General features: G+C 54.3%; 1 protein-coding gene across 1 annotated transcript; it reads right to left on the reverse strand.

Annotated features, from left to right (window-relative positions):
* Positions 1-6,909: 6,909 nt before the first annotated feature.
* Positions 6,910-57,142, reverse strand: LOC308525503 (guanylate cyclase D-like; the record flags this gene model as incomplete). Its single annotated transcript, XM_081100311.1, has 19 exons — positions 6,910-7,006; positions 11,088-11,173; positions 13,037-13,131; positions 13,947-14,045; positions 14,863-15,037; positions 19,661-19,853; positions 20,298-20,461; positions 22,010-22,158; positions 25,950-26,099; positions 26,380-26,536; positions 26,795-26,971; positions 29,319-29,399; positions 30,588-30,713; positions 30,802-30,898; positions 31,540-31,624; positions 33,142-33,496; positions 35,252-35,547; positions 38,074-38,654; positions 57,123-57,142. 19 exons carry the CDS (start codon positions 57,140-57,142, stop codon positions 6,910-6,912), a joined length of 3,183 nt encoding a protein of 1,060 aa, XP_080956437.1.
* Between the last annotated feature and the right edge of the window lie 13,575 nt (positions 57,143-70,717).

Genomic DNA, 70,717 nt, shown 5'->3' on the forward strand with positions numbered 1-70,717 from the left:
TCTCCTCTCTCATCTCTTTGCCTCTGTCTCTCTCTTCTTTTAGAGTCACTAGAGGTGAGGGCTGTAGGAAATAATTGATGAGATGCCCAGAGCGGAGACTGTGGCCACAAGACTGAGAAAAACCACCCTCTCCGGGCTCCCTGCAGAGGTACCCTGAAAGGCATCCTGTCCGGTGCCTAAAAGACCTGCATCGAGCTCTTCGAAAGGCCCTGGATGGCCAGAGGTAATTGGCTCCCCTGCTCTTCCACTCTCCCACTGCCCTACTTTCACTGCTAGTTATGACCTTGAGCTCTGTTCACAACACACTCTGAGGTCTGCTCCATTCAGCTCCTCCATCCGCCAGCTGGACACCTGGCTGTTGGCCTTGGCTTTCCCCCGGCGCCGCCTCATCTGCCTGTTCCTCCGGACCTCACCCTAGAACTCATCCCATTTCCGCTGGCTGGTCCCACCCTGTGTCTGCTGCCTGAGTCTGTTGCTGCATCTGCGTCACCTCTTTCCACGTAGTACGTGGCTGTGGCCCACAAGGCAGCCGGGGTGGTACGTGGCGGGGGCTTGGGAGTGAAGGTCCAGTCCTGCCACTGGCTTGCCGAGTCTCAGTAGCTTCATCGAAAACATGAGAAGAATGTCTATTTCATATGCTTGTGGTGAGGATTAAAGTTCAGCTATTTCATCCATCCATCCATCCGTTCCCTCTTTTCAATGCAATAAAAACCCTTCCATGGGTTGCCTGCAGGGGGAGCTCTGGAGACAATAGCCTGGGAAAGCCTGAATGGGCCTTTAAAAGGCCCCTGAGCCTTAACTTGATCTTGTAGTTGCTCTTTGGGTAACTGTCAATGAAGCAGGAAGCGGAGACTGGGTCTGATAGATTTGAGACAACAGGGGGTTGGGAGGTAAGCGAGTGGCGAGGAAGAGAAGGGGGGCTGCCAGGGAGGGGACTGGGAGGGAGAACTGGGGGGTTTGGGGGAGTTCATGAAGCTTGGCTGCACTCTCTTCTCTGGTTCCCAGGAGAGCTCCAGCAAACTCTCCATTTCTCACAGATACACCGGGAGGTTGGGTCTGGTTTGTGGGCTCAAGGTGGACACACGGGGAACAAAGACTAACCCCACTGTTAGCTTCCCCAGGCCATGGACATAATGACAAGTCCTGAAATGAGCCAAGTGGATATTAATAGTTTTCTCCAGCTGAAAAGATTGTGCACCTGCTCACCATGGTGACAGGGGAAGGTTACACAGTCTCCAGGTCACTGCTTCCAGGTCTTGGGGGAGGGGGGGTATTATAACTGCTAATAGGAATATTTTCATACCGGGGGTCTGAGCAATTTGAGAGGACAAGATGGGGCTAGGCATGGGGGTGGGAAAGGGCTGGATGTCAGGGGTATCGGGGATGGGAGGTCTGTTGGCAGGAGCATCATGACGAAGGGCCCGGCCACCAGCACTTGAGAGCGTGCTGACTAGAGAAGTGGCGTGGTGAGGTCTGTGCCGCAGGTAGACGGGATGGCATGAGCCAGCTGGGGAATGGAGGCAGGAGAGCAGCAGGGAGGCCAGACCTGTACTGTCACTGAGCACCGGGCGGTGGGGCCTGGACAAAGGCAGAGACTATGGTGGTGGGTGGGATGGACATGGGGGTTGATGGCGGTGGGGGAGAGGGTCGTGGGAAGGACAGGGAAGTGAGGGTGATCACTCCTGGTTCTGGCCAGGACAGGGCAGAGTTCAGTCAGGTAAGCAGTGGCTCATCGGGGAGGTGCTTGGCAGGCAGCCGGACGCTGAGCCTGGCGCCCAGAAGGAAGGTCTAGGTGAGCAATGGAGGAGAACTGCCAGCAAGAGCCTCATTTTCCTGGCTGTGCCCGGGACCGTCACACCTGCCTCCCAGGAGAGGGTGTGCTAGGCCATGTGAGCTAAGGTCCAGGAGAGCGCTGAATAAGACAGTGTCACCTCAGTGCTATTTATTCAGAAATGCAAATGGCTGGAGACTGGACAAACCTCTGACACATGCCGGCCTGGACCAGGCCTTTCGGACGGGGACAGGACACTGAGATCTGCTGTCCTTAGTCCTTCAGTCGTTGGGGATATTCCCAAGCAAGACTTCTCTGTGGGCTGGGGAGCCATCCTCCCTCTCTAGTGGGACCCCGGGAGCCCCAGGGCAGGGGCGGGGCCAGGAATCTCTAGGTTGCCAAGGGCTTTGGTTCTCCCTGGAACAGCTTGCCTGCCCCCTAGTGGACTTCTGAAGAGTCTCGGAGACTCGTGGAAACGCGGAGAGGAGTGCTGCGCAGGCAGATCCAGGGGAAGAGCAGCGTAAGAGGCAGCGTGGCAAGCGCCAGGGAAAGACCTGGGCTTCGGTGCCCTACTGCCCCAGAGGAACTCAGTAGCAACGGGGTGATGCACCGCTTCCTAGGGCTGTGAGGCCGGCTCCCTGAGACAATGAGCACGCAGCTGCTCAGTGCGTGTGGCCCTCCCCCTGCTCTATGTCACTTCACCTTCCCCGTGAGAGTGGAGACATAGCTCTAATGGTCTTGGAGCAAAACTGAGTTTTCATGCATTCATGTCGGTGGATTTCCTTAACGTGGGGTTCACCTGCCACCACAGTGGCCTCCTCACCTCCCCTGATGGTTTTGTTTCTTCTCCCACCAGGATCACCCAGCCCTGCGCTCAGGTAAGCCCAAGTCTGCTCCACAGGGTGGCCAGGAGGCCCAGGAGCCAGACAGGGAGCTGCCCCTCCCACAACACTTGGGAGAGGGAGGGAGGATTTCAGGGAAGGCTTCCTGGAGGAGGCAGCAAAAGGAGCAGAGGTCTGTAAGGTGAGGAGAAGTTAGCCAGAAGGGGTGGGAAGCACAGGCGGGTGAGGAAGAGTGCCCAGGCTGGTATAGGGGTTGGGGGTTGGAGAAAGAGTGTCCATAGCACAGGAAGGGTGCCAGGAAGGAGAAAAAGCGCAGCCAGGAAAGTCACAGGTTAACACCTGGCAAACAGGATCCCAACTAAGCATTAGATTAAGCAAGCCCAGATGCAGAGAACAGCAGAGGAGAAGCTAGGCAGGAGACCTCAGGGGCAGAGATGGCTCATTAAAAGCCTTTGGGCTAACTGGTTCATTAGCTTGTCCATTCATCCATTCACCCTCCCAATGCTTACTTCTTTGTGAGCATGGGAATAAAGAGTGAACTAGGTAGGGCTGCTGCCAGCAAGGGAGAGCCAAGTGTGGCAACACAGTACATACAAGGGGCAGTTGGAAAGGGTTTTGGAAGGAGGTGCCTTTTGGGTGGGCTTTGAAGGCTGTGTAGGAGTTCACCAAATGTTGAAAAAGGGATACGGTCATCTAGGTAGGAAAACAGCAAGAGCAAGGTGTGGCACCGTGAGGGGCCTGGGGAAGAGTACGCAGTCTGTCCTGGCCAGAGAGCTGGCTGTGCAGGGGGCAGGTGAGGCGAGGGCAGCATGTGTAGGGCTTGGAATGCCAAGTGAAAAGTATTTGGACTTTTTCTGAGGAGTCCATCCCCAATGGTGCCTGCCTGAAGCACCACAAATCAAGCCAGTCCAGATCACCTGGCTCGGGGAGGACCTTCTGGAGCCCGTGGCCCCCTCTGTCATTGCAAGAACCCCATCCCCTCGAGATGCCAGGAGTGTTCTGTTGCTGGGAACCATCCCAAAGGGACAGAAGGGTGATCTCAGGCTGGCAGGGGAAGACAGGGGGACTTCATAGGGACCAGCTGGCACTGACTCATCATGAAAGTCATGACATGAGGGCCCCAGCTCTGGGGTTCCACCTGGGCATGTGCCCGGAAGCCCCATGCAAATGCTGGGCTGGCTCCTCATGACAGGAACCCGCTCTGAGAGCGCCTCAGCCTCACCTGTCCTCACCCCGGTTTGCAGAAGAGAAAGCTGTGTGCCCCTGAGGCCATACCCTCTGGGAGCCTCCAGAGACCGCTGCCATTTCTCTGGGCTGCTGTAGCACTGGGCAACCCCCTCAGAGCAGGAGGCAGAGAGAAGCCGGCACGGACAAGTCCCGTCACCCTCTGAGCCTCCGTTTCCTCATCTAGAAAGTGGGCAATAACTCCCGTCTCAGAGGGTGCTGTGGTTGAGATGATATAGTGGGAGCTCCAGGCAGGGGTCTGTCCCACAGCAGGCAGCGGGTCACGTGGAATAGATGAGCCCAAAGCCTCCCAGGACAGAGGAAACCAGCCCCACCCCTGGCAAGGGTACAACACAGGGGCCAGGCGGGCCTTCCTCTCCGGAGAACGTGTTCGCAGCTGATGGCAGGTTGGGGAGAGGTGAGGGCCCTGGTGTGTGGCGGTCGATTCACATTCAGTGTCTCAGCTTTGGAGCCAGAGCTCCCTCCCGGAGCCCAAGTTCTGCCCTGGGGGTCTGAGCAGGGGCATCTGAGAGCAGAGCTGCCTCAGTCCTTCTCAGAGGGCACAAGAGTAAGGAGACCCTTGGCCGGATGCAGACACACGACATACAACCCACACATGGACAAAGCATGCACTTGGATACACACCACACATGCAGACACACACTGTGTGCACAGACACCAATGTAAGGAGATCCACCATTGCTCCCGGACCGGTGCCCAGACATACTGGACACATACACAGCTGGAGCAGCACACGTGCAGACACACCAAGGCCCACAGATGCACAAGTGCATATACACGACTCACACGGACACATAAATGCACATATACACAGACGGACAGCATGCACACAGACATTCGCAGATATGCACAGGTACACTGCCACTTGTCGCTCAGGGCACTTTGAGCTCTGACAGCCCCATGGCCTTCACAAATACATATACCACACAGGTCGTCACACATATATGCACCGTAAGTCACGGCTGCAGCACACTCCTCAGTTGGGAGCGTGCATTCACAGCTGTTGCTGCCCTCAACGTAACAGCAGCACGGCAGGCCGGCAGGGCAGGCCTGGTCCTTGCTGTGCAGTGAGGAGCTGAGGTCTTAGGGAGGCCCAATGACCGGCTCCTGGCAGGATAGCTGGGTCCTGGTTTGAATTCTGGTCTCCTGTGTCTGCCCACCAGGCTGGGCCTCCACTTACCCAAAGTGTGCTATGCACCCTCATGCCCAGAGGGGCCTCACAGTCCCCCAGAGCAGCCGCTCCTTTTACTGATGGAGAGACCGAAGCCCCGAGAGAAAATCGACAAGCCTGAAGCGCGCCACACGGAGGGCAGTGGAGGAACCGGGGCCGTGCTTCGGTTCCCACCCCATGGCTGCAGCCCACGCACAGACACGGCTGTGTGGTGTCCCGCAGACCGCGGGTGCAGACCCTCCCTCTCAGCGCTCCCGCAGGCTCGCTCCAGACCAGACCCCGTGGTGTTTCCTCTGCGTTACTTCTCACGGTGGCATGGAAGGTAGGGGGACTTGAGAAAACTGAGGCATATAAAGGTTAGGTCCTGCCCTAGCCGGTTTGGCTCAGTGGGTAGAGCGTCGGCCTGCGGACTCAAGGGTCCCAGGTTCGATTCCGGTCAAGGGCATGTACCTGGGTTGCGGGCACATCCCCAGTGGGGAGTGTGCAGGAGGCAGCTGGTCGATGTTTCTCTCTCATCGATGTTTCTAACTCTCTATCTCTCTCCCTTCCTCTCTGTAAAAAATCAATAAAATATAAAAAAAAAGGTTAGGTCCCGCCCTAGCCAATTTGCTCAATGGTTAGAGCATTGGTCCATGGACTGTAGGGTCACGGGTTCGATTCCTGTCAAGGGCACGTGCCTGGGTTGCAGGCTCCATCCCTGTCCCCTTCACGCAGGCAGAGGCGCAGGCAGGAGACAACCCGTCAGTGTGTCTCTCTCATGAGGATTAACAACAGCACAGTTGTGCAGGTAGGGACTGGCAGTGGCATCTCCCAAAACCATTCCAGCACTTTCACACAGCAGCTCAGGGCTCCAAACACATCACCCATATCCCTTTCACATTGCCTTTCTCTTACACACACACACACACACACACACACACACACACACACGCAGCCTGGTCTCTGTGAGCACAGCCTGTGGGCAGAACATTTTCCCAACAACTCCCAAGGGGTCTTTTGAAGAAGGACCAGTTTGTTTAGGGCTGAACTTGTCCCCTGGCCCCCTGCCCTCTCCCCCCGCCAGGGAAATGAATTCCACATGTTCCTGGTCTGCCTGCGGGTTTTGGTGAACACCCTTTGATGTCAGAAGCCAGTTTAATGAGTTAGCTATGGGTTGGTTTGTTTTCTCTGTAAGACAGAAGTCTCATTTTCCTAAGAATTAAGGCATTATCACTCCCCATTCTTCCCCAGCACAGTGCTCACGGATTACCAAAGCCTGGATTCCTGGCACAGTGCTCACAGATGACCTAAGGATTAGACCGGCTTGGGGAAGACAGGCAGGGAAGGAGGCAGCATTTTCTGAGCATTTGCTGTGGGCCGAGACCTGTATTAGGAACAGGCTCGTGGGGGCCCTGTCCACTCCCATTTGAGAGATGACAAAACAAAGCCCGGAGAAGAGATGCAATGTGAGGAGGTGGCCCTGCTGAACCTGGAGCCTCACCGGCCTGGCTCCAGTCCCTGGCACCTGTCCTGCTTCCGCTCATGCCACCGGGGAAATGACCTCCTCCCTGTGCGCCTGGGCACCGTGTGAGGGATAATGAGCTCTGTGATAACGAGCTCTCAGACTCAAAACCATTTGTCGAGAACAAAGCACTGCCCGAAAGGAAGGGAATGTTTCTATTTTTATTGCTTTTGTGTCAAGAGTCAAGTTTGCCCGTAGGATTCACACTGGAACACATCAATTAATATCGCTCTAGGGCACTTACTAATGAGCACCCAGTTGGCTGCTAGGGGGCTCAGAAAGGGAATTCTTTGAGGGGAGTGGAGCAGAGAGAGGGGTTGGGGGTGTCTAGGCTGGTGCAGGCCCCTGTCCCACGCTGTCCCTCTCCTCCGGGCCCGGCCTAGGCCTTCCCTGAGCTCGAAGGTCCAGCTGAGCACTGGCGGACTTTGGCAAAGGCCGCCCTGATTTCTTGGTTTATGAGGTCCTTCCAGGGATCCCTAGGGAAAGAGGAGAAACAAGAATAAGGAAAGCCCAGAACAACAGTGAGGGAGTAAGAGCCCTTTCCCTCCCTTGGGGTCTCCTGGTCCCTGCACTGGCCCGGCCGTGGCTTCCCAGTGCCCTCCCCATTGGACCTTTCGGGGACCAAGGCTCAGAGGGGCAGTGCTGCTGGTGCATCTGCACGTGTGGCTTCCAGCCAGAGGCCTCCCAGGAGACGGGGAGCGAGTCCCAGCCCTGTCCCTTACTTAGGGACCTGACCTTGGGAGGCCAGAGGGTGAGGGGCTCTGTGACTCTCTGGGTATTTTGCGAGTCCAGATAAGGACACAGGACCCCCCCCCCCCCCCCACTCCACACACTCATTTTCTCATTCACTTCCCGCAGGGGCCTACAGGAGGGTAGAGCATGGTTATTGCCTTTGCACAGAGAAGCAAGCAAGGCTCTGAGTGACTCACAGCAACCTGACAGGGGATGCTTTTGAGCCTGGTTAGCAGGAGCGGAGGGGAGAGAAGGGGCCACTGTATGGACCGTTTCTGTGACACATAATGGCAGGCATGGGCCCTGCTGCCTGGGGCGTGGCTACACCAAGACAGGGAGGGGCCTTTCGCCCCTTCCCCTAATCCCATCAATCTCCTAAACACCCCCAAAAAGAAGAAGGAATAACGTATGCAGATATGACAAATACAGAACGTGAAGATAAAAGCACCTTTAGGAAATTTGACTTTAAAAAAATCAAGCTGTAGCACGCAGTTCAGGAACAATTTGGTAACTGCCTTCTAAATGCAACTCTTAAGACAAGTTCCCATCCAACTGGCATCCCAGCCCTTCCTGCAGATTCCGTGTCTATGCGGCTGTCTGTGATCTCATCTCCAAGCAGGCTGACGGGCATGCGGGGTGTTTCTATGTGTGCATGTGCCCAATGCCCACGATGAGCGCCGTGTGTACGCACGTGTGTGCGCTTGTGTGTGCGCGTGCGTGCACAGTCTCCTGTGCGCCCACGTGCTGGGTGTGAGCCCGTGGGCCTAGGTTGGTGCGGTGTTCTCCCCTGTCTGCCGGGAGGCCTGGGGGAATGATCTCTACTCTCCTCCCTCCCTGAGCCAAGGAGATGGAAACGTTTCTGGCACTTTCTAAAGTTTCTGTCCGGGATGGAAAAGTCATCAGCTGAGGGAGCTCCGGATGACAAGTGGCTGCCAGACCTGCTGGCTCCCACTCCGGTCAGGGTGGCTCGGGCAGGGCTGGGAGCTGGCTGCCCAGCCTGCGTGTCCAGGGGAAAGGCCGGAGCTCTAGAGCTGGGCCCCGGGCACTGGGGCCTGTGCCGGCACATGGGGGCAGGGTCTCCGGGCTGGGCCATGCAGGGGAAAGTTCCATGAACATGTCAACAGGAAATACCAGGGAGTGCCCAGTGCTACGGTACGCAATGCTGGGGGATGGGGAGAGGGCGACAGCAGGGCTCTGTTTGCCCTGTGTGATGAGAGCTGTCTCACGCGGGAGGCAGCGTCAGAGCCCAGACCTGCAGGATAGGAAGGGACCAGGCCAGGGCGCTCGGGGGGCAGGGACAGTGAGAGCGAGGCCCTGGGCTGGGAAGAGCTCAGGGTTGTTTAAGGAACAGTGAGGAGGCCCCGAGCAGGTGGCTTGGCAGCCGCAGGTGGCAGGTGAGATGAGGCCAAGGGAGGGGCACACAGGCCGCAGGGATGGAGCTTCCTAGGTGTGAGCCTCAGAGGAGTAGGAGGCCCCCGAGGGTTGCACAGGGAACCTTTATATTGATCGTATTTGTTTTCTCTGTAAAAGGTCACTCTGGGGGAGACGGGTGGAGGGGCCAGTGGATGAGGGGAAATGGCGAGGAGCCCTGGCGGCCAGAAGAGAGGCGTGGAGGTGGGGAGCTGGCAGGTTGGGGGTGTGATGGAGGCAGAGCTGTGGGATTGCTAAGGACTCCGGACAGCGGGACGTCGCCCGGCTTTCTGAGGGAGGATGGCAAGGCCGAACAGGAGAAGAGAGTTCTGGAGGGGGCCCAGCTGCCAGGTGGACCCCCGAGGTCTGAGATGCCATGAGGGCTCTGGAAGGACTCGACCAGGGGCAGTGAGCTGCCTGGTCCTGGAGCCCAGAGGGGCGCTGGGCCCAAGGCCACGAGGGCGATCCCTGTCCTAGGATCTGGAGGGACAGACAGCCCCAGGGAAGAGGCTGTGCATCCCGGCATTTCAGGGCTGGGCAGAGGTGAGGAGCCCGGGGGATGAGTTGCAGAGGTCGGAGCACAGCGGAGTGCGGAGGAGGCCGGAGCCCGTTTGTAGGAAGCGGGAAGGGCAGGGGAAATGTCAGTGAGAACTAAAACTGCCCACAGACCTAGTGACATGGGTGCAGGTGACCTTCACAGGGCGTTCCGGTGGGTGGGGGTGAAGTCAGACTGCGGGGGCTGGGCGGGGAGTGGGAGGTGAGGAAGTGAGGCATCAGCAGACAGGCCTTCTGAGAAGTGCAGCTCCGAGTGGAGGCGAGAAGTGGGGTGGGAACGGAGGCCTGTGAGGTCAGAGGACAGCTTGCCCTTCGAGGGGCAGAGAGGTGAGTGGGACTCGAGGACCTAGAGCAGTGGTTCTCAACCTTCCTAATGCCGCGGCCCTTTAATACAGTTCCTCATGTTGTGGTGACCCCCAATGTCATTGTTACAAATTGAACACAATTAAAGCATAGTGATTCATCACAAAAACAATATGTCATTATGTATGTGTTTTCCGATGGTCTTAGGCGACCCCTGTGAAAGGGTCGTTCGACCCCCAAAGGGGTCGCGACCCACAGGTTGAGAACCGCTGACCTAGAGGGTAGGGAAAGGGCACACAGGGCCACACCACGCTCCGGGGGTGGGCGAGCCAAGGCTGCTGTGGCACATGGAAAGGCACAGCGAGGACAGGGACCTGCCCAGGCCACACAAACAGTCCAGTCCCGGAGCCTTCCTCACACCACGCCGGTGCCCCAGCAAGCCGCCCCCACGGAGATGCCCTGCAGGCCTGAAGGCCCCGGGCGTGGAGGCCTCTCTGTGAGCATGAGCCTGCGCTGCACCCAGGACGCTGGCGTGCCCTTATAAAGTGGGCACATCTGTGCTCCGAACACCTGGCAGCTTCTGCATATGTCAGCGTGTGCCCATTCAATGCCCGGCCCGCTCCCTGCCTCGCTGGACCCCACTGGGGAGGGCACTGGGAGTTGGTGGGGTCAGTTCCTGTCCTCTGGTTCCTGGGGGGTCCTGACGGCAGGGTGGAAAGGAAGTGGCTGCTGCAGCCGGCTCCCTGCCAGCCACCCCGTCCACACCCATCCGCCCGCTTGAAGGACACACAGCCTGGGCTGCTGAGTGCTGGCCTCTCCCGGGAAGCCCAGGTGTGTCCCACACATTCCTCCCCTTTGAGTGATGGAGGGGCCGCCTGGGAGGGCGAAGGAGCCAGCGGGAAGTGCTGACAACGGAAAAACTGGTTGGGGAGCTGTGATGGGGTCATGCTGGGGGACTCTGGCAGGCTCTGCCCATGCCCAGGCTCAGCCTCCCCACTGGTGGGATGACTGGGCCCCCAGGGGACCTTCTTATTTATAGGAAACTGTAATTCTCAGCAATTGGCAGCCCCTGTGGCCTTGCCCTCCAGTCTCCGCTGAAATCATCTGAATGGCGACAAGTGCCCAGCGCATTGCCTGTGCCCAGCTCAGAACGGGGAGATTCTCCATGCCCAGCGACCAGAGAAAGGTTGAGCTAGTCGTGGCGCTCCCACAGGCGGCCGTCCTGAGGCTGTCACCACGAGTGTGTTTGTAAAGTGCTCTGACCCACACAGAGGACCTGGGGCCTGAGCTGAGAGCACAGATCCGAGTGAGGAGTCACTGAGGCAGCGTGATCTCTCCGCCACGAGCTCCTCAGATCCAGGCAGCAGGACTGCGCCTACCTGCTCGCAGTGCTGTCTCTCAGGAGTGGGAAGATGGCGATGATATAATCGTTAAAAAATTCTGTATTTTCCAAGTTTTACACACGACATGGGTAAGACCTTGATGATCAGAAAAGTAACAAATACCAAAGTTCGCACACAAAAAGGCCAAGCTTCTGGGGAAATTCCTCTTACTCACTCAGGTTTGATGTCCAGAGGTGCGGGGAGGGGTCTGGGGAAGCCTGCCTTCCCTGTCAGCCAATAGGTCTCCTCCACGTCCTTGCCCTGGAAGAGACCGGAAAGAGGGCCGAGCCACCTCCTCAAGCAGAGAGTGAGGCAGAGAGGGGCACCCCTCCCAGCAGCCTGGGGGCGGGCAGCCTGGAGCCTGGAGGCAGACCGTCTGGGTCCAAATCCTGGCTCTTTCACTTGCTAGCTGTGTGACTTTGGCCGACTTACTTCACCTCTCTGTGCCTCGGTTGCCCTACTACAGTGATGGCGAACCTATAACGAGCGTGTCAGAGGTGACACGCGAACTCATTTTTTGGGTTGATTTTTCTTTGTTAAATGGTATTTAAATATATAAAAATAAATAAGTCTTTGTTTTACTATGGTTGCAAATATCAAAAAATTTCTATATGTGACACGGCACCAGAGTTACGTTAGGGTTTTTCAAAATGCTGACACGCCGAGCTCAAAAGGTTCGCCATCACTGGCCTAATACCTCATAAAGTTGCTGTGTGGATGAAATGAGTTAATATTTATCTGTCAGAAAAAATAAATGATAAATCGTGAATTCTATGACCCAGCAGATCTGGAATGCTAAGATGCCAGGCTTCTATGACCTGGGATTCTCCTCCAACTACTGAAGGACCTGGTGGCCTCCCCTGAAATGGTGTTGCCGCTGCCTGGAGGTTAGGAGGGGGGCATGAGGGGCACTGGGGTCAGGGCTGGTCTAGAGGTTCCATACCCCACCCTGGCACAGACAGGGATATTGCCCCCGGAGCCCCCAGGCCAGCCTGAAGAACCTGAGGGTGGCGTGCTGACCGCCGTATTCCCTCTCAGCATCCCCTTCTATCATCAGTGCCTCTATTCCTCAGGACACCCAGTGCCCATTCTGCCAAGCAAGACACATCTGCCCTGACTTACTCCAGCTCACTCTCCCATCATCACCTCAGCCTCCAGGGCAAAGGATTCCACATTGTCAGCCCTCTCAGGCTGTGTGACCATGGACAAGTCACTGCCCCTCTCTGAGCTGCACCCTCCTACTCTAACATTCCACGGCATAATGCAGCGAATCCCCTGGAGCACCCGATTTCTGAGGCCTGGTCGCAGCCCTGGGGGTTTAAATGCCGAAGCTGCTCTAGTCTCCCCACCAGGCCTGACGCTAGCCAAGGAATTGGGGAAAAGAGGAGGTGGGTAGGAAGAAAAATCATTCATAGGAATGCTGTACCATGAATGTTTCATGAACATTACATTATAAAAGAATGCAGAGGTTACAGAGTTGTCTCTGCCTTTGAGGTGCTCATGGGCAAGTACAACACAATATCACACCCACAACAGCAGAGGGCTGGTCTCTAGGCTGGTGGGTGCACAGACAAGGCCTGATAGTGACTGCTGGGGAAAGGAAGAAGAGCGTCCTGGCTCAGGGCGGGCTTCAGTGAGAGGTGATGTCTATGTTAGGGTTCTGAGGGATGAGTAGGAGCCCAACAGTGCTATGGAGAAAGCACTGGCTTTCAGCCACCAGACCTGGCATCCAAGCTATGAGACTTTGGACAAGTCCCTTTGGCTCTCTAATTTAATTTCCTCAAATACAAAATGGGGACAGTGACACCCCCATCATTATTGCTGTGAGTAATAATATGTAAATGTATGTTGTGCACCAGCATGCCCCCCAGGTAGATCATCTACGGAAGTAACTTCTTTGCTCTAGTCCTTCTCATGAGGAGACAAATGAGGGGGTGGCTCAAGGAAGAAATGTTTCCTTAGAATTTGGCGAGTAGAGAGAACATGTGAAGGTGATCAGCCCCGTCCCAACACCAGGCAGGCATTTCCTTCAGCCGCATCAGTCAGATGAGACTCCCACCTGCTGCCCACAGAAACTGGACCTTTGGGAACTATTCTCACCAATACATGGAAATAGTTTCTTACCTTCAGCTCGGTCTGGCCTCTGATGTCAATTTTGTAGCCCTCGTCCAGGCTGAGCAGTGTCTGGACAGTGCTTCCGCTGACATGAATTCTGTATGCTGAGAAGGAAGGTAGGAATCCATGTCACCACCTGGTGGCAGCATACCTAGTGTCTGGTGAAATCACTGAGTGCTGTTCTGGCCTGTGATACCCACAATTCTGATTCCTGCGATACCCTTTGCCTGGCTCTTTTGTCCCTTTAGTGGGTGGTTGGTCCCTACAATAGAGGCCTCGAAGCAAAGCACACTACATAGATTGAATGTTAGGAGGAACCCAAGATGAAGTCAGAACCTCTAAGAACATAACTGCCGCATGTAGGGAAGTCGATGAAGCTGAGGCAGAGCATATGAGCAGTTTTTCTCTTTTAAAACCAGGACTCCACAGCAGGGCCGCCACGTCGGGTTATGCGGGATGGGCTCTGTGGAGCACACAGGCTGTATGGCCGGACGCAGAGGCCAGGGCTGCCCTAACCAAACGCAGAGTGGCCCCTGCTGCCAGGAAGAACCTAAAGTGGCATTTTAACAATTAGAGGGGGTCCCCTCACTGTAAGTGTGGGGAAACCCAGACCCAGAGGAAGAGCATTTTGCTCAAGGACCCTAAGCAAACCAGTTGCAGTCGGGGCTAGGGCCTAGGTTTCCTACCTCTTGAGTCATTGTTTTATCTGCTAATTTTCTCATGAGTCGTCACAAAAACCTCGTGGAAAATTAAAAAGAACCAGTGACATACGTCATCTCCTTACAGCTGCTTTACAAACAACGAGGGTGCGCTGCCACCACCTGGTGATCTGGTTACGAAGCGTGTTTCAAACAGCCCGGCTGCAATGGTCATTGAGACACAGCCCTTGCCTGGCAGGATAGAAACAGGGGACACTCACGCAGCCCCGTGGACTCCATCCGAGAGGCAGTGTTAACGGTGTCCCCGAAGAGGCAGTACCGCGGCATGGTGAGACCCACGACTCCCGCCACACAGGGCCCTGGAACCCAAAGGCACTCAGTGAGCTCCGGCAGGTCCTGGGGCACCGAGAAGTCCCTACGACAGTCTTTCCCTTCCCTGCCTCGACTGTGGTCCCCACCCACATTCTGGGCTCCAGCTGGGGGAGGGCGGGTAAGGATGACGCTATCTGGAGAGGAGATGACATCTGTGTCAAGCTCTGGGATGGGGTAGGGGGACACAGATCAATCGAAGCCAGACTCTGCTCTCGGGGAGCTCCCAGCTCAGTGTGGGGCAAGGTAGGAACTGTGATCAATGCTGTGAAAAGGAAGCACCAGGACTGTGCCAACCCAGAGGGGGAACTCTGACCCAGGCCGGAGGACTTCCTAGAGGAGGTGGTGCATGAGCTGTCTTGACGGATGAGGGATGAGAGAATGAGTCAGCAGGGAACAGCAGGTGCCATGGAGGAAGGAATGGGGGCATGAGAAGGAGATGTCAGAGGCTCTGAGGTCTCTCCCAGACCCATCCCAGCAAACATTTAGTTGTTTGCATGACCACAGAAGGTCTCTGTCCTGCCTCTTCCATCAGACTATCAGCTCCTCAGCATGGGACTTAGATGCTCCTGACTGATGCTGAGACAAAAAAAATAAAAATGTGTGAATCTAAACATGGATTCTGTGATGTATAACATTCTAGAACCTTAAAATAATAGAAGGGGAAAAAGAAATGTAAATTTTCTCTATTATAGAGTTTTAGAATCTCTGAATTCCAGAAGCACGTCATTGGGGTTACCTCAGCCCATACCCAGGCAGGGCTGGGAGACTGTCTGGCCCATCACCCCCACGGCCCCCAGCGCATACCTGAGTGCAGGCCAGCCCTGATGCAAATGGGCACGTTGGGCGCATGCCTCATCCGGAAGTCGCCCACGGAGCTGAGGATGTCCAGGGCCATGTTGGCAATCTCAGCTGCGTGCCGGCTCCCGTTGCGCCGGGGTAGCCCCGATGCTACCATGTAGGCATCCCCGATGGTTTCTACCTAGAAGTCACAGCCTTCACACTGCAGCCGAGAACCCGCTCTCCCCGGTCTGCCCACATCCCACACCAGGACGCCTCTCGGGAGCCCATGACGACTCCTCTGGTCTGTGGCCCTCAGGGCCATCTCTGCCTGCCTCTCCCTCCAGACACGCCAGCACCGCTTGGGTCTGCACGTTTCAGATCGCCTTTGTCTGAATGGCAGGACACCAGGCCTGTCCCGTCTCCTCTGACTCCAGGCCAAGAGCTCCTTGGTGGCAGACTGGGTGCCCCTCTGCACGATGCCACAGCGGCAGATCAGGGCTTGGTCTGGAGAAGAGCATGTGTACATTGAATATTATACTGTTTTCCAAACCCCACTGGCCTTCCAACATGTAGTGAAAAGGATGTCGATTTTGGAATCAGATAGATGTGGGTTCAAACCCTGGTTCTGCTATTCACCTTGGGCAGACCCCTTCACCTCTGTGAGCCTGTTTCCTCTCGTGTGGAATGCACAATAAAGATAAAGTATTTAAAGAGTCAGGCTCATCAAGGATGCTCAATAAATGGCGACTTCAGTCTCCATCATCATCATCATCATCATCATTTCCTTGGCTAATGAGTTTGGAGAAGGTAGAGTCACAGAATCTCAGAATTGGAAGGGAGTTTAAAGTCTACCTATTCTTTAGAGGAGTGAAGCTCTGCCTGCTGTGTGGCATTTCCCTTTGGTCCTGCCCTGCACCTGGTTAGCTCATGTGTCTGGGCCGAGTCTTGCCCCCCATAGGCAGCCTGGGAGGCCTGCTGCTTGATGGGCCCCTCCCCCCGCACCAGCCCTCCAGGTGTGCAGCTGCGACTCAGGGACAGTGCACCTGCTCTGGGGACCAGCATGGCCTCAGATGGGTGACGCAAGGGCCTGACTGGGGAAGAGGAACAGTAGAAAGCCCCATGTTGGCCACACATCCAGACCACATTCTCCAAACTGCTAAAGCTGACCTCTAGCCCTCCACCTGCCTGCGGCTGACCGGAAGAGAGGGTGTGGTGAAATCAGCAATCACCCTACAGCCCCAGCGGCAGAAAGATGACCAGGCACAGGCTCGCTCTCTAGGAACTCAGACGCATAAAGACGATCCCACAAAGACTTAGTTGGAGCTTAGGTCCTGGCTGCAAGGGAGGGCCATGAGCACATAGCTGTGGTCCTTTTAAAGATGGCAGAACACAGCTGGGGGAGAGATGAGAGCAATGGTTTCCATACGAACAAACAGATGCAAATTCTAACTCCACCCCTGGCTTGCTGAGTGCCTCTCTGAGCCTGTGTTCTCATCTGTCCAGGAGGGAGAATGACCCGTCCCTCTGAGGAGCACTGCAAGGATCGAACGAGAGGCCCTGTGACAATCCCTAGGCAGGGCCCGCCCTCTGTAGATGCTTAACCAGTGCCCGTGCCCCTGTTCCCAGGCTGTGCTTTCAGGGAGAGGCCTCAGGGCTGCACCTCCCGCGCTACAGGCTTCATTGTGCTGGTGAATGAATGACATAACTTAGTCCGCAGAACAACTGTAAGCCGTAGACACTTTCATGTCTGATTATAAATGGGAGCTTGAGGCTCAGAGGGGTGAAGTGATTTGTCCAGGGTCACTCGGCAGGCAGTATGGCTGGGGCCAGACTCACCCCCTGGGGCAGCCCACGTGGGCTCTGCTCTGGAGTTCTGTCCATAAAAGTGCTCACTCAGCGCGTGCGGGGAGGGAATCACAGACCCCCACGGAACCAGGAAACGATCGCCTGGCTGCCTCCCAACTCAGACCGGATTAAAGAGCCGTAACCAGATCCTGCTGGGGGGCGAGGGGAAACCAAGGCAGATGGCGTGAGTGATGAGAGACGGGCTCGTACATCGTGAGGAATGGGCCTCCTGGTCCCCCACATCTGGAAGGGTGTGCGGGCCTTGTTTTATGTCATTTCACTCTGCCAGAAAGATGCAGACCTCTTGGCCAGAGTTCAGAGTAGATCAGAAGGCATGATTCAGAGCTGGGAGGGACACATGTGTGAGAAGAGATTAGCAGGGGAGAAAGAGACAGGCCAGGGGTGACTCAGGGCAGATCAAAGCTTGCAGGGCTCAGCAAGGCCAGACAGATGAGATGAGGAATCTTTCCCTGGGGCCGTGGGGCCAGGGCGGCTCTGGAGGCAAGAGGGGAATTCAGCCAACACAGGAGATGACACCTCAGAATCACCACCGGGGCCAGAGCGTGGGGTCCTGAACAGGGAACAGGAGGGAAGCTGCATCCTCGGAACGTCCGTGGCTCAGGTCTCTGCATCCAGGTTGGGCAGTGAGGTGCAGTGGACAGAGCCAGGTGGTGGTGGTGGTGGTGGACATTGCAGATTCCTGTCCTGGCTCTGCCACCTACCAGCTGTGTGACCTCGGGCAAGTCACTTCTCCTCCAGGCCTCCATGAGCAACTCAGCCAGCTAACACATATTTCCTGAGGGCCTGGCATGTGCTGGGCATTTCCAGGCACTGGGGACAGAGCGGTTTAGGTTGGAACCATGAAGTGTGGCTGTTGTACAAGGGTAGTTCTGAGAGCATCACACAGGAGCTCCTAACCATGTCTGAATGACAAGGAAACTAACCCGAGACCAGGATGACCAGAGGAAGCCAGGCAAAGAGGAGGGAGAGCAGCGTTCCGGGGCGAGGGAACAGCATGTGCAAAGGCCTAGGGCCGTGGTTGGCAAACTGCAGCTCTCAAGCCACATGCCGCTCTTTGGCCCCTTGAGTGTGGCTCTTCCTAAGCCTCAGGAGTACCCTAATTAAGTTAATAACAGTGTACCTACCTATATAGCTTAAGTTTAAAAAATCTGGCTCTCAAAAGAAATTTCAATCGTTGTACTGTTGATATTTGACTCTGTTGACTAATGAGTTTGCCGACCACTGGCCTAATGGCTAGAGACAGCAAAAGCATGTGTGAGGAGTATAGAGGGCCGTGGAGGTGGAGTGACCAGAGATGCAGCCGGGGAGTGGGCAGATCAGCTCCCACAGGGCCTTGTGGGCCACCAGGAACCTGTGGCCTGAGGACATCCATATCACGGGGATGGGAGCCCCACTAAAAGGGGGTTTGGGGATTAGAATACCCAGGTGCAAATTTCAGCATCCTATGCCACTGGGAATATGTAACTAGACGAATGGTTTAATCATCTCATTTTCCTCATTTATAAAATAGGGGTACCAGTACCTACCTCACAGATTATGATGATGGTTAAAAGATTTAATACATTTAAAGGACTTAGAATAGTGTCCCGTATACAGTGAGCACTCAATAAGTGCTGGTCATTGTTGTCTGGGATACTGTACATAATGCTGTCAGCAGACTGCCTGGCACCCCAAGCACTTAGTTCTCTCCCCTGAAGCTTCCTGTCCAAGCAGCCTTTCCACTCTGGCTTCAGCCCCAAGGCCTTCCTGTCCTGTCGCTGTGTCCTTGAAGGGCTATGGCTGGAAGGGGGCTGGGGAGTCACAAACGAAGGCTAAGGCCAGTGAAGCTCTAGTATGGCCCTTTCCTGGAACCTCCCTCCCCACCTCCTCCGTGTCTGAAGCTGACCCATGACCCCCAGCAACTGGATCAGAATAAAGGGCAGAATTGGGGCGGGAAAGTCCCCACAGCAGGTCCAGAGGGGCAGGAAGCTCTCCCCAGTTTACAGAGCCCTTCTGCAGGGCGGTAGGATCCAACCACTATCTGTAAATCCCTGCCCTCCTCGGACCCCCCTTTCTGGGACTGGAGTCATTATTTCTGTTTTACAGATAAAGAGCAGGGGCCCAGAGAGGGGAAGCCATTTGCCCAAAGCCACATGAAGCTGGGGGCCAGGCTGGGATTTGAAGCCAGGATCAAGGGGTGCACAGATCATGAAGGGTCTTGACAGGTCTGCTAAGGCCCCCGCTGCCCTCCCCAGGGCCCCCACCCATCCACTTACTCCCACCACAGACCCCCTTCATGTCCAGCCATCACAACCCAGTCAACATCCTTCACGCTCACCAGGCCCACTCTCTCAAGCCTCAAGCTGTAGTACACATTCCCCGCTTGCTGACGGGGAGCCACCACACCCAGAGTGAGCAAAGGTAGGAAGGCAGCACTTCCTCCAGGAAGCCTGTCTTGCTCTTTATGCTGCATGTCTACCCCTGGCTGGCTGGAAGCCTTCTCAGCCTTCACTGTCTCCCTGATCATCACTTTCGCTGTGGGCTGCCTTCATCGTTTACCTACAGCACCAAGTGCTCCCGGAGGGCAGGCACGGGAGCTGACTCCTCCTCTGCCCTTCCCCAGCTAGCCTGCTGGAGGCTGAGAGACCATGTGGACCAGAACTGAGCTGTCCCAGCCAAGGCTCCAGAGATGTGAGAGAGCCCAACCAAGATCAACAGAGCTTCCTGTCACGTCCACAGCTGACCACAGATGTATGACTGAGTCTAGCTAAGTCCAGAGAACTTTCCAGCTCCCCTATAGACCTGTGCGCAACAATAAATACTTATGGTTTCACATGCCTGGATTTGGGGGTTATTTGTTACGCAGCTTTAGCAACCCGATAAAAACACATGAAGAAATGACTGGAAGTAAATGTGTGACATCAACATAGTGGCAAAGGAAGGAGAGATGGCATGCCAGCCTCCTGTACTCTCTCACCTTGTACACATCATGGCTGCCCAGAACGCCATCGAACAGCGTGTAGAGGTCATTGAGCAGGCCCACCACCTCCATGGGCTCACTCAGGGCTGAGATGGTGGTGAAACCCACAATGTCACTGAAGTATATGGTGACGTGGTCAAAGTACTCCGGCTCCACAGTCGCCCCAGTTTTCAGAGCTTCAGCCACAGACCTGGAGGGATGGGACGGATCAGAGTCACAGGGCAGAAGGATCCCCTTCCCACAGTCTGGAGGTAAGCGGGGGGTGGGGGGGGGGGGCGGATATTTTGGAGGAAATCCCGCGTTGAGGGTTAGGAGATCTGGGACAGGTCTGCTGATGTTCTGGCTGCCCTCCAGCGAATGCCTGTCCCTCTCTGGACATCACTTTTTCTGAAGTGAGACAGGGGACATTGTACCCTCTCCTTGGCTCCCAAGAGAGCGAGAGAGGTGGCAGAAATTCCAAACCCGCGTGCCCAGCACAGTGCCTAGCACATGTAAGGGCTCTGAGAACATCTGTTGGATAAATAAACAATGAATGGATTGAATGAATTCCTGGAACCCAGGTTTACTGAGCACCAGTCCCAGGCTCAGAGCCACCGAGGCTAGAAGCACAACCGGGTCCTAAGGGGCCACTCACGGCGGGAGCATCTGAGCGAGCAGCCGCTCCGTCTTCTGCCTCTCCAGCTCCAGCTCCTCAGTCCGCGCCCGGATCAGGCCCTCCAGGTTCTGGGAATACTTCTCCAACCTCCGCAGCATGGAGTCGGCAACGCTGGTCTTCTTGCCTCGGTTGATGCTTTTGAACTGGAGATGGAATAAAATTCCCAGCTCATCCACGAAGGGCAACACACTCAGCCCGCAGCTCGTTCGCAGTCTGGTTCACAGGAATGAGCCAGACACAGTCCCTGCCTGGAGGAAACGGGCTGGTGGGGACCAGATACGGAATAGACAGGGCGAGGCAGCTCCTCTGAGGGAAAACACAGACGGCTGGGAGACGACTGGGTTAGTTCTGTGTGAGGTGGGCAGGAAGGACTTTGCAAAGGAGCCCAGGCTCAGCACGGCATTACCGTTAACAAACACTGGCCCTACTGCATTGGTTCTTACAACAACCCTGCGGAAAAGGCGCTCTTTGTTCTTCTCAAAGATGGATGATGATGGGTGGATGGATGGATGGATGGATGGGAACTAGATGGATGGGTGGATATGATGTATGAATGGATAAGTGGGTAAATACATGGGCAGATAGGTAGGTAGAAAGAATATATGTAGCTTATTTATATACTAATCTATTTCTACCTCTCAATTTCTCTCTATGCTCCAAAAAATTTTAAGTACTAAGAAAAATAAAGCAATGCCACAAAATGAAACCATAAATATATAAGGACACTGGGAACAAAGAAGAATAGTTCTTTTTAAGCTAATTTAGCATTGAGATCTGTGTGCAAAATGCACACTAGAATTTGGTCCCAAGTTTAGATATGAGCTTCCTTGCAACAAGGCAAAGAGGGAAATATAGATTGTATGATCCGTGGAGTCCACGAGACAATGGGCATTAAGCTAGTTTCTCAAGAGAAACACGCCTACTGCTGGCCCTGAGCAGAGAGAAGGTCTCCTGTGAGGACATCCATGTGTGGGTACAAACCGTGCGGTCAACAGCCTCACAGCCTCTCCTTGACAGTGATCTGCTGTGGCTGGAGAGGGGGTGGGTGGGAAGGGGAGGCACAAAGGTCTCACCTCAGGCTTGATGGGTTGGCCCTGTGGGAGCCATTAGCCGGTGCAGGCAGGCCCACACACTCCACTGCCCCACAGGCTCGTGCAGACTTGCCTCACCCCTCCTTCTGCAGTCCCCAGGGCAGGCCTGGGGGCCCCAATGCCCCTCACATCCCCCACTCACCCCGCAGGGAGCCAGTGCTGCCACCACAGCCACCATCAGCCTCTCTACCCCGGTGCCAGGAGGCCCAGTATAGGGTCGGGGTTCCCAGTGCCAGGTCTGCAGACAGACGAACCTGGGCCTGGGCTCCAGGCCAGCTGTCACTCCCTCAGTTACCTTGGGAACGTCCCCTCACCTCTCTGTGCCTCGGTTTCTCTCTGTAAAGCCCAGATAATGACAATGCTCCTTTGGAGAACGGTGAAGAATGATAACGAGCATTAAGTGAAGTAAGCGGAGCCCAGTGTGGGGCGTGGCGCTCAGGAAGGCCTCAGAGGCTGGACCCCAGGCCCCGCAGGGTTCCTGTGCTGGCCTGCTGCCCCCTTTCTAGGCCCCAGGGATAGTGTGGGGTTCTCACTGGGCAAAGTGGGGTGCATTGATCAGCCATTTCTTGTGAGCACTCGGCTCCTCCCGGGAGCACTGACCTGGGTGTAGATCTGGTCCAGGCTGGGTCTGTCCTCCGGAGCCTCCTCCCAGCACTGCTCCATCAGCTGGATGCACTCGGGCGGCCCGTGGTCAGGGGACACCAGTGGCCGGCACAGGGGAGGGGGCGATGCCACCTTTCTGATGATTTCTGCAACGAACACCGTGTGGTGGTGGCCCGAGGCCCCAGGAGGGCTGTGGGAGGGGCTGGGGGCCTGAGAGGGAGAGCAGGGTAGGCCGGGGGCGGGGGGGGGGGGGGAGGGGGCAGGGAATTGGGCCTTGAAGGTGCTCCTTGGCCCTGCTCTGGGCCCCGAGGCATGGTAGTCGGTGGACCCAGGACTCTTGTTTTCCTGGGTCCGCCCTGGGTGTGGCGAGGGACAGGGTCTCAGAGAAAGGGTCTACTTCAGGGTGGGCTTTAAATTCTTGGTCTGTGAGATGGTGGACAAGGTGGTGACGTCTCTGAGCCTCCGTCTCCCCGTCTGGGAAATGAGCTTAATAAACTGCCTTCGTGAGAGGGGTGCTGAGGGACGCGATGGTAGAGGTTAGGTGCCTGGCACCCAGCAGGCTCTCCCCACCCCCAGATGCTGAATCAAGTGTTGCTGCTCTGTTGCCAGTGATGGCCACCCGGCTCTTTTCACCAGCCCTGCCTCCTGGAGACCCTCTGGTGCCAACTCCTCACAAGTGCAAAGCAAAACTGTCTGATCAGTATCTTCATCATCATTACCACCACCGTCATCATCATCATTTTCCCAAGACGGCTCTGCCGTGGACCTTCCTGTCCCCCTCCATGTGCTAAGGCCGCCAGACTAAGTTGAGGTCAGAGGGATCGGTGTTCTAGCTCTGGCTCTGCCTGTTGGCATCACTCGGGGCCTTGGTTTCTCCACCTGACGATGGGCGGAAAGAACCTCAGGAAGCTGCTAGGGAGCCCGGGGAACTGAGAAATTCAAGGACGCTGGAGCAAGAGGGGCTGGGCACACGTTCAGGCTTCCAGTGGAGCAGGAGGGAACATCGACATTATCCGTTTACATTCTCTACAAGTTACATCACCTCTCTGAGCCTCGGTTTCCTCACCGGTAACGGGCGTAATAACAGCACAGACCTGCTAGGGCTGTTTCCAGGCAGCGCTGATTAATCTCCTCGGAGGAGGGCATCCTGGGAGCCAGTGAGGAGGAGCGTCTTTCTGGATTTCACTCCCCTGCCCATCTCTTTGTTGGCCTCCTTGTTGGGGGCAGTGCCTGCATCACTGTCCCATTTTACAGGCAGGGAAACTGAGGTTCCTAAGTTGCCCACAGCCACAGAGCCTCTTAAAAGTAGACTCCAGAACTGGGCCGGATCCCCTTGTGACCTGCGCGATTTCCTCCTTCCGCCCAGAGGTTCCCAGCCTGCGGCCCCAGACCCGAGGGCCTCTGAGCGAAGGGTCTGGAAGCGGGATGTGCTCACAAAGGGGTGTGAGCAGATGGAACCAATAATGCATCGCGCGCGCACATGTACAACACGTTTTCAAAAGTATTCAGCTGGTGCTGTGATGGCTCAAGTACAAACAAGTACAAATCCATTTCAAAGTGTTGCTGAGTTCAGAGCAGATCTTGTCGTTGGGTATTCTCTCAGCCAGCGGATATTAAAAGTCAAATAGTAGCATGTGAGGCTCCAGCCTTTTCTGACATTGGAGTGGAGTCCCAAGGCGAACCTGCTGGGAACCCCTGGCCCCGGCCAGGTGGGGTCTCGAGTTCCCGCACTGGGCAGGCCCGCGGTCCTCACCCCCTGCGGGCCCTGCTGCACATCCAGCTCCGTGGGGAGATGCTCCATGGATGACACCGAGAGATTTTAGGGCAGAAGCACTGGAACTTTTGTCCAAATCCCAGACCCACTGCTTCCCACTGAGAAGTCTCCTCTCTGAGCCTCACTTAACTATCTCGGAAAAGAGTGCACTTACCCACCTCCCAAGTGCCTTACACATACAGGATCTTAAAAAGATGCTATTTCTTTTTTTTTTTTTTTTTTTAAATATATTTTATTGATTTTTTACAGAGAGAAAGGGAGAGAGATAGTTAGAAACATCGATGAGAGAGAAACATCGATCAGCTGCCTCCTGCACATCTCCTACTGGGGATGTGCCCGCAACCCAGGTACATGCCCTTGACCGGAATCGAACCTGGGACCCCTCAGTCCGCAGGCCGACGCTCTATCCACTGAGCCAAACCGGTTTCGGCTAAAAAGATGCTATTTCTAACAGGGTCTGTGTCCAAGGGGGAGAATCAGGAGAGAACCCGAGAGCCTCATTAGCACAACCCTGAAACTACCCAGGCAGATTTTACTGGGAGCCAGGCACTTTGTCTAAAGTATTTCACTGAATCCTCACAGCTACTCTGGGAGGCAGGCGTGACGCTCCCATTTTACAGAGGAAGAAAGTGAGGCTCAGAGTCTGAAAGGGATTTACTCCAAGTCATGAGGTGGCTTGGCGTGGAGCTGGGCTTAGGTGGGTGACCCCTAACACTTTATGCCTGTGCGCTTAACATTTTACTCCCTATGATCAGGAAAAGCACCCCAGGAAGTAGCAGACCCCGGTCTCACAGCCCAACCCAAGGGTGACCATGGGGTTCCAAGCCTGGTCCCTGTGCCTAAGGCAGATGCAGCCCTGGCCTGAAGGGTCCTGCACTGGCAGCACGGCTTGGGGGTCCCATCTGGCTGGTCTTCCCTCTATCAGAGCAGATGGGGCGGGGGGTGGGGGGACAGCTGAGGAATGTTGAACAAATGGCCTGATGAACCCCCCTCCTTCCCATTCCTCCACCTCATAAATTTGGGGCCTGGAATGCTCATTATTCACTGAACAGCGCTTTGGTGGAGAAAGGAAGCGGCCGGCCTCCTTGTGAGTCACAGATTATCCACTGGAGGGGGTGGGGGAGGACACGGGATGGTGGGCTCGGCTCCACCACTGCCCTGCACTTCGGGCTGAGATGCCAGGGTCCCTGTGGGGACAGGCCCCTGGGACTGGGAGGAGGCAGCTGGGGGACAACTGCAAGAGCAGCCTGGAGTCCAGGCAGCCCTGACAGAGAACACAGGAGGAGAGGAAGCATTTCTGAAGTTGGGCCCTGGCACTGGGGTCAGAGGACAGAAAATGTCTAAGACCAGGAGACAGTGGGGAAGGTGTGGTGATTCTCCTGTACGCCCCAAAGTGTGGGCATAGAGATGCTCTGGAACAGTGATGGCGAACCTTTTGAGCTCGGCGTGTCAGCATTTTGAAAAACCCTAACTTAATTCTGGTGCCGTGTCACATATAGACATTTTTTGATATTTGCAACCAAATATCAAAAAATTTAGTAAAACAAAGACTTATATTTTTGATATTTATTTTATATATCTAAATGCCATTTAACCAAGAAAAATCAACCAAAAAAGAGTTCGCGTGTCACCTCTGACACGCGTGTCATAGGTTCGCCATCACTGCTCTAGAAGGAGCCCCGCCCCCCAGCAGAGAACCAAGCCCCCAAGACCGAGCAGCCTGGCCACATCAGACATGGGCTGGCTGTGCCTGGCACATCTTAAGTTTGATTCCCGTTTTAAAGGGGAGAAAGCTGAGCTCAGAGCGGGTGAGCAATTTGTGAAAGGCCACACAGTAAGGAAAGGCTACAGCTGGGGAAGAACCGAGGTCAGTAATGACACAGTCTGTGCTGAGCAGTGGGGTGCTCCGCCTGAGCATTGCACACTCGGCAAGGACCCTGGCAGAGGCTGGAAGGGGTGGGGCTTTCACCCAGAAACCAGTGTCTTTAGCCCTGGAACCGGTCAGCTGCCATGTTGGCAGAGTTGCTGAAGGCTGCCTGGCTTAAGCTAAAGAAACCCAACGCTTGTGGTCAAACAGGCAAGTGTGTCTGTGTGGTTATTTTCAGGCCCGAATTTTGTGATGTCACGGAGCTCCCTGACCACGGGGGGAGGAGGATGCTGTACCTTCGGCCGAGAGCCCCGAGGAGCCGTAGGGTGGGCCTCGAGTCAGAACCTCCTGCAGGATGATGCCCACGCTGAAGACGTCTCCTCGGAGGGTGCCCCGCCCGAGCCCCCGGGGCCCCCGCAGCAGCTCCGGAGCCGTCCACAGTAGGTCTGCAATCACAGGGCAGGGCCCCACCATGTCCCCTCGAACCACCCAAGCTGGGCTGAGCTGGGCAGCATTTCCCACATGGGGTGTCACCGCCTTCCCCCTTCAGCCGCGGGAGGAGCTGGGTTCCTCCCTGTTCCCAGTGAGGGGCCCCAGGCTCAGGGAGGACAGCCGCCAGGTCACCGACAGAGAGGCTGGAGCACTGGAGAACTCGCCCTCTCCCCGCCTCACAAGCACCCGATTTAAACAGAGGCCTCAGAACCAACTGCCCACCCGTGAGCTGACCTTCAGGGGCGGGCCGCGGGCGGGGAGCCCGCCGAGCGTCCAGGAGCCCTGCGTAGCCGTGGTCAGTGACCTTCAGCACAAAGCGCTCGTCCACCACGCAGTTTCGGGACTTGAGGCGGCCGTGCGGGAAATGCTGATGGTGCAGATACCGCACGCCCTGGGGTGGACAGAATGGGGGTCCATTAGGCCTGTGGCGAGTGAAGGGGACCCTGGTCCTCTCAGAATTCCCACGGACCCCAGAAACCCATCCTGCCTCCCCCGCCCTTTGCCACACTATTCAGACTCATCTCAGACAAAGTGAAGAGAGCCCGGGTCTGGGAAGTCTGAGCATCTTGTCTCCCTCCCCTCCCCATTGCCTCCCCCGGCCACCACCCCCGCCTCCCCGCCCAGTTCCAGGCCCAGAGGAGGTCCTCACACGAATCAAATCCAGCAGCAGGGAGGCCTGGAAGGTCCAGTCCAGCTGCAGAGCCTCATTCTGCAGCAGGTCCTCCAGGCTGCCCCGGGCACAGTGCTCCAGCACCAGGGCACTCACCCCAGGGGCCACGAAGAACCCCAGGCAGGTGGCAACGTTCTCATGCCGCAGCTCTCGCATCTGCCAGGGAAATGAGCATTGTGGAGCCCCCAGGGGTTGGGCCGGGTGAAATCCACACCCGGACTCTCAGTACATCAGCACAGGGCTGAGCATAGAGAGGCATCAGACATGTTGGATGGGCAGATGGATGATGGATGCTTGATAAGCGGAGGATAAATGGATGGGTGGGTGGATGGATGAGTGAGTGAGTGAAAACACAATAGATGAATAAGTGAATGAGCTGTAACCAATTCCATGGTACAGGGATCTAAGCCTGTTTCCCAACCTAAGTGGCACCATGAACCTGAAAACCCCACGACTCAGTGACCAATAAGGAGAAGAAAAGGTGCAGAGGGGACCAGGGCCAAGCAGAAAGCAGCCTCCCTGGTGGCTGCCCAACAGGCCAGAGAGCTTGAACCCAACCTGCGAGGCTAGCATTTGCTCAAGCAAAAAAGGTGGAACCCTTGCCTAGGAAGACCCTCCTCACAAACACAGTTCAGGGATCAACTAAGAGAGGGGGAGCTGAACACTCTCCCCCTTAGAGATTCACACGCATATTAACATACTAGAGGCCCGGTGCACAAAATTCATGCAAGGGGCTCGGCCCTCGCAGCCCTGGCTTTGTCCAGAAGGTCGCCTGGAAGGACGTCTAGAAGGTCGTTTGGCTGTCGGTCTAATTAGCATATTATGCTTTCATTATTATAGATGTGGGGAGATAGGAATGGCCTCAGATCCTTTGACATCCCTGCCATCAAGAGGTGGGGCCTCTGTGCCCTCCCCTTGAGTCTTGGCGGGCTCTGTGACACTGGGACCAATAGGACATGGTAGAAGTGGTCCGGGGAGTTTCATGTCTGGGTCTCAGAAGACTAACAGCTTCTATTTCCTGTCTGTTGGAGCCCTGAATGGCCACAAGAAGTCCCTCTACCCAGAGTCTCCATGCTAGAGAGACCACATGGAGAGGCCCTAGAAAAATTGTTTAGCCGAGCCCTGCCCAAATTTCCTACCCACAAAATTATAAGATATTATAAAATAATTTGGGGGAGTATTTTAGTTGCTGCTTTAAGCCAGTATATTTGGGGGTAAATTGTTACACAGGCATAGATAGCAAGAGCAGCATGTTAGACATCCAGAGAAGGCCTATCGCTCACCCAAGCAATTTCCAAACCCATTTGACCACCATCAAGCCTTTCCTTCTAGGAGACATCTTGCACATTGGCTACAAGATGCCCACTGAAATGCCTAACCTCCAGTCACTTAGTCTCTACAAACCTAATTTCAGATGTTGGGAATAATAATAAAATTCACAATTTATCAAAGCTGCACCACTTGGCAGGACATTGCTAGGTTTTTTCATATATTCCCTCCCATCCTCGGAGTTCCCCTGGGGTGGTTTTATTAGCTCCATTCTACAAGAAAGCTAAGTGTCCCGTGAGGGCAGGATTCCACCTGGGCTCTTCCTGACTCAGATCCTGGGCTCATCCTCCATCCCCCAGTCTCTCAGGGTGGTAAAAATCTCAGGCGTGAAGGGTCTTACATGATTAGCTAGAGGCCCGGTGCACAAAAATTTGTGCACTTGGGGGCGGGGGTCCCTCAGCCCGGCCTGTGCCCTCTTGCAGTCTGGGACCTCTCAGGAGATGTCTACCTGCTGGCGTAGGCCCACTCCCCGAGTGATCAGGCCTAAGCTGGCAGTCAGACATCCCTCTGGCAGCCTGGGAGCCCTCAGGGGATGTCCACTTGCCAGCGGGGAGCAGACCTAAGCTGCAGTCAGACATCCTTAGCACTGCTGAGGAGGCGGGAGAGGCTCCCACCACTACCACTGTGCTGGCAGCCATCAGCCTGGCTTGTGGCTGAGCAGAGATTGAGCGTCTGCCCCCTGGTGGTCAGTGTGTGTCATAGTGACCAGTCATTCCCAGTTGTTCTGCTGTTAGGGTCAATTTGCATATTACCCTTTTATTATATAGGATGATGATAAGTGACTAAAAGGAATCCTATCTCTTCTCCATGGCTGTATCCTCCAAACCCAGAACACAGCTTGGCAGAGTTGGTGCTCAATAAATAGTGAATAAAAATGGGTGGGTGGGTGGAGGGATGGCAGGTACAGGATGAGGCCCTTTGATGGTGCTGAATGCACACAGGTGGTGCTACTGATGGGAACGTGGCCCTGGTGGTCATGGCGATGATCACATGAAGGTGGTGACATGACTTTGGGATGCCGGTGAGTGATGGTGACGGTGAGGGTGTATAACTGCGATGGACGTGTTGGCAATGTGGTGGCGATCGTGCTAATAGGAGGACTTCCTTCCAGACCAACAGGGTCTCCTGACGGCACCCCGTCCCCGGGTCCCCTCCAGGCCCTCTGCAGCCCTACCTTTCTCAGGAGGCGGAGGGAGCTGGGCCGCAGCTCTGGGGCCGTGCCAGCTTCAAACGTCTTCAGCCGCACCCACTCCCCCTGCTCAAGGAGGAACACGAGTTCAGCTGCTGCTAGTTCCCAGCTGTGTGACCTCGGGCGGACCCTCAGCCTCTCTCAGCCTGAGCTTTCCCCCATAAATATGTCCTTTCTGCGTGCTCTGAGACCAGGGGACACAAAAGTTGGACTTCGGCTGTGGCCCTGGGGAAGAGCCGGGGGCCCGGCTTGGCTCACAGACTCAAGTTCCCGTCCTAACTCCACCACTTTCAAGCCCTGTGACCTTGGGCAGGTGACTGCAGATCTCTGAGCTTCACGTTTCAATTCTGATGCAAGGCTGACGAGATGGTGGATATCAAGGCGTTAGTGCCTGGCCCCAAGGTCAGTTTTACTCTGCAGGGCCTCAGACACCCCAAACCCTGGAAGTGAGGGGCTCTGTGACCCAGGGACTCCAGGGCAGGGGCAGAGGCAGAGGCCTCCGCCCAGAGCTGTTCCCTCAGCCCTCTCTCCCTCTCAGCGAGGCCTTCCTGCCTCCTCAACCTCAGTGTCAGCCTGAGGGCCAACTTGGAGAAGCAAACAAAAGTGCTTTGTGCGTCTTTAAAGCCTCTTTTCAGCAGAAAAGAAAAAGGGATGAAATTCCCCAAGGAGAAGGTAGAAAAGGAGCAAGAGCCACATGTTCCTTCCTGCAGAAACCATTAGCTGCTCGTGGAGCGTGAGCCAGGGAGAGGGAAGCGGAGCCTCAGTGAGCTGCTGCCTTTGAGGACACAGCACCTGAGAAATCCAAGTGTCCTCAGCGACCTCAGAACCTCCCAGTCTCACCTCTGACCTCCCAGCTTCCCTGCCAGCTGGGAGAAGGAGTGGCTGTCCTGGGCTGGTCAGGGTCTCAGGGACCAGGATCTCACTGGCCGTCACCGGAGCAGGCAGGCGTGCGGCCTGGGCTGGCCCCAGTGCTGAGAGAGCCCTGGGGTGGACCCACTGCTGACAGTGCCCAGGAACTAGCTGTTGCCTACGTGGCTGGTCGGATCACCAGCCATGCCGGACGGGAGCTGGGAGTCCTGCTTCCCAGTCCTAGCCCTGGCGCCCACTTGCTAGGGGACCCAGGAAAGTCACTGCCCTTCTTCAGGCCTCAGTTTCCCATTCAGTGATTAGGGTGGGGCATAGGGACCCAAGAGGCTTCTCCTAACCCGACCACAGCTCCCCAGGTCTGCGCATGGGCGTGGCAGAGGTTCCCACCTGGTACAGGGCCACGTTGGTAGGCTCCTGGGAGCTCCTGGCTGACCCCTGGGCCACCGACCTCAGGCTCCCACCATCTGCCGCACTTCTTGATTCACTCGCACTATCCCTGTCCGTATGCAGCCTCTGGAGGGGGCAGACACGGTCAAAAGCTTAGCCGGGGCCTCAGTCCCCTGCATGCGCACCCAGCCAGCCCAGCGCCTGGCCCACCCACCTGGCTGCTCAGTGGTGGATGGATGAAGGCCAGCTCCTGGGCTGTCAGCAGGATCCCATGAGGCCCCCGCACCAGCTGCAGCTGCTGGACACCCAGTCTGGAGGGGAGAGAGATTGCAGGGCAGAGGGGCTGGCACAAGCATCACTCCTGCCTCCGTCCGGCCCCTTTGCCCTGTCTCTGACCCAGAGCCCTCACCTATCCTCTCTCCGTTTCCTTTCCTGCCTCCCCGGCAGTCCCAGCTGGGCTGAGAGGACCCACCAGGCAGTGCCCGCCTCAGAGGCCCTCAGCCCGGCTCAGAGCTGGACTCCCAGCCTGATGTGCCTGCTGGGCAGCCAGAGCCTGGGGGCGGCCTGGGCGAGGAGGGCTGTCCCTTCCTGGGTGTGGCTGAGCCTCATGAAACAGGCGTCCCAAGACCCAGAAAGAGCTGCTTCCAAAGCTGACGGTCATCCTGGCCAAGCCCACTGCACAGGTGCTTGGCTGAAACTCGGGGAGTACGGGGTCTTGTGTGAGGCCCAGGCTTCTTCCCCAAGTCTCCCGCAGGCCTCCTCAGGAGCACCCCGGCCTCCGCAGAGTCTGGCAGGGGCTCTAGGATGGACAGGAGGCAGGACTGTCCTGAGGTCCTGGGAATAGACGATGGGAAAGCCCCCTGCACATTGCCAGGGCTCTGCCCACAGGAGAGAGGCCCGGAAGGGCTAGGGGCACAGAGGGGCAGTGCCAGGCTCAGGCACACAGTCTCACCTGATGAGGCAAGTGAGGGCCCCGCCCGCTAGCACCACGACACAGGCCAGGGCCAGAGTGAGGAAACTGCCCAGGGGCTGCGTACCTGGAGGGGAGGGGAGGGCAGACGTGTGTCCTAACAGTAACAACCGCACAAGGAGTACAGCCCCTCACGCAGCTCCTGCACTGCTTCTTGGTCCCCTCTGGGGAATGGGGACACAAACCTCTGCCCACCGCCTCCCAGGGGTGAAGTTCAGGATGGCCCCCAATTAGGAAGTTCCTATCTGTGGCCAGATCATCACACACAGAGATTGATTCCAGTATTGCTGTCTGGGTTCTCGCCTCAGGCTCCCTGCCTTGGCCAGGAGCACCCTGCTCAGACCCCATCATGGTCCTGATCACACTGTAGCCTCTTGTCTGCCGGATGTCAGGTCTCTTTTCACTGGACTGAGAGTAGCTGGACAGCAGGGCCTGTGTCTTAGTCATCTCAGGGTCCCTGGCTGCTAACACAGGGCCTGGACACGGCAGGTGCTGGGTTAAAATTGTGTATCCCTGTCCGTTGTTATCCTACTTCTTCTTACATGCCCTTCACAACGGGCCGCTCACTATTTGTTCTGGCAGTCAGAACATTGTCATTCACGTTGACTGTCAGAAGAGTCCTCCTCACACTGAATCCGAATCTCCAGCCTTGATGTCAGGAGTTGGATGAAAAGCGGCTGCCTGGGACCATGTGCTCTGTGAGTGTTTTAGCCCTGCTCAGCGGAGGGGGGCCTTGCTAACCTTCCCTGCGCTTCACAACTGTTGGTTCGAGCTTCTCTACAGAGCACCAAGTCTCTTCTTCGTACCTGTTCCTGCACCTCACGGGACTGACCTGACTTCCACATGGAGAGCCTTAATGAGTGACGGATGGATGGATGGATGGATGGATGGATGGATAAATGGGTGGATGGATGGGTGGATGGATGGATGGATGGATGGACAGGTGGATGGGTGGGTGGATGGATGGATGGATGGATGGATGGATGGATGGATAAATGGGTGGATGGATGGGTGGATGGATGGATGGATGGATGGACAGGTGGATGGGTGGGTGGATGGATGGATGGATGGATGGATGGATGGATGGATAAATGGGTGGATGGATGGGTGGATGGGTGGATGGATGGATGGATGGGTGGATGGATGGATGGACAGGTGGATGGGTGGGTGGATGGATGGATGGATGGATGGATGAATGGATGGGTGGATGGATGGATGGATGGATAGATGGATGGATGGATGGATGGACAGGTGGATGGGTGGGTGGATGGATGGATAGATGGATGGATGGATAGGTGGATGGGTGGCTGGATGGGTGGATGGATGGGTGGGTGGGTGGATGGGTGGATGGGTGGATGGATGGATGGATGGATGGATGGATGGATGGATGGATAGGTGGATGGGTGGGTGGATGGATGGGTGGGTGGATGGATGGATGGATGGATGGATGGATGGATGGATGGATGGATAAGTGGATGGGTGGGTGGATGGATGGGTGGGTGGGTGGGTGGGTGGGTGGGTGGATGGATGGATGGGTGGATGGATGGGTGGGTGGGTGGATGGATGGGTGGGTAGATGAATTACCTCTGGTGCAGAGTGCACTGGGGTCAAACCAGCAGCTGGAGTCACGTGCCGGAGGGGCCCCTCCTGGAAAGTGGATAGCCCTGCCCAGGGGCTGCACCTGCCACGTGTCTGTGTCCAGGACATGGGTGGGGACCAACTGGCTTTCCTGACCATCTGTGTCCAAAATGACGTACTGAGCCAGCCTCCTGCCCTTCTCATCTGTCCGGATCCTCTGGCTAAAGCCAGCCACATCCAGAGCCCCTGTGTGGGCCCCCAGGTAGGCCCCAGAGAGCCCTGTCCCATGGCTCCTGAAGCGGTTCAGGGCATGGGCCAGCAGGACCACAGCATCATAGATGGTCCCAAAGAGCGGGGACACCTGTGGAAGAGAAGGTCCCTCATCCCCAGAAATGTCTGAGTCCCAGCCTCCTGCCAGCAGCAATCGCCAGGATGATCATCCCTAACCATCAACCCTCCACCATATTCCTCTCTTTGATCTCACCATCGCCTCAGTCCCCACTCAGCAGCCTCACAATCCCCATGACTGCCACCATCATGGCCACCAACACCACCAACCCTGACGTCTCACAGGCACCTCAGATCTACCTAATATGCCCCAAACAGAACTCCCGGTCCTGCAAGGGCCTGCCTGGTTCTACCACACCAAGCCCGTCCTCCCTCCCTCATTTCAGGAAATGGAACTGCCACTTGCCTAGTATCTCAAACCTCAGCTTGATTCCCGACTCCTCTCTTTCTCACTTCCAGTTCATCAGCACATCATTTTGGCTTTATTTCAGAATTTATTCCAAACTCAACTGCCTGCTCACCAACTGTACTCCTCCCACCTGGGTCTGTGTTACCCTCGCCGCTCACCTGGACCACACAGGAGCTTCCCAAGGGCCTCCTTGTTTCATTTAGCCCTCTTCCAGCCATTTCCCATAAAGCAACCAAAGTGGTTTTTAAAAAGACAAATCAAATAATTTCTTACTTAAGCCCACTGATGGTTTCTCTTATGTTAAGTTCAGGCTCCCAACCCCGGCCCAGAATGACCCTCATGATGAGGCCCAAGCTCATCTTGGATCCCTCTCCCCATCACTCAGGACAGTCCAGCCACTCCTTCTACCTGCTCCTCTGGCTTTAAAGCGCATGCTGCCCCAGGACCTTTGCACTTGCTGTTTTCTGCTACCTGGCTGCTCTTCATCCAGAGCTTCACCTGGCTGCCTCCTTATCACTCAGCACTCATCTCAAGTGCCACCTCCTCAGCGGGCTTCCCTGCCCATCCTATCTCTTGTTGCCCACTCTCCACCCCATCCACTCTCTGTCACTTTACCCTGTTTTATCTTATTGGCAACATTATCACTGTAAAATTTTGTTGTCAGGTTGCTCGGTTATTGTCTATCTCACACCAACAGAATGGAAGCTCCTTGAAAGCCAGCTCTGTCTTGTTCATCATTGTGTCCCCGCCACCTGGCACAGTGGCACATGAGAAAGACTCACGTCACATTTGTCAGATGAATCACTGGCTTAATGACCCTTCATCAGCATCTGAATCTCTGTCACCACCTCTAGGAACCATTGTCTTCTTATATCAAGAAGCACAGCCACCTGAGTCCTATGAGCCCAAGCAGAGCCACAGCCACAACCCCCACCCAATACTCCTCAGATTCACTGTGGTGACTCCAGAAAACTTTCCCACTCTCCCACACTGCCAACACGCTCTCCTTCTAATCTGCACAACTTGCTAGAGAGATACAGAGCAAGAAGAGGAAGAATGTCTGCAAGAGAAAGAGGCTGGGCCAGAAATGACAAATAGAGGAACTGAGTCAGAGTTTTAAAAAAGAGAAGCAAAGGAGATTCAAGTGAAGTGACCCAGCAGTCCAAAGAGTGAATAATATGAGAAAGAACACACACACACACACACACACACACACCCTATGAAAGAAAGAGTATTCCAGGGACCAGACAAAGACCCTTTGTCAAATAAGGGACGGGTCCTGTGCCCACGGGGGAAGTGGGACTGACAGGCCAGGTGGGCAGCTGGCCAAGGCCAGGAAGGCCTGCATGGGGGCGGAGTGCATGCACACCTGCCCCTGGCCCCGTGCTCTGAACCGTGTGAGGGTCTGCACTGACCTACCTGCTCTGGCTCCAGGTGGGCGGCTCCCTGTTCACTGGCCCCGGCAGCTTTGATGATCTTGTCCATGGGGCCAGACTCCAGGGTGACGCTGAGCACGGCATCATAGACCTCCCGAAGGGGCCCACCGTGGCCCAGGGCTGGGTAGGAGCGGTTCCGGTAGGGCAAGGCGAAGAGCATGGTGTCGTAGGGCAGGAAGACCAGCCTCCCATCTGCCAGGCCCTGGACCCACGCTTGTCTCAGAAGGGTCATCTGCTCAGAGCCTCCCAGGAGCGCCGAGTGCATGCACAGCACCACGACTGGAGGCAGATGTGGCAGGCTCACTTTTGCAGCCTTCCCTGGAGCCCAGAAGTCAGTGGCCCAGAGCTCTTAGGTCCTCCTCCACCCTCTGCTGCCACTGCCAAGCGCCCTCCCTCCCCATCAGTCTGGGGAAAGGAGAAATATGCCCTCTATCTGCTCCCTCTGTAGCCATAACATCCAGGACCACCCAATCTCACCTGAGAATAGCTCCCTTCCAGCCGGCACACCCAATCATCATGACCCACTTCCCACCCTCCCTGTGCCCTGCTGTCTCTGACAATTGCTAGTGTATACTGACAGCTTGCTCTGTGTTAGCCTGAAGTACTTTTGCAAACATTTAGTCATTTGATATTACAACAGTACTAAGAAGTATGTTTATCATTATCTCTACTTTCAGATGAGGAAACCAAGGCCCAGAGAGGTTAAGGAGTGGCCCCAGGTTCCTGTTGCAAGCCCTTTCTCCAAAAAATCCAGGAATATGGAGCCACCAATGAAGGTCGATGGTCTCCTTGCTGGGGCCTGAGGACCCTGGTCACGTGGAAGTCAGAGCCTGAAGCCCAGCCTCTGCTGAGCCTGGGTGGCCATGCTATGTGGACGTGGGCGGGAGCCACCCCGTCTTGGCCTCAGAATAGTAAGAAAGGTCCTCCGAGAGAGACCCACCAGGACTGAAGGGACACAGAACCAGGGCTTTCTTTGTCCCTTTTCCTCTGCCTGGCTTCTGTTCCACTTCTCACCAAACCTCCCCTCTCTCTTGCTTGGAGTTGGAGCTGTTCTATAGTTGGCCACACGAGGGAGCTAATGCACAAAACTGGGGAGGCTAATGGGTAAAAGCCTATATTGATTGTAAGCAGTGCTCTCTGTGTGCAGGGCAGGGCACTTTATCTCTTCTTCACAACCCATGAAGTAAGGACTTTTATTAGGTTCATATCATTGATGAGGAAATTATAGCACAGAGAGGTTTAGTGACTTGTCTGAGGTCACACAGCTGGTAGGAAATGGGTTAAGTGTGGGATCCTGGCTGAGTCCAGAAAATGTGCCCCCTAACCATTCTGCATCCTGGCTCCTGCAAGTCAGCACAGTGGCTGGAATGCAATCTCCTGCTAGTGTCGGAGAGGGAGTCTGCCCTAATGTCACCTCCTCTGTGAAGCCCTGCCCACCCCCAAGTAGATCAGCTCCCCCAGCCTCTGGGCTCCTCTGTTGTCTAAATACACATCTGTCTCCTGCCAGACTCCAGCCTCACTGCTGGGACCCAGCCAGTTCCTCCCCCATCCCCAGAGCCTTGCGCAGTGACTCTTGGTTGAATGTTTACACAGCACTCGGTTACATACATCTGCTCCTTGGAAGGTGGGTTTCCTCCTTCTCCTTTCACTTGCTGGAAAACCAGGCTCAGAGAAGCGAGGCCCCACCCCGAGGGGCAGCGGGAACACCTGGGCCAGGTCCCTGCTCCACTCTGCTCTAAGTCACCACCCAGCCACGCAAGCTCGGGGGCTGCCAGCCCGCCCCTGCTCCCTAGAACTGGCCTCAGTGCCCCCGGATCTAGAACTTGGTGGTTGGTCTCAGTGGTTTTCAAACTGTGCCCAATGGTAAGAAATGCATTTTGCCTTTGTGTGCTCTCAAATGAGTATATGAAACGTGAGTGCACTCACAAAACTGAAAGGAGGTTTCCAAGAGCGAGACTTCATCCTGCTATCTGCAATGCACTCTCCCATTCACTACTTGTATTTCCATTCTGCTTCATTCTTCTCTATCCCTTTCGGTTTCATTTTCTTTCTTATTGTTGTAATGCTGGTCTGATTCACTAAGTTAGTTTATGGCCCCAAATGGCCCACAGTGTGAAAACCCCCAACCTAGATGAACTCTAGGGTCCCTTCTGTCTTCCAGGTGACACCTCTTCCTATACCCGCTCTGCCATGCATCTCCCTGGGTAACCACTTCCTTAAAGACAGGTCAAGTGTCACCTCCTCCAGGAAGCCTCCTCTGGTCCTCCGGGTCCCAGCCCCGTGCCCCCTCTGATGCTCCCGGCCTCTGCTTCTTGGGATGACCTTGACCTCTCTGTCATAAGCACCTGTCTGTTCAGCACCCATGCAACCCAGCACCCAGCACAGCAGGGGCTTGATAAATTCAGGAAGCGATCAAGCAATCCATCAATGAATCCATGAAAGTTCTGAGTCTAATTCCAAGAAAAAAAGACTGGCTCTAACCCCCTCCCTGGGGCTCCCTTCCTACGCTCTCATCCCCTTCTCTGTACCAGGCAAGGACTAAGGCAGCCCTTGGCTCCCACTCCACAGCTGATGTTTGAATCAGAACTCAAACTCCGCTGAACTTGCCAGCTGTGTGACTTGGGCATGTTACTTCCCTTCTCTGAGCTGCAAAGTGCAGGCCTCAGCAGGACTAGCTCACAGGGCTTCTGGGAGGTTAACGCGGGGTCAAGTGCTCAGCCCAGCGTCTGATGGGGAGGGAACTCCCCGTCAGCAGCCACATGGAGTCCAGGCTGCCCACAGGAGGGAGGCAGCACGTGCACTTACCCTTCAGGCCGTCCACGCTGCGCAGCTGCTCCAGTACCTCTGTGGCCCCCTGCTCCCCGGGTCCCAGAGAAGCCACCAGCACCACAGGCAACCCGTGTGTCTTGAGGGTCACGGCCACCTGCCGGGCTGTAGCCGCCCAGATATCCTGGTGGGAGGACACGATGGCCACACGAGCCCAGCCGAAGTGTTTCATGACGGACAGCAGCACGTGGGCGGCCGAAGGCAACGTGGGCACCAGCTCACCTCCTCCCACAGGGTCCTCGCATGCCCAGGAGAAGACGGTCTTGCCCCAGCCTTGGGCCAGCAGGGCTGCCGCTGAGCAGTAACCAGGGTTGACAGGACCCACGAAAGCAGCGACGGCGTCCTTGTGGACCAGAAATGTGGCCAGGGCGCGAGGCGTGTCACAGCCCGTGGGCAGGACCACGGAAGCCAGCCGCGAGCCCAGCATCAGTGAGGAGTCCTGGTTGGCTCGGTCCACAGCCAGCTGGGCGGCCACTCTGGGGAGAGCCTGGGCAAAGATGGGGTCACAGTCCCAGGGACCCAGCACCCCCAAGGTAAACGTCCCCACCCCCCAGGCCCGACTGGGGAGGGAGCCAGCCCACAGAAGAGCACCCCAAAGAGCCACAGAGAAAAGCGGCAGGGAAGGGGCTCTCCTCGGACGGATGAAAGGGGACTCCCGCAGACCCGGGCAAGTCTTCCCGTGCAGCAGTCTCCAGTGCCAACCTTCAGGGTACAAGCCCCCCTGCGGTCCTGGGAGAGAGAACGACAAGGTTTCCAGCATCTTCTGCCAGCACTTTCGACATAATTTGGAGACAGCTACCCACACGCCCCTCCCCCCGCCCAGAAACTCAGCCTCCTCATTAGTAAAACAAGGGATTTGGACCCGTGATGTTGGGAGGCCCATGATGCCCACGCCTGGTCCTGGGCTGGCGCTTGGTGGCTCAGCGTGTGGGCTCTGGAGCTGGAGCTGGCCAGACTCGCTCACTGCTTCCCATCCTCATGGCCCTACACCAGTCTCTGAAGTTTTCCAGCCCCATTTTCCTCTTCGGTAAAACGTGGATAATAAAAGCTACTTCATGGAGTTGTGAACGTAATGTGAGGCACTTACTCTCTCAGTCCCTGGAACTTAGGTGTCCCATAAACCCTACCTCTGTCCATCTATTGCTATTGTTTCTCCCTGCACTCGCCCTCCAAGGTGGGCCAAGTTCTCCTGGTGCCTCGGAACCTCCCTGCCTCTTACCCTCAAGCCCAGCACCGTTCCATAGCACCTGACCCTGCTGGAACCCATGGGTCCCCCGGTGTAAGCAGGGCTAGGGTCAGGTAGCTCCCCCGTCGCATGTCTGTGGCTAGAGGGATTACGATGCATGTGCACAGTTCCCTCTTGGTCCCCACACAGCCCTGTGCAGTCAGAGGACTTTCTATCCTTACTGTGCAGGTGAGGAAACGCAGGGGAACTGAGGGAGGGCCTCTGGACTGGGGCACTCCCCACTCCGTCCTACTGTGCCAGGACCTCGATGCCGTCCTGCAGCCGGGCAACCCTGCCTGGCCTCTGCCTGCATCCCTAGCATTGCCCTTCCCCACCCACGGGACTCAGCCAAGTCCCCCCACATGCAGCCAGTAGCCTTCCACCTGGGTGCCCCAGGAAGGCATGAGACCCCTCCTCACCCTTCAGAAGCTGCCAGGCTGGTAGGGAGGCGGGTCCCAGCCAGGGACAGAGCTGCCCACAGTGCGGGCAGTAGGCAGGGCCAGTGGGGAGGCTCTGAGGGCCTCCTGAGGAGGCTCAGGGAGGGCTTCCCAGGGGAGGCCCCGCTGGAACTAGCTGTCCCTGGGAAGTGTAGAGCGAGAGAGTAAGAGTAGACCCTCCCGATGCCAACAGTGCTGGCCTGTGCGGAGCAGCTCCTTAGAAATTATGTTCAGAGCAGAGGAATAAGAAGGGCCCTGCAATCACACAGACGAATCCATCCTACTTTTATCACTCACTAGCCCAGGGGTGGGCAAACTTTTTGACTCGAGGGCCACAATGGGTCCTTAAACTGGACCGGAGGGCCGGAACAAAAGCATGGATGGAGTGTTTGTGTGAACTAATATAAATTCAAAGTAAACATCATTACATAAAAGGGTACGGTCTTTCTTTTTTTTTTTTTTAGTTTTATTCATTTCAAACGGGCGGATCCGGCCCCCGGGCCGTAGTTTGCCCACGGCTGCACTAGCCCCTAACCTTGGGCAAGACGCTTAACTTCTCTGAGCCTCAGCGTCCTCACCTGTAAAATGGAGATGAGAACAGCCACCGGAGTGCTGTGTGAAGACTGCACTGTAGAGAGTGCTATGGGGACACTCACTGTGTCAGTAGGTGAGGAAGCAGCACTTACTAAAGGGCGTAAGCAGGCACTTTCTAATCGGCACAGTTACCACCGCCATCACTCTCTGCGGATCTTGGGGGGAGGCGGGTTCTTCAAAGAGAACTGGCCGGGAGGTGGGAGTCTGGGTTCCAGCCCCAGTCCTGCCTCTGCCCCTCTCAGAGCCTCGGCCCCTCGGCTGTAAGGAAGCCAGTTTCCAGAGCTGGCCAACTGTGCTTCCTCCGGGTCTGATACCAGGGTTCTCCCAGCTCAGGGCTCGGAGACTTGGGGGGACGGCTGCTCTTCCGCCAGCCTCTGAGGAGCCCTCTGCGCCCTCCCTCCTCTTCTGCCATGATGCTCCACGTGGGCTCCTAGCAGCCCGCCCCTCAGGACGAGCCCCTGGGAGGAGCTGGGCTTGTTCTGGGCTCACAGAGAGCTAATCATTTCCGGGTGGGAATGTCAGCGCATGTGGCTGATACTAATGACAGCCACTCGCCCCTCAATTTGTACTTTCCGAAGCACTTGTGACCCGCTGCTCTGCCTGTATTCCCCGAGGCCCTGAGTAGAGGCAAACTGACTGAGTGGGACAGTGACTGTCTGAGGTCTCACCGGAAGTTAGGGCTGAGCTGAAATAGGGTTTGGCTTCCCATGGCCCAGGCAAAGGCAAACTCACCTCTTTTTATTGAATACCTCATCTAAACACCTAAACCAACTCCTCTGTGTACAGTGGGGCCTTGACTTACGAGTGTCCCGACTAACGAGTTCTTCGAGATATGAGCCGTCTCTCGGCCGATTTTTTGCTTTGAGTTGTGAGCTAAAATTCGGGTTATGAGCCAGCTTCAGATACCCCACTGCTGGTTGGCGCAGCGAACGTCACAGTGAACGCCACAACATCAGCCCAGCATCACGTGTCTCACTCGTTCACTTTAATGATTTGACATACGAGTAATTTGAGTTACGAGCTCGGTCACGGAACGAATTAAACTCGTAAGTCAAGGCCCCACTGTACAGGTGGGGAAACCGAGGCACCAAAAGGAGGAATAAGAAGGGCTTTCCCTAGGTCCCGCAAAGCAGCAGCAGGCTCCCCTGGCCCCACTGCCTGCTGGCCACTCTCAGTGTCTGGGAATCCTGCATCTGATGGCCTGCAGGGACTCACAGAAGGCTGAGGCCTGTAGCAGGGTCAGCCGGGGGGGGGGGGGGGGGGGCAGGTGGGCAGGGCAGGAGCCAGCGTTAGCTGCAGCTCTGCTCCTGATTTGCGGGATGGAGTTCACATTTCTTTCTACGCCTCGGTTGTTCCATTTCTACAGGGAGGGCTTAATTTAGATGTTTAGGTCTCCAAAGATCCTTCAGCTCTGATGTCCGGGTTGTTAATAAACATCAGGAAACAGGTGACTTTTGTCTCTGAGGCTGTCCATGTCCCCTCCCCCAGGAGTATGTGGCTGCCAGTGCTCCCACCTCTGGCACGATGGGCTAATGCACACCTTCCTGGAGAGAGACCACTTCCATTTTTAACCACAGATTGCTTGGCTCATAGAGTCAAGTTCAAGGAGTTAGTTAACTCCACACGATCATAACCCAAAAAGATAAAGAAGCCTTTAGCTACATTAACAGACTAAACCCCCCAAATAGGGAAGATGCCAGGAAGCCAGGGAATGGGAATGGGGATTCCTGTCAGAGTCAAGGCCCTCCCACCTCTGTACCCAAGGGTCACCCTCCTGACCCCCACCCTGGCCTTCTTGCCTTCCTTCAGGACAAGATCCCCGAAGACCCACCTGCCATACTGCGCTGTTGGGGCTGACTCCATGCCTCTTTGGGGCTCTTAGGCTCCTGCACCAGGGTCCTCGATGTCAAGCTCTTCAAACAGGCTCTGGCCTGGGGAGCCCCCATTGTCACGGCAGCCAGGTTGTCACCATTCCAGCTGCCTGCAGCTGCCAGTGACTCTTGCCTGAGGCTTCATATACGGCTCATTCCCTCACTGCCCCCCTCAGGAACCTGAAGAAGCCACTTGGAAAATTGGATCTGTTCAGACTCCAGGGCTCTGGGGAACCACGCCAGAAAGGAAGGAGGGAATGAAGGAGAGAGAACCTGAGGGAGGAAGGGAGGGAAAGAAGGAGGGAGAACCTGAGGGAGGAAGGGAGGGAAAGAAGGAGGGAGGCAGGGAGGGAAGAAGGGAGAGAGGGAGGGAGGGGAGGAGGGAAGGAGGGAGGGGAGATGTCTTCAGCACTCCGGACAGCTCCAGACCGGGCTGGGGACTCCCAGGAGGAAGGATGAGCCAGCACTAAAGAACCCAGCATTATTGAACACCCACTATGTGCTAACACTATTTATACAACCCACTGAGACAGGTATTATTATTACTGTATTCCCACTTTATAGATAAGGAAAGTACAACCCGAAGAGGTTAGGTAATTTGACCAAGGACACAGAGCTAGTAAGTGGAGGGGTGACTACACATCCAGGTTTCTGCTCATCATAACACATTGATTCTTTGGGAATTATCATGAAGGCTTTCCTCTCTTCCCTTTTAGGGTGGACTTTATGGGTAGATAGACACCACTCGCCAGTGAACTGTCAGCCCTTCCTCCCCCACCTTCTCTCTTGTACTTAGGTCAAATCAGCTTTCACTAAGTACAAGAAGTATCTACCAAGTGGTAGGGATCATACATACCCCCTCTCCCTTAACCCTTACAACAACCTTGTGAAGTGAGTGTTGTATTTTGCCTTCTTCACATCACTTTATCCATTTAGCAATATTTACTGAGCACCAACTATGTTTCAGGCATGTTCACTTGAGCTACATCAACAACAAAACAAAAACCCCAAAGTTTTTGCCCCTCACAGAGCTAACTTTATAGCAGAAGTAGAGAGCGATGTGTGTGAGTGAACAAGCAATACACATGACAAATAAGTAGATTTATCTTTTCTGTTGGAAAGTGATAGGTGGCATAAAAAAAGAAAAAAGCAAAGACTGGTAATAATGTCATCTTATAATCCATATAAGTGTTTTCCATAATTCTACACAAGCACATTGAGTGAATGTGTTATAACTTAGAAAATATATTTTTGTTGGATATTTTTATTTAGCCCTTATTTTATGCCGGAAAGATTTTAGGGCCTCTGTTGATGTGCCAGACATATGCCTGTTTGCTCTCAGATTATTCCCTGCCCTTCCCAAACCCTACTGGGCTCCCAGCAGGGAGGCGAGGGAGGGACCTGTGTCCTGCAGGCACTAATCCTGAAAACTTTACTTCCTGGTATCCCCTGCCGCTGGCTTCTGGCCAGATTCAGCCATTCAGCCAATTGGAGACACTCACAGGAGATTGGAACACAAGAAAAAGGGAGAAACCAGGAAGGGGAGATCTCTCTCTCTCTCTCTCTGTGTGTGTGTGTGTGTGTGTGTGTACCTTGGACAATGTGCCAACAAGGGCTGGGTCTCCTCTCTGGTTCTGGCCTCTTCAGATACCCCTTCCTATGTGGCCCAATGTCTAGAATCAGGTACCACCACCTCCTTCCTCCCTTTGTCCGTCCCCAGCAGGAGTGGGAGAAACTTCCTGCGGTTACCAATCTCTGAGTGGCTTCCAATCACAACAGCTTTGCCATCACTTCCCCCTTCTAATTTCCTGCTACTGAACTACTGGCGAGGACTCTGTTTTCCAGATTGCACCCTAATACCCTACGTATCTGATTTGTTTTCAATTTCTCCCCATTGTAAACAACTTTTTAATAGATACCATGCTTTTGTAATCTTTTGAATTTTTTCCTTAGGATAAATCCTCAGAAATAGTCATACTGGATCAAAGAAGAGAAATGTTATTAAGGCTTTTGTTGCATATAGTTTCATATTGCAAGTTCCAAAAAAATCTATTGGATCAAGATATACTTTAGGTAATTGGAGATATTTGAATATGAACTGAGCATTAGCTATACAGATTACTTTTAAATTTTGGGGTATGATAATGGTAAGGTGGTTATGTAAAAAATTGGACATTTTTTTTGAAGTAAGCATACTTGAATGTGTGTAAGGGAAAATGGCAAGATGTCTGGGGTTTGTTTGAAATTATTACACAAAAAGAGGGAGGAATAAATGAAGTATGGAAGGAATCTAGGCCATGGTTGTAGTTGGGTTCACTGTACTGTTCTTCCTACTTTTGTGTATGTTTGAAAACTTTCATAATAAAATAAAATAGTATTAATATCCATTAAAATGTACAAGTTTCTCCAGCCAGCGTGGTTCAGTGGTTAAACGTTAACCTATGAACCAGGAGGTCACAGTTTGATTCCTGGTCAGGGCACATGCCTGGGTTGCAGGTTCGATCCCCAGTGTGGGGCATGCAGGAGGCAGCCAATCGATAATTCTCTCTCATCATTGATCTCTCTCTCTCTTCCTCTCTCTCTCTCTCTTTCTCTCCTCCTTCCTCTTTTTGAAATCAATCAAAATATATATTTTTTAAAATGTACAAATTTCACCATATTCTCCTCAGCATTTAGTATTCTGATTTTTTCTAATTTAACCAACATTTTAAGATATCATGCATTGCATTAGTTTTCCATGTTGTATACCAACTTACCACAATACTTAGCGACTTAAAACAACATACATCTTAGCTTCTGTAGCTCAGAAGTCTGCACACAGCTTCATTGGAACCTCTGTTTAGGGTCTAACAGGCTGCGATCGAGGCGCCGGTCAGGGCGAGTCCTCATCTGGAGGTTCAAGTAGGGAAGGATCCACTGCCAAACTCCCTCGGGTTGCTGGCAGCAGGATTCCTGGCAGCCCACCTCGTCAACGCCAGCAACAGAGCCAGTGCCTGGTACCCTCCTGGGTGGGCTGGGTGTTTCCCTTTTCCAAGAGAACAGTCACCTGGTAAATGACCGCAGGAGCCCTTGGAGGAAGACGTATGACATCTGGGACCCAGGAGGCAGCTCAGTCCAGAGCTCTGAGCCTGCGAGCTGCTCAGCCTGGGGCCTGGTCTGAGGCAATGCATCCGCACGGTGATGACTCCAGGTCCCCACCCAGCAGACCTAGGCGTTGTCTTCCTGTGTGTGTCTAGCAGCGCCTTGGAAGGCTTCCCTGCCCTTCCCCTGGGGGACCCTGTGGTTAGCTAGCCACCCCCACGGATCCCTAACACACCCCAAGAACCGAGAAGCACTCCACATCTGTGGCTTATTTGGTCATTGTGTTCAGCTTGTTTCTGATGATTCAGTGCTGCCATCTATCTGGGCTCCCATTTCCACAAGGAGCTCATGAACTTGGATTACAACCCCCCCTCCCCCAGCCACCCCTGGCTTACAGAGGACAAGCTTCATAGAGTCCTTCGAGGATGGTGAGGTACCCCCACCGCCATGAATGGGTTCCTTAATGCGCTGGCGAAGGGTGTGACCTCAGCGTCTCCCAGGGCTGAGAGCAGATTGCATGTAACAGATGCACCACTTTCCTGAGCCTCGGACTCTTTCCTCCACAGCGTTCCAAGGACGTTCTGGCATTTCAATGTCATTTAGGGAGGCAAGAGACTCCGGTGGTATCGCTTATGCAGAGCAGCCTCCTGGGGCCCAGAAGGGGTGGGTAAAGGCAGGGAGGGGATCTGGTGGGCAAATGGAAGACATCGGCACAATTTTTCCCTGAGAGAGTCCATGGGAAGGCAGCTTTCGTCCATCCAGGCCTTGACAAAGGGGAGGTTTTCTCAGGAGCAGCTCGGGAGGTCACCTAAGGAGAAAGGGGTGACACAAGCAAATGTGCAGACCAGGGAGTGCCAGGCACATCCGGACGTTGGCTGTGTGCCTGGAGGGAAAGGGCCAGGGTCAACCCATGCAGCTGACACGCAGGCCTGGGGGTCAAACCGGGGCCCAAGTCTCCTTTCACCTGGAAGACACCCTATTTCTGAAGTCTGTCCATCTTCCTGCCTTGGCACCTCCCACATTGGCACCTGGAGCCCTTAGCAGACTCGACTCACAGGGGTCCATCCAGGGCTGACACCCCCAGCTGGAGCCCCACTCACTCCATCCTGCCGTCCACCCAGTAGCCATGGCCTTTCAAGTCCAGCTCTTTCCAGGGCTCATCTGACCAAACCTAGCCTTTAGCCAACTAGTCCTGGGGGCCCAGCCCTGTAATCAGACACGCTTTCTCTGTCTGAGGGGGCCATGGGCTGGCGTCCGCCTCCAGAGAGAAAGTCCTGGTAGAAGCACAGGGTGTGCACGGAGCCAGAAGAAGTCTTTATCCAGCAGAGGGCACCAAGGCCCCAGTAATTGGCCTGCACTAGAGTTCCTTGGCAGTAGAAAGCTTCCCGCAGGAGGGCACAGCTCAGCCAGCACGGGCCTGGCCTGTAGCTTGTTGGCAGCTCTGGCCGGTGAAAGAACCAAAGGCACAGAGGACCAGGTGAGAGTCCGTGAGGAGCAGGGGGAGAGGGGAGAAGCACAAGCTTAGAGACAGACCCAGCTGCCTGCCTCCAGGAACAGGGCGGCCTCGGGGAGGGGACTTCACAGCCCAGATCCCAGTTCCCTTCTGTAAAATGGAGAAATAAGTGTCCCTCCTGGTCTTGCCGGGAGGATTCAACGAGATACACGCCACGCAATGCTCAGTACGCCGGAGGCCCTCGGCACTCACAGGTGAGGCATGCATGGCTCAGGCGGGTTCGTCTGACTTTCAAGTACAAGTGGGAAGTAAAGGGGTCTCTCGAGTCCCTAATGGGGTTTCTAGGTGAACAGAGAAAGTTAGGTTACCAGTGGTTCTGGGGAATGAAGACGGGTCTAGGCCCGTGTGGGAGCTCTGTGGGGGCAGCTGCTCAGGGGCTGGGAAGGTTCTTGGAGACAGATTCAGTGAGCTCATCCTGCCACCTGGGGCGGGTACCAAATACCCACTTCACAGCCCGCCCAGGAGCTTCCGCTGCACCTTCCTCATGTGGGAAATTAACTTTGTGAATGTGGAGCCTGCCGTTCACCTCCTCCAGCCACTGGGTGTGAATTCACCGTCCTACCCGAGTGTTTCAGGAGGCTGAGCTTCTCCTTCTGCGTTTGTTTCATGTGCTGCTGTCCTGCCTGATCTCTCCAGGGATTGATCACAGGGACCAGGTCTGATGGAAACGGCCTCGGAATGAGCGTGCGGGCAGGCGGCCCCTGCAGAGAGCTAAGCCCAGTTCCACACACTTAAAAAAATAAACAGCAAACTCACGTTTTTCTGGAGCAAGCGGCCTGGCTGGGCTGAGGGAGTGTCCGGCCCAGAGCACAAAGGAGCGAGTGGGCCTCAGATGGGAAGCTGGCCCCTGGCCTGGGCCGTGGCCCTGAGCCTGAGGAGGAAGATTGTCCAGGCCACAGGGCTCCTATCTCAGGGGGTGGGGTCTGGGAGGAAGACTGTCCAGGCCACAGAGCTCCTATCTCAGGGGTGGCATGCACGGGGCAGGCCTCAAGATGGGAGGTTTGCCCAATGAGGTTTGCCCTTTTTCTGCTCAGAAGGTGAGGTCTGGGACCTGCCACGGTGCTGCAGGCTAATGCAGGGTTGAGCAGGCCCAGGCCCACCCATGGGCTGCCGGGGCCCCCAGGCTACCTTTGGGCTTCGGCAGCCCCGAGTGCTGCGCACAGTGTGGAGTGCCACCTGCAGGGTCTGCTCTCCCACCAGCAGCACATGCCCACTCCCCTGTCCCAGCGTGAGCAGGATCTTGGCACTCATTCTTTTTTTTTTTTCTCACTCATTCTTAATAAACTCACTCGGGGCACCTCCCATTCATTACTCCAGCTTGTTGAGATTCGCCTCTTCATTCATCTGTGACCTCAACAGTTTCTGATCCCCTCCTCTATGTCAGCTCTGTTCCTAGCTTCCAGGAAGACAGGCGACGAGGCCAGGGCCCCCGCGGTAGCCGGTGGGGATAGGAGAGGATTGCAACCCAGTGGAAGGTGGAGGCACAAAAGGCGGTGGGAACAACTCGCTTTGGAATGGATTCTGCGGTCTGGTGAACCTCAGCCCCTCCCTTCCTCAAGCGTGTGCAGCTGATGAGCTGGCCTGCCGTTTCGCCCCACTCTCAGCAAAATGGCTGAGCAGAGAGAAGCAACACTGGGCAGCTGGCGAGACCCACCAGCGGACAGAGAGCCAGCGGCAAACAGCAGGAGGACCTGGGAGCATCTAGAAAACCTTGAGCTGCAGCATGATGAGGAAGTGAGCCACGCTGTCAGGCGGGGCCTGGTCAGCACCCTGAAGGCCATGGGCCTGAGAGTTTGCAGCCCGAAGCACTGTCAACGTATTGTCCATGGCCCCAGGACCCCAGACAGGCAGGCCCTGCAGTGTCTGTAGAACTAACCCCGGGCTGGGAGCAGGACCACGTGCACAGAGCCAACACTAGGCCCTGGAGACCTGAGGCGCCCACTCTGACTCAATGTCAAGGGGTCTGGGCTGTGAGTCAAGCAGAAGGCTGCTCCTTCCTCTACCATCAGACGACCAGCTGGGCATCTCCAAACAGGCACTGCTGCTCCTCACTCTGACATCTGGGGCTTTCTGGCTTCCTGTAAGGGTGTGATACCCATGATGGGGCCTCACCTCCAACCCTGAGTGCCACACTCCCTCACCCCCCCCCCCCATATGCAGATCCGAGCCTTTCGTCAGAAATATGACGGTGGCCTGGCCCCCACTGGATATCAGACCCGAACGCACTCAGTTCTGCTGTTCCTTCTCCAGGACTTGAGCCGGTGCCAGTGGCCGGCTTCCACAGGATCTCTCAGCGTCTCCTCCCACCGTCAAATGGCCACTGTTGGGTTGTCGTGGTGGGTAACGGACAATGTGGGCAGATCAGGTGTGTGGGGGTTGCAGACTCTGCCTCTGACTGGCCTGTGACCTTGGGAGCCTACGTCTTTTTGCTGTGGAATGGAGGACCGTTGTGTCTGCCTCCAGGGTTGCTGTGAGGTATGTGTGGGGTGACAGGTGCTCCTGGCACTGGTAGGGAGTTGCCAGTAAATGAATGTTAAATCCAGATTCTGCAAAGCGTAGGGCCAGACTACAAGGCGCAGAACCTGTGGGTTTGATGGAAACGAAGCCAGAACCCAATCCACGGATGGGTCAGAATTCTCTCTTCCTACTGAGTCTTGATCCATGGCCACGCGGCGAACATTCCAAAGGCTGGAAACTGGCAATTAAGGCCAGAGTAGCCTCCGAAGAGAGGAAACACCTTTTAGATGACCCTGAGTGCCAGCAGCATTTCCCAGTGAGAGGTGATTGCCAGTGCTCATGGCCTGGCTGTGTGTGTGTGTGTGTGTGTGTGTGTGCGTGTGTGTGTGTACAGGTGCGGGTGCCTCCGAACATGGGATGAGGTTGCTTGTGCAGCTGGTGCCCGCTCCCTGGGTTTGGGCTTTGGCAGGAGGGGACACCGCATCTGAGAGCCGCGTCTGATTTTCTGAGCTTCTTTGAGACAGAGGCAGCCAACTGGACCCAACATGCCTCCTGGAGCCAGTCTCACAGCTGCTGTTTCCATTACAGGGAGGAGCCTGGCTCGGGTAGGGGCTCCCAGCTCCCAGCCCCAGGCCAGGGCATGAATGAGAAAGGGAACTCTGGGCAGGAATAGGAAAGGGTGGGGACCCAGAAACATTGACTCAGGAATAGGCTGAGAAAGCAATGTTGGGCAGGGAGTCCAGGAGCAGTGGTCAAGTAGTAATGGGATAAGAAGGAGAAACAGAATTCAGAACAAACTTCTCATAGATGGGGAAGAGGTCGAAAGCCAGAGAGAAGGACAGAGAGAGGCAGAGACTGTAGAGTCGGAAGCAATGGAAACAGAGAAAGGGAGAAAGAGAGAAATAGATTCAAGAAAGAAAAGTTAAGATAGCAAGTAGATGTTCTGAAAGGGAAATAAAGTCATAGAAAGAGGAAGGAGAGACACTAAAGAGAATCAGATTGCAGAGGGGAAGAGTATATGTAAGTCAGACAAGGAGGACAAGAGAGGGGCAAACAAAAGGCCGTGTGCCAGAATCAGGAGCTGGGAGAGCGCAGAGCCAGCAGGGGCTTTAGACTCTACCACGGTGGGCCCTCTCCCATTTTACAGATGAGAAAATGGAGGCCCAGAAAATCAGTAGCAGAATCAGGCTTAGATTACAGGCAGCAAAGACAGTAAAAAGAGAAAGAAACTTGGCGGAAAGTTGAGAGCCTGAAAGAAAGCCCCACAGAGGAGGGGAGCCGGAAGGGATGAGGAAGAGGGCCAGCATCTGGCCCAAAGGTTGGGTGCCGTGGCAGGGAGACCCAGGACACCCAGAGCAGGGAACACCTGGCCTCTCCCTAAGCCGGGGATCTGGCAGGGCCACAGGCCCGAGAACCTCTGCCTGACCCAGGTCCTGGCCACAAGCAGAGCAACTGAAGTGTGGTGTGGGCCGAACAGAAATGAACACAGTGATTTTCACTTCCACATGCTCTTACCGATCCCAGTGATTTGGCTCCTCGGGTTAAACAGTAAACGCAGAGGAAGCACTGGAGGTGGGCACGCTGGCAGGCCTAAGAAACGTGAGCTGACAGCGAAGAAGGAAATGGCATAATTTGGACGACAAATACCAGAGGTCGCCGTGATTCTTAGTCAGGGAAGTAAGGAAGTGCTCAAACAGTGATGGGGCTATAGGAAAAGGACACAGAAGTCTCTGGTCAAATCTGGAACGATTTGTGCATCAAAATAATAGTGACGGTAACAGATTATAACTCACTGAATAAAATAAGAGACCACGAATCCAAACCGTCAGGGAGGGAGGGAAGGAGGGGGAGTGAGGGAGGATTTGATGAGGAATGGAATGTTTATATAATTTCAAAATACTTCCCCACATAATACTTACTCATTACAAATGAAAAATGAATAATTTTCTGCAGTCTTTTTCCTGTGAAGAAGCTTGGAAAATTGAGGACTTTCCTGGAGCACAGTTGCCAAATCATCCCTGAATTGCGTTCTCCAGACTTTTATGGGAGAAAGACAAACTCCTCTTATGTTTAAGCCACTGTTATTTGGGGGTTTCTGCCATTCACAGCCAAATCTTGTCTTAACTGCTATCCAACAATAGCAGGTTAAAGGAGAAAAGCCATAGTTTCATCTCAGATAAAAAAGAAAAAGAGTCAATAAAATTCAATGTTCATTTGTGATTTTTTTTAAAAACTTGATATATAAGAGCTGCATTGCAGATGAAGAACGGACAATTCACTGAAAATGGTGCTGACACCTCTGGTTATCCTGAAAAAAAAAAAAATGAAATGAAATGTGATCTGCACCTTACACATACACAAAAGCCAGCTCCAGGTGGAGCAAGGACTTCAACGTGAAGGCCAACATTCTTGTGAATTTCAGGAGAAAGTATAGGAACATTCCTTTATGAACTTAAGATAGGGAAGGACTTCTCGAAAGATACATTAAAAAATGCAAACACCCCTGACCGGTTTGGCTCAGTGGATAGAGTGTCGGCCTGCGGACTGAAGGGTCCCGGGTTCGATTCCGGTCAAGGGCATGTACCTTGGTTGCGGGCACATCCCCAGTGGGGGATGTGCAGGAGGCGGCTGGTTGATGTTTCTCTCTCATCGATGTTTCTAACTCTATCCCTCTCCCTTCCTCTCTGTAAAAAATCAATTATATATATATATATATATATATATATATATATATATATATATATAAATGCAAACATGAAGGGAAAGACACGTGCAGTAAAGTTGACGACTAGAGAGTTTAGAACGTCTCTTCATCCAAAGGCGCCATAAAGAAAGTGGAAGCACAGGCTGCTAAGTGGTATGTACAGCAAATCGCATTTTCCGAAGATGAGGCAACAGCACCTCCACACCAAGGGCTCTTTTAGAACCTTCAAGAAGTAGGGTTTGTACCCTCTTCCCCTGGGACCTGGCAGGTCCTGTGACTGCCTTGACCAATAGGGTACAGCCAAGTGATGCTATGGGACTTCCAAGGCTAGGTCATAAAATGCCATATAGGTCAACCTCCATCCCCTGCTCTGGGTAGCAACCTCCCCCACCCCACACCCCACCCCCTAGCACTGGGCAGGTGACACAGCTGCTTTCTGGTTCCGACCCTGGCGTCACCACATCTAATATGATAGTCTTTACTTGGGCTTGACTTTTCCAGCTGTCTCAGCACCTGCCCCCCGCCCCAACTGCCCCCAGGGTCACCTGGCCTGGAGACCTACTGTGGTCTTACCTGGGAGCAGACACTTTCACAGTCTCCAACCTCACAGGCACAGAAAATAGAAATCAAAGACATATTCAACATCCACGTGTGCTGCAGAGTCAGGGATGGGAGGCCGGGGGCCAGCCTGCATGGGTACACTCAGAGTGGGAGCCTGTCCCCGGCAGCTGCCTGGCGCTGTCCTCCAGAGCGATGCCCAGGAAGGGTCAGCGAGGCTGGGACTTGGAGAGTTTGAGCCCTGATGTGCTGTGTGACTGAGCACACCACTGGGTTCTCTGGGACTCGGGTCCCTCAGCACCCATGTTCTTGTGTTTCTCATTTCACACAGCTACTCCCTCACAGGGGGCCTACCATACGGAGCAGGTGCTCCCTAAATGGAGCGGAAGGAATGCCCTCCTGCCCTGCTCCCCACATCAATCCTAGCCATCAAGCTTCTAGTCACTCACCAAGACCCATCCTGTTTATCACCCCTGCAGGAAGTCTACAGGACTCATGGAGTGACTCAGGGTCTCCATGCTGCTCTCCACCACAGTACTGAACTCTGTCTCCCACCAGCCACCCTGAGGGTGCGCCCTCTGAGAGCAGGAATCATGTGTGAAGCACCTGTGTGTCCCAGGACCCAGCCCAGGGCCTGGCACAAAGTAGGCACCAGGAAGTGGCTGCTGAACGGCTGATCTAATCTATATATCTATATATATATAAAGAGGTAATATGCAAACTAGGCCGGAGCTCCCTAACGGGTCACCGCCAAACAGGAGGAAGTTGAGCGCACAGGTGAGGCCTGGAGCGGAGCCGGAGACAGACACAGGGAGGCCTGCCCAAGCCAGCGCGGTGGCTCCGGTGGCCTGGGGGCCAGGGAGGCCTGGGGCGGAAGTCAGGCAAGGGTCCCGGCCACCTGTGGCGCGGGTCCAGCCTGACTCCCTCGGCAGCCAGCGGGGCGCCTCCTCGTGCGATTTCAATCATGCGCTGGGCCTCTAGTGAGCATATAATGACATTTGTTCCTGAAAGAGGACACAGGAGTATCTGCTCTGGCTGAAGGCCACACCGGTGTTGCCAACAGAGCCTCCGGGCTCCTCTAAGACTCCAAGAGAGTCACGGGGCTGCTGGGGGAAGTCACCAGCTGGTCTCATGATGCACATGAGCCTCTCCTTTACTCACTTGGTTCCCAGCATTGGCGATGTTCCAACACTGGCGTGCTTGTTGACCTGGTCAGATCGTCAGGCCTATATGGGGATATTAATTGGCATCAATGCTGATGTACATACGTCTTCAGACCCTTCCTGCCTGAGTCAGAGCCACGGGGTAAGCACTCACTCGTCTGCATGTGGCTTGTCCGTGGCCGCTGTGGACGCCGGGTGGCCTCCCCCTCACCAGAGGCTAAGGACCCAACTTTCCCGTGCAGCCTGAACCCAATAAAGCCTGATATCTGAGGCTCCCCTCGCACCCCCGGCCTGTTTCAATCCAGTCTTATAAAACCGCATGGCGTCTACATCAAATTGTATATTAGTCAATGGAAGGCTAAAGGCAATTGTAGAAATGATGATGTAGAAGAATATTTAATTTAATGACAGGGAAAGATGGTTGCAGGATTTTAAGTTTAAAAATAGAGCCTAAAAATCGGTTTTCATAGGTGAGAGTGTATGTGTGATTATGCATGTGTGTGGGTATGGGTCATGAATTCCAATTGCAGGCCACTCAGGCTCAGCGGTGCAAAACAAAGCGGTTGCTTCATTTTATTTTCTAATTTAATTTCTGCTGTGAACCCCCGTTTTATGAGATGGAAACTTAATCTCAGTCACTTGTGGATCCCCCACCCACACAGCCCGCCCCACCTCCTTTACGGGGTTCTTTAGGTAGCTCCTGCCCACAATGGTGTCCCCTGAGACCTCCCATCAGCTTGTCTGAGCCCGGCTGCTGGTCCTCAGTGGGTGCTGCTTGGCCAGGCCTTGCCCTTCAGCTCCAGGCAGCTTTCTTGGCCACTGCACAGCCCCTGTGGTAGGCAGGAAAAAAAGTCCTCTCCTCCCAAACACAGTCACTTTCTAATAATCCCCTGGAACCTGTGATATGACCTTATACAGCAGGAGATGGAATGTCAACATAGGTGCTGCCGATAAAGATCTTGAGAGGAGTTCATCCTGGATTATTCAGATGGGTCCTCCCTGCGATCACCTGCATCCTCATAAGAGAGAGGCGGAGGCAGTGTGGACAGACACGAAGATGGAACAGAGAAAGATGCAGCCACAAGCTAAAGAATGCCAACCGCCACCAGAAGCTGGGAGAAGCAAGGAGAATGCTCTCCCAGAGCACCTCAGAGGGAACATGGCCTGGCAGCTCCTCAATTTCAGGTCGGTGAAGCTGATTTCGGACCCCAGGCCTCCCGAACAGTGAAAGGATAAACGTCTGTTGTTTTAAGCCAGCAAGTGTGTGGCAGTTCATTGCAGCCGCCACAGGAAACTGATAGGCTACACAGCAGGTGCACTTTTGACCTGTGAGTGAGCCAAGGGGACCCCGGGGAGCTTTCCATAAAGCCCTACCACACACACACACACCCGTGGGGCCAGGCCCCACCTCTTTCACCTCCAAGCCTCTCCTGGGGCATCTGCCAGGCTCCCTCGGCCCCTCTGCTTGGATTTCCACACCCATCTCTGCTCTGCTACCCAGAGCCTCGGCCGGGTGCAGCGAAGTCAAGTGTCTTGGCCTCCTCCCAGCTCGGGGAGTCCCACCACACCCCTCTGCCTCCCTGGGGCTGGTCCAACACACTGGCTTTCTGGGGGGAAATCAAGGTGGGGTGGGGATGTGGGGGGGGGTGCTGAGCCCCTTCTTAGCACCCCCAATTCTTCACCTTCCCTCCACCTCTCTCCTCTCCATTAGAACATTCCTTGCCTGGTCTGGAATCAAACTCCTCATCAATTTTTTCAAATGTGTTGCTTACACTCAAACCTCAAAAGCCAACTGTTTTCTGCCTTTATTATCTGTGTTCCACCATGGTATGCAGGTACAGTTCCCTGGCAGCCTGGGCAAGGACATGACTGAGTAAAAGTCGTTGTCTTTGAACGTGTATGCATGTATGCGTCACCCATGGACACAGACCATAGTGTGGTGAAGGCCTGGGGCGATGGGAGGGTGTGGGCTAGAATGGGATCAAAGGGGGGAAAAAGGGAACATCTGTAATACCTTCAACAATAAAGATTGTTTTTAAAGTCATTATCTTTGGGTCCATATATTTTCTTCATGGTACAGTGGGGCCTTGACTTACGAGTGTCCCAACTAACGAGTTTTTCGAGATATGAGCCGTCTCTCGGCCGATTTTTTGCTTTGAGTTGCGAGCTAAAATTCGGGTTATGAGCCAGCTTCAGATACCCCACCACTAGTTGGAGCAGCGAACGTCACAGTGAACACCACATCATCAGCCCAGCATCACGTGTCTCACTCGTTCACTTTTTGATTTGGCATACGAGTAATTTGAGTTATGAGTTCCGTCACAGAAAGAATTAAACTCGTAAGTCAAGGCCCCACTGTACTTTACATGCCCATTTCCCAAAATACCTAACATTCGCATGTATTATTTCTGTAATCTGTTATATTAAGGAAATTGTTTAAAGCCTATAGCATGTAAAGTGCTTTTTTAAGTAGGCGTGGAAAGGGACAAGCACAAGAATAAAGCTGCAGCTGCCTCCAGATCGATGCATGGGCTCTGGGTGGACGCCCGCTTTGCTTTCAGCTTCCCACCAACCAGCAAGCATGAGAAATGCCTCCACAGTGTTCGTGAGAGTGAAACGAACCAACTGCTCAGAAAGACTGCTATTCTTAGGCCTCAAAGCAGACGGGAATTTCGGCCAAGGACCCGTTAGGCACATGGTCTTCCTCTGCTTTTTGACAGAGAGGAAACTGAAGCTGAGAGGTAAAATGTCTTGCCCAGCGATGCAGCTACAAAGAGCTAGGCCTGGATTTAAACCCACAGAAGAGTCGTGCAGGGCGAGCCTTTTAAAAGATATGTCATATAATGTCACTCCTCTGCTCAAGCTCTCCAGTGGCTTCTTAGTTTATTCGGGGCAAAAGTCCTTCCGATGGCCTCTAAGGCCCCGGTGCACTGACCCAGTAACACCCCAGACCCATGACCTAATGTTCCCTCTTCCCCTTCTCCACCCAACAGGTCAGGCCAGCTCACCTAGGGCCTTTGTCCTGGCTGTTCCCCTGGCCAGGAAAATGCCTCCCACAGATATGTCAATATGAACTCCCTCACCCCTTTCAATCTTGGTGCAAAGGCCCACACTGACCTCCCTATTTCAATTGTAATCTACTCTCCTTCCCCCACACTCCCCCTGGTGACTGCACTATTTTCATTCACAGCACTTGTCACCCGCTAACACCTACTGTCGGCTGCTTGTCATCTGCTCCCTCTGCTAGAAGACAAGCTCCATGAGCACAGAATGTGTGACTCTTGTTTACTGATGTCACCTACGTGCCATTGACAGAACCTGACATGTGGTAGATGCTCACTAAATCAGTTGTTGAGTGGTTGAATGATGCTTAGAGAATGCTGCCTGGCACATAGCAAGTCCTCAGAAAATGTGGCTTACTTTACCTTGTGATGGTCAGGGCCATGGCCACTTGCCTTTGTGCATGTTGGGTTGGGTTGGGTCCTGTATGAAGCAGTGGGCATGGGAATAACTCTGTCCTCAAAGACTTCCCATTCTGAAGGGGCACACATGCCAGCTAACGTAAGGGGAATAACAAGACAGATGTTTTATTGGAGAAGGAAAGGGTCACGATCAGGGAGAACTTCTGTGCCAAAATCATGTTGGACACTCTCCTATGTGTTTTCTCACTAAATGCTCATAAGACCTACGGGCAGGTATAGACAACCCTATTTTACAAACCAGTAAACTGAGGCTCAGTGAGTCAGGTAACTTGCCCAAGATCAGGCTAGTGAGTGAGTCATTCTGACCTGGCGAAATCTTCGGAGGTTGCAGTAGAGCTGGCAGCTGAAGGGTGAGCAGGACAGTAACAGAAAGAGAAGGCTGGACTGCACATCTCAGGGGGCAGGGACGGTGGCAGCCAAGGCACAGATGGGTTGATGTGGGGGAAGAAAAAAAACTTTCCCTACCCTTCAAGGTTCTTTCTGAAAATTAAATCTACATGAGCAAGATTAACAAGAGAAAAATAACCAAATTTAATTACATATGCATGTATGGAAACCCCACATACATGAGAAAGTCAGAGATAGCCCCACCACCACCACCACTACATATATGGCAGGTTCATAGACAGAAAGTATATGTGGAATTCTGAGCTAAGTATATGTGGAATAGTTACCTTGGGACTTCAGAGGCAAGGAAGTTCATGGCCGGATGAGCAGATGGTCAGTAATTAGATGTTTCCTTGCTCTATAGGTAGGTCATAAGAGGTTATTTCTGGTGATAACTCTTATTATGGGCAAGGCCCCTAATTTAGACTCTTTAAGGGAGAGGCAAAAGTTTCTTGAGAGCCCACAGGGTCTCAAAAGCCTTCAGCTCAAAATAATTCACATGCCAGCATGGCACATCTTGGGGGAGCCAGTTCTATACCCCTTCGGTAGCACACGGGACATGTTCAAGGGCAGCCAGAATTAGGCAAGGGCAGATCTGGCTGCCTTGCCACTGTGGCCTGTGCTCAGGTGGGACAGGGTCCTGGGCCCAGCCTGGAGATGGGATGTATCCAGTCTCACTATTAAAATGGGATGAAGCCTGTAGTCATGGAGACAGCCTCCCCCTGGGCCTCTGCCCTCACTGGCAGGACTGGCCCCCAGACCCTTGCCTCTTTGGGTCTGCCCCCAGGCTGTAGTGTCCCTGGATTTGGAGCTCTGGTTCCTCAGCAGCCACTTGATCAAGAGCCTGACAAAACAACTCCCAGCATCTTCACTCAGTCTGCTCTGAGCACAAGGGCCACCAAAAAGTAAGCCAGGTCCTTTGTCCATGCTCTTAGCACTGTGAGCTTAAATGGGGCAACTGTCCTGTTTTGTATCAGAATTGGCCTTGCACACTGAATTTTTCACTTTAATTCTTGTGCTATGAGTATTATAATGTCTATAAAGGCTAAGATTTGTTGAACACTAATTATGCACTTTTACATTCCTTGTCTAATTTCATTCTTATAATACCCTTGCAAGGTAAAAATTCTCTCCATTTTATTGAGGACCGGTGACTTTTTTTAGGGCCACAGTTGATCAGTGACTGAGATTCAGTCATTCATCCCCTCATCCCTTCATCTACTCTCCAACCCTTTTTGAGCATCTCTCCTCCCAGCCCCTGCACCGGCCTCAGAAGGTATAAATGGGATTTTAACACAGAGCCCCTGACGCGAGCTCATTTCTTTGTCAGACATTTATATTCCATGTCCAGTATATTCCATGTATGGTTATCATGAGCCTTCAGTGTTGGATGCTTTAACTGTCTTCACAGGTAATTCTCAGAACAGCACTCCTGGAGGGCATGGGTTGTCCCATCCTACAGGAAAGAACCCAGAGGCTCAGAAAGCGGAAGTGATTTGCCTGAGACTGCCCCACCGGTAAGGGGCAGAGCCCAGGACCCAACCGGGTGGAATCTTCCATGCTTAATTCCCCCATCACTTTTCACATTCCAGCCTCACCATCTCTGTCTCATGTTTGTTCTTGGGCTCTTACATCCCCTCTGTCTGGGCCTTGGGGTCTAATTCTTCTCAACTGAAGCAGTCCTGCTATCAAATGGCCCAGCTCCCAGCAGGCTCTGTGGGAAGAAGCCAGCAGAGGAAAGCAGCCCCCTCGGGGAGCCATGAGTGCAGCCCTTGCTTGGGGAGACCACTGGGGCAGTCAGGGACAGAAAGGGAGTCAGGCTGCTTCACACAGGGTGGGGGCAGGGTCTCTCCAGGCCAGAATGGCCAGACAACCCTGGCCATCGGTGACGACACCTCCTTCCTTTCTTCAAAAAGGCAATGCTAGGATGTGTGAGCCCAGCATGCCCCCTAGACTGTGCGGGGGCCAGTGGCTGTCCCGGAGCACCCTCCCAGCAGAGGATTGTGGGTGGGGATTCAGGCTGGCCAGGGCTGGGGCAGAGGAGTCAGGAGCCAGGAAGGGGCTCTGGGAGAAACTGAGAGCAGCCCTCAGCCGTTGGGGAGGCTAAAGCCTGTGGAGGGACAAAAGGCCGCTCGGGTGGGACAGGGGTCTGGAGAAGAAATAGGAGAAAAGAACACAGGCAACCGCAGACACAGAGAGAGGGACAGAAAAGGTGTGAGTGAAAAAGGGATTCTACAGAAAGTAACCCCACAGGGTAATCTGATCATAAATTCCTACCTGGGCAGGTGGTCACATCCCAGACCTACAACTTCTTCGATAAAAGGCTTATCTTTGTCTTTAGCAAGCCCTGTCCATTGATTGTTTCTGTGCATCTAGGCCAGTGATGGCGAACCTATGACACGCGTGTCAGAGGTGACACGCGAACTCATTTTTTTGGTTGATGTTTCTTTGTTAAATGGCATTTAAATATATAAAATAAATATCAAAAATGTAAGTCTTTGTTTTGCTATGGTTGCAAATATAAAAAAATTTCTATATGTGACACAGCACCAGAGTTAAGTTAGGGTTTTTCAAAATGCTGACATGCCGAGCTCAAAAGGTTCGCCATCACTGGTCTAGGTTAACACACCTTTGACGTGCCTCTTTTCAGACCCCTCAGGAGAAGTCACGCTCAATTACCAGAGGGAAAGGGGGTGGGGAAAGGGGGTGGGGGAGGTAGAAAAGCGGATAGGAGGGTAAATGGTGATGGAAGGAGGCTTGACTTGTGGTGGCGAACGCACAATACAGTATACGGATGACGCCTTGTAGAACTGTACACCTGAAACCTATGTAATTTTATTAACCAATGCCACCCCAATAAACTCAATTAAAAAATTTTTTTAACAAAGAGAAACCACTCTCAAGAAAGCACATGATCTTGTTAACTATCCTGTACTCTAATCCCCACCTTGCTCTCTCCCAGCTTCATGGAACCTTCCCTACGTTTCCCCCTTAATTCCAAATGCACAAAAGAAGCTGCAAACAGCCATCCTGAGAAGCACATGTTGCCATCTGTTGAGATCTTGCTTCCAGGCATATCCTCTGTTTGGCTCAAATAAACTTTAATTAAAAATTCCCTGCAGGTTTGGATGTTCTTACGTCAACAAAGCAAAGAAAGGTACAAAGAGCAAGTAGAGATAAAGGCAGGGAGAGAAAAAACAAAGCCAGAGGCACAACGGCCAAGAAACAAACACACAGAGGGAAAGAGGAGAGGGGAGAGGGGAGAGGGGAGAGGGGGGAGGGGAGAGGGGAGAGGGGAGAGGGGAGAGGGGAGAGGAGACAGGGGAGAGGGGAGAGGGGAGAGGGGAGAGGGGGGAGGGGAGACGGGAGAGGGGGGAGGGGAGACGGGAGAGGGGAGAGGGGAGAGGGGGGAGGGGGGAGGGGAGAGGCGCACAGACAGGAGGGAGAAGGGCACAGAGGAAGAGGAAGAGTCTAAGAGGAGAGGGACCCCTCTGCCAGGGCAGAGAGAGAGGCTCTGGGCAGCTCCTCAGCGGGGGCTGGGCTGCTGCCTGCTGGACTCCGGCAAAGAGGCAGAAACCACACCCATCTGGAAGCTTCAGGGTCCCTCAAGGAGGAGACGTGGGGAGGAATCCAGCCGTGAGCCATGTCTGGAAAGAGGAAGCGGCCGGATTTTGCAAAGGCCTGCATTGGAGGGGGCAGGGCGGCTGCATAGACAGGGTTCTCTGGTCTGGATTTCTCAGGGGCAGACAGAACATAACACCGGAAGTTTTGGGCTCCCTGGGCAAGAGAGGACTGGGTGGGTGGGGTTGTCAGAGAGAAGCCCAGCTCCTCCACCCTCACCTCTTCGAAGATGGGAAACAGGCCCAGGGAGCAGGAAATGACTAGCCCAAGGTCATATGGTGCTCAGGTCTACCCTAAATGCAGCCCCTCTCACTCCTGTATTCACTTATTCACACCTTTATTTGGCAGCTGCCATGTGCTAAGTACTGTGCTAGGTGCTGAGGGTACAGTGATGCACAGTAGATGGCCTCTGCCCCCCAGTGCTCACCGTCGGATGGGGGAGGCAAGCATGACAACACAGTGAGCTAAATGCTATTGCAAGGGAAGCTCGGGGTGTGGAAGCCAGTCTGGGAGTTCAAGGGCAGCTCCCTGAGGAGGAAATCAGGGCTAAATTGAGAAGCAAATAGGATCTAAGCCTTAGATTCTAAGGGGAGGGAAGGGAGCACATGCCAGACGGAGGAAATAGACTCAACAAAGTGCACTGCGTCAGGGCCCCAGAACTCAGCTCCAACGCAGAAGGAAGCTGTAATGTTTTGTTTCTTACCCAACTGACTTTCCTCTCAAACCACTCCTCCCTTGGCTACCAGGAAGAATTACATCACGTCGTCTAATGTGGTTTAAAGCTTGGTCTGATCTGGCCATTTGAACAGTCTGGCTAGGGAATATTCAGTCTGCCTGGCATAAAAATGCTCTACTCCTCGGGTAGCTGCTACCTCCACCTGCCTCCCCAGGTGTGTATGTGTGGAGGGGCCTTCCTGTGAGCTGCCAGGCAGGGACAGGGCTGCCCTGAGGAGGTGGGTGCAGTCCCGGATCCCTCCAGGGTGATCCTGTACCTGCCTGGTTGCTGAGCTTCTCACGTGAGGTCTTGAGCTAATGACCTCAACCCAGGCCACACCCCACCTGGCCACACCTTGGCACAAGATGCCTGCAGAGCCACCGCCTCTGCCTGGCCTCCCATTAGCCTCCTGCTGACAGGCTGCCCTCAGCCTTTGCCTTTACCCTTCTGCTTTATTAACTCCTGGCCCTCCGTTCAGCCGCCAGGCCCCTTAGAGCGCAGGGCAGCCCGGGAAGCAAACACTCAGGCCCCTTTCTCTTGGACCACCTACAAGTCCCAGTTTGCGAGGCTCCACGTCCCTGTGGTTGGTTGGTATTTCATAGGATGAATGTACCACCCCTTTTTCTCGTACAGTTTCCTCCAGTGTTTACTCTTAGGAGCCGTCCTGTCCTAAACCTCTTTGTGCCTTCCTCTGGGAGCACATCTGCAGGCGTTCCTCTGGGGTAGATGCGAAGAGCTGAATTGCTAGGTCAGGTACAGCCACGTATGTGTAGTTTAAATTCGGGTGGAGTCTGCCAGTTGGCCGCCGAAAAAGCTTTACCAACTGTCATTGCCAGAAAGCCTTATCAACGTTGAGTATCATCAATATTTTTCAGAACTTGTCAATCTTATAGGCAAAGTTAATTCCCCGATCGATGTTCATTTTACACTTTCTTTCCCTGAGGAGCAGCAAGGTGGGCATCTCTGCATGAGGAAATCCTTCTTCTTCTTTGTGACTCTCCTGTTCACTTTGTCCTGTTTTCTATCGGCTTGTCTGACTTTTCTTATTGATTTGTAGATCTTTCTATTTCCTAGACTTTGATTTCTTCTCATACGTGTGGCAAATACTTCTCTTGATTTGTCCTTTGCATTTTTTTTAATATATTTTATTGATTTTTTACAGAGAGGAAGGGAGAGAGATAGAGAGTTAGAAACATCGATGAGAGAGAAACATCGATCAGCTGCCTCCTGCACACACCCACTGGGGATGTGCCCGCAACCCAGGTACATGCCCTTGACCGGAATCGAACCTGGGACCTTTCAGTCCACAGGCCGACGCTCCATCCACTGAGCCAAACCGGTTTCGGCTTGTCCTTTGCATTTTAACCTTAGATTGTCTTTTGTTACAAAGAAGTTTCTACTTGAAGTTGTTCAAATGTAGCGAACTGATCGTTAGGACTGTTAGCTTTAAAAACAAGACCTTCATCCCAAGACACCCAAAATAAAAATTTGCTCAGGTCTCCAATCTGGTCTCTCTCTCCTGGGGAGGGACCTCCTGAATTGTCCCACACACAAAGGACAGTCCAATTCTCCCAGCAGTGTCAGAGCACCCGTCTCCAGCAGCCTCTGCCCCCACGGCTCCTGCCACCCAGCCAGCACCCCGACACAGACAGCTGGCCCCCACGGTCTGCAGCAGGAGCAGGGCCCTCTGCCGGGCCACATGTCCCTCCGAAGGGCCAGGCTGCCACCTCCACGCCACGCTCGGATCATCGCACACACACCTGGGGTCCAGGCTGGCAGGTCCCTGTGCTGGGCCCATGGCCACAGGCGGTTCTAGCAAGACAAGGTTTGGCCTCCAGTTGTACCTTTTTCTCCTCGGGGATCTGGCAGCTTTTCCTTTTCAACCCACAAAACATGCTAATTACACTCTAATTACACTCCCTCTCCCTGACCACGCTGCTGGTCCCACCCAGGGGCGGCTCTTCTCCAGACCTCCCGCCCCGCTCCTGTCAAAGGGTGGTTGTGTTTCCCAGAGCGCGGCACAGAGGAATGCTCCAGCCCACCTCGCGGCCCCTCACACAGGCCAGCCTCAGCCCACAGTGTGGCAACTCTTAGGGGCCCTTTCTCAGTTTTCAACCCCAGGAAACCCCAGAGCCAGGCATTCAGGTTGCTTCCAGTGTCTGCCTTCTCAGCAACCCTGCCCCGCCCCTGCCCCCACCCCCCCACCCCTCTCTCCCACAGGACCTCTCATTTTCCTAGGACAGGCTGGGAGGGAGCGTTCCCAAAATGAGGGTTCTAAGAAAGGCCACTCTTGGGGATTCCAAAGTTACTGTCTGCCTATAACCCCTCTCATTAAAGAAAACATAACTTAATTCTGTATAGGACACTCCTTCTGATAGGGTCCCCTGGCCCTCCGAATGTAGGGTGGGTGCCCACTGAGCCGCGCCTAGACATTCAGAGTAGCACCCGTCAGCCACTGTGCCTGCAACGTCCCAGATGTGAACTCCATTCCGTTGTGCAGGAACTGCCCCTTCCCTCTCTGCTTCCCAACAGTAGTTCTGTTGTGTGTTAGGGAGCAAGGGCGCCACCACCATAGGATGGAGCTTCCTCCTGGCTGTATGGCTTTTAGCAAGCTGTCTCCCCCTCTCACAGCATCTGCTTTTTTCCTCCGTAAAGTGGGGCGATGAGGAAGTGAACTGAGTGACACCCCAAGGGCCAAGAGCGGTGTCCAGGCGAGCTCTGCTCTTTCCTCTGCCACGCTTGGTCCTCCCCACCCCCTCTCCCGCCAGAGGCCAGGTCCTCTGCATGGACGGATCCAACGATGGCCTTTGCTGTGAGATCTAAGTTAGGGCCATGTTTGCTTTGGGTGACCCCGAATTTATCCTTGGCCTCTGTCATTAGTCTCCCCCTTACCTTTCAGCCTGAGGGGCCCCCTCATCCCCAGACACCCAAAGACCCTGGAGTTCAAACTGGGGTCCGTTGGCTCAAAGTGGCTGAACTGGCCCACCAAGCGAGCTGACTGCTGGGTCCTCCTTTGAAACACGCACCGCGACTCAAAGGCGCACGGCCAGCAGCACGTGACGGTCTTTGTTCAATGTTCTCGGATTTTTTAAATTTTGATGAGGTTCCTTGTGTGGGTGCACGTTCTCACATGCAAACCTCATTCTCGCTATGCTCACAGTCAAGCCCACAGTCACGCAGTCATAGCCAAGAACGTATAATCCAAGCAGTCACCTGCTGCCAACTGAGGAGGGGGTGTGGTTGGCAGCGGCTGGGCAGGAGGCAGAACTCTGTGACGAGGGAGAGGCCGTAAGCCTGCACACGTGGGGTTCGGGCTCAGCTCCCTCTCCAAAAAGGGAGTGACACTTCCAGTTGGAATGGGCTTGGATGCTCCTGCCATCAGAGCAGAATAGAAGGTGCTCGCCTGGCAGGACCCCTGACACAGGCTCAGGCTGGAGAGAGAGATGGGCCTCGTCAGCCGTGCTCACGGGTGCACAGGTGCCAACTTGAGGCCTCACTTCTGCTGCTGATGGAAACGACCCTGGTCAGCTCAGGGTCCTCTCAGACAATGCAGGGCTCTCCCCCACCCTCCTATCTGGGGAGCTGGAGTTCTGGAGGTGGGTTGGGTGCATAGTGCCAGGGCAATGGCAAGGGCCACCTGTTCTTGGTCACTCTCATTCCATAATGTCAACCCCCAACTGCCCTCTCCTTCCCACTGGTGGCTCTAGTCACCAACATCTCCCCCCACTGGCCTCTGTTGAAGGGCCCACGTTCCCATCTGATGGTACCCACGCTCACATCTGCCATCTGCCAAGGGCCCCTGCCTGGGCCTGGTGTTCTGGAGGCTCATGCATATCATGAAGACGGAAATACAGATATAGATACGTATAGTCTTGTAAGAAATTATTTTGGAAGCCCACTAAATGATTGGGCAAACAACAGCAAAAAAAAAAAAACAACAACAAACAAACAGAGAAGGAAGTAAGAGACAAGTGGCCCCCTTCCCCACCGGCCAGAGACTCCAGGGCTGAGAATGCTCAGTATATGAGCATCGGGAACTCCTGTGTTGGACACACTGAGATGTCAGCAGGCAAAAGAGCATCAGAGAAGTGAACCCTCACCCCTCACATATCCAGGCGAACTCTCCGCTGCCCCAGCTTGCCTGGCCCTTTGGAGCGGCTCTACTAGCACCACCAACTTCACAGCAAGTGGAGTGAGGAGATTGGAGGGGTTTGGGTGCAGTAATGAAATCAGGGCCAAGGGGAGCAGGTGCTAAGTGAGTGCAGGGAAGTGAGGCGACAACCTCCAGGCTCCGGAGGGAAACAGAAGTACAGAGGCATTCATGCACTTCTCTGGGCCTGTCCAACGCTCTGGGGACGGCACAGGGAAAGCGACAGGAGTCCACAGCTGTGGCCTCCTCCCAGAATCAGCCAACCTCAGGCTGGAGGTCCCGCAGCCCCTGTACAGCTAAGGAGGCAGTCCCAGAGGGAGGCAGCTCCTTCAAGGGCTCGTAGCTGAGCTGGAGTAGAAGCCAGGTCTTGAGATCTATGAGCTCTGCCTGCCTCCCTGTGCACCCAGGAGCCCTACTAGTTATGGGCTGTGACTTGCTCTCACATGGCTGGGCTTTGTTTCCTCATCATAAGATAATGATGCTAATGAGACCACAGCACTGAGCCTCACCTTGGCCCTGGCTACAGCTCCCACCCCCAAAAGACAAATATAACCTTAAGAATAATTGGTAAAGAGGAGGAGGAGGAGGAAGAGAAGGAGGAGGAGGAGGAGGAGGAGGAGGAGGAGGAGAAAGAGAAGGAGAAAGAGGAGGAAGAGGAGGAGGAGGAAGAGGAGGAGGAGGAGGAGGAAGAGAAGGAGGAGGAGGAGGGGGAGGAGGAGGAGGAGGAGAAAGAGGAGGAAGAGGAGGAGGAGGAGGAAGAAGAAAAGGATCCGGCACACGGGCCGTAGTTTGCCCACGGCTGCTCTAGATACTGCAGCCCCCTAGCAAGCTTCCAACTCCGACCTTTCAGAGACCCAATAAAGGTCAAGAGCAGTGGGCCTTCTGTGGAGGGGCATCGTAGGCTGCCAATCCCCCAGTGAGGCTGGGAGGGATTTCCCAGAATCTCTCCCTTCAGAGACCTGAGGCCTGGGCAGAAAGGACTCCTGGTCACCAGGAAGGCAGCCTCCCACCGCACAAGGAGCAGCCCTAGTGCCTGCAAGCTACCCACTCGCAGTCCAACCACTGTGCTCCCTCTGCCCCACAGTCAGCGAGGTTCACTGAAGCCCCCTCAGCACCAAGGGCCACCGCAGGCCCTGGGTCCCAGCCCTCGTGCCCATCACACAGCCAGAGGTGGCCACAGTGAGGCCTCGCTGAGCTCCATCCCTCCTTTTATAGATGTGAACAGTGCGTCCAGGGAGGGCAGCAGGGCCACCCAGCGCTTCGGGACAGAGTCTGTGCCTCCCAACCCCCAGGCCAGTGTCTTTCCACTCCCGAGTCGGCATGAGTTTCAGGACAGGGGACTGTACAGAGTGGTTTTTGGCTTGAGGTCAGGGAATTGAGGGACTTTGGAAACTGACCTGAATTCACGGCCTGGCCCCACCACTGACTTGCTGGAAGGCATTGGCGAGTTACCTGAACACTCTCTCCGCCTCCATTTTTTTCAGCTTTGAAAAATCAGAATAATAACCTTCCTTGCAGAGAAGACAAAACATCCTGTGTTGTGCCTGAATAACATACATTAGGTTGAACCATCAGAAATGGTTGGTTTTTCAAATAATGGTTTCACCTGATAATATTCATTGTGTTAGTATTAGCATCGTCATCATTAACTGTGTACTCTTGTACACGTTACTTTATCTCTGTCTCCTCATCCCCCCAAAGTGGCACACAGTGGGTGTTCACTGAAGCTTAGTGTCCTCCATCTCACTCCCCTTCTCGTGCAGTCACTTCTTCTGTGGCCAGAGAGGAACCTGACCTCTTTGCTGAGAACCATGGTCCCGTGGGGACGAAGAGGAAATTGTGACAGAAATGGGAAAAGAGAAAGGAGCTAGCTTCTATAGTCCTCTTCTCAGAACAGTTTTAAAAGTCCTGGCTGGTGTGTCTCAGTTTGTTGGGCGTTGTCCTGGACACTGAAAAGTTGCTGGTTCGATTCCCGGTCAGGGCACATGCATGGGCTGTGGGCTCGATCCCCAGTAGGGGGGATGCAGGAGGCAGCCGATTGATGTTTCTCTCACACATCGATGTTTCTCTCTCTCCTCCTCCTTTCCTTCTCTCTCTAAAAACCAATAAAAATATATATTTTTAAAAGTTTTAAAAATTAAAAGAAAAGAAAAAACAAGTCATGCTTTTGGAAACCTGACAGAGTGTGACGCTAGTGAGTCAGGCCTGGGACTTTGGTGGGCTTGGGGATAGGAGACCAAAGTTCTGCAGATGGGGCCTCTCCCTTTTCCATTTCCCTGCCAGCAGTCTCCCAGGCTCCCTGAGCAGGACTTAACAAGAAAGTCAGTTCAATGTGTTCGGGGCCACAGCTGAGCAAACACCCCAAATGTTCTTTTAGCAGCTGGATGCCACATGGAGCCATAGCAGGACTGAAGAAGGCAGATGTGAAGGCCCCGAACCTCGGAGTCCAGCCTCCTTCCCCTGCATGGGTGTCTGTCAAACACTGAGTGGAGAGGCAGGTGCTTTCCAGGGATGAAGATGCCACCCGCCCCTAACTCCCCCTGCAGGGCTTTCTCTCACGCTGGTCAGGAAACCCTTTTGACCAACCTCAGCCCTTCCTTTATCCAATAATCAATAGCCCCAGACAGCATAGCTGTGCTGGCCTCGGGGACACAGGGACAAACAGAGCAGCGCTGGAGACTCCCTAGTCTATCTCACTGTTCAGCACCCACATCCTCCACCAGCCTGGACCCAGAGGAGGGCAGGGCCAGGGGGCACAGGTCACATGGGGGGTACTTCCTAAATGGTTGTTCAATAGTAAATAAAGGATGAACAAGGGAATAACATTTTCAGTAACAAGATGCTCGCTGCTTCACAAGCTGCTCTTTTTCCTGAAGGAAACAGGCCTGAGGTGGTGGGCCCCGGAGGAGGCAGGGGCAGCCGAGTCCCCAGGTCTCCTGCCACTCCCCATGAGCGAGGCCATGAGCCTTCCTTCACAGTGGGCTCCAAGCCAGGAGCTGGGGGATCCCCACGTCCGGAAATTCCCTCGTGTCTGGCCTTGGGTTTATCCATTCCACCCTGCCTCTCCCACAGGCCTGGACATTCTCAGCACCATTTCTTGGAAGGAGACAATGGCTGGTGATAGAAATTCTGGGATTCAGCACTGACAATGGTAATTTGAACAAGGGGAAGGAATGCTGACTGAAGAGATAAGAATCCTGTGCCTGGCCGGAGCTGCCCAGTTAATTGAGCATCATCCCAAGCACCAGAAGGTTGCTGGTTCAATTCCCAGTCAGGGCATATGTCTGGCTTGCAGCCCGACCCCCGGTGGGTGCCATGCAGGAGGCAGCCAATGGATGCTTCTCTCTCATCAGTGTTTCTATCTCTCTCTTCCTCTCTCTGAATTCAATAAAAACATATTTTTTTAAAAAAACAACAACACAAGAATTCTGGGTTCTGATGCCCACAGGCATAGGACTCAGGATCAGATGGACCTGGTTCAACTGCAGCCCTGATGCTTAGGAGCTGTCTGATTCCTGGCAAGACACTCACTACCCTCAGGGAGCTCTGGTTTCCTCTTTTTAAGAAGGGATTATGATATCTGCCTCAGCAGATTCCTGGGAGGGTTTTGTGAGGAGCGCAGGTATTCAGCGGGCATACACAGATGCTAACTTACTGCTTGGTCAATAGCTCCTGCTCAGAGTCCCCCTCAGGGCCCCTTGCATCCAGCACCCCACCCCACCTCATGCTCCAGCAACTAAAGGATTAACATCTAGGGGTCTCCAGGACCCTGGTGACCCTTCTAATTGGCTAGTGCCCACAAGCATCTAACGCAGTGATGGCGAACCTATGACACGCGTGTCAGAGGTGACACGCGAACTCATTTTTTTGGCTGATTTTTCTTTGTTAAATGGCATTTAAATATATAAAATAAATATCAAAAATAGAAGTCTTTGTTTTACTATGGTTGCAAATATCAAGAAATTTCTATATGTGACACGGCACCAGAGTTAGGGTTTTTCAAAATGCTAACACGCCGAGCTCAAAAGGTTCGCCATCACTGATCTAATAGCTCTGCAGAAATGCTTTGTAAACTGCCTGCACTGGTGAACCCCCAGAGCCACACCTCCCACTCAGATCCCTCTCCTGATCCTAGGTACTCGCCCTGCCTCCTGGGCTCCACCTGGATGTCTCATAAGCATGGCATGCTGTCCACTCCCAAACTGAGCTGAGCCCTGCTCAATCCATCCCAGGAACTGGTTCCACCTCTGCCCACTGCCCCAGGAGGCTTCCATTCCCAGTCTGTACCCTGTTTGGCAATTCTGTTTCCTCTAAGTTCCCCAAATCCATCCCTCCTTCTCCGTCCCACCTACCTTGTATCCTCATCATTCTTCTGCTAAATCAGAACAACCTCCTCACTGGCCTCTGAGCTCCAGTCTTTCCCTCTGTTTCATTCTCACATGGTGGGCAGAGCTACCTTCCAAAAGCAGGGGTCTCTCTTTGACCCCTCAATGAGATGGCAACCATCACTGACAGCCTTCAATGATGACTGTCACAGGCTGGGGTTCTTGGGCAAGGAGATTCTCAGATGAAGACTTGCTGGCAGAAAGTTTATTGGGGACTGATCTCAAGATCAATATCTGTGGGGGAGTGAGTGGAGCAGTGGGACAATTGGGGCTGTGACGC

The sequence above is a fragment of the Myotis nattereri genome, assembly GCF_964212035.1.
Source record: "Myotis nattereri genome assembly, chromosome: 9".
Classification (NCBI taxonomy): Eukaryota; Metazoa; Chordata; class Mammalia; order Chiroptera; family Vespertilionidae; genus Myotis; species Myotis nattereri.